The sequence below is a fragment of the Oculina patagonica genome, chromosome 13 (assembly GCF_052425735.1).
Source record: "Oculina patagonica isolate OP01 chromosome 13, crgOcupat, whole genome shotgun sequence".
Taxonomy (NCBI): Eukaryota; Metazoa; Cnidaria; class Anthozoa; order Scleractinia; family Oculinidae; genus Oculina; species Oculina patagonica.
Window position 1 is genome coordinate 5363032 of NC_135770.1, and position 72089 is coordinate 5435120.

Consider the following 72089-nt stretch of genomic DNA (forward strand, 5'->3'; position numbering starts at 1 on the left):
AAGCATACCGACCATTTCATTATGAAGTTCAAAACAAGTCCTGTAGTTGTTAAACAAACATTGCAGGTCTCTGACCATACTCCACAATGACATAAAATAAAACAAGCTCAACAGTAGGGGCTATGATAAACACAGTTACACTTAAAACCTGGTACATTCAGATTATCAATTCCATACATTTTAATTTAATCATTCATTCATTTTTAAATTTTACGTAATTTTTTTGGATGAGTGCATTTCACTTTTGCAGAACCAAAATCTGAGTGGCAGTTGTCCAATGGACAAGTTTTTCTGCCCAAGTACAAATGTTGTACCGTCGCTTGCATCTAAGCGTGAACACATGCCGCCGAAACATGATCTAATTGGGTATCAAACGTGGCATGATTGGTCATCAAACGTTTGAAGTTTAGCAGACCGTAACGGCAACTTTCGCGCCGAAACTTCAACACATTCCGGTTTCGAAACATTCGAAATGGCGAAAAGATTGGATATCAAGACTTCCTTCGACAAATTAATCCTGATCTGTGTCGATATGCATTTGCAGGTTCACTTGAATCACTTCTGGTGCACAGTTTCGCCTGTTCTCAGTGTTTATGGTGAGCATTTTGAGCGTGAAAGTTGTCGTTACGGTCTGCTAAACTTCAATGTTTCATGACGAAACATGCCATGTTTGATACCCAATTAGATCATGTTTCGGCGGCTCGTGTTCACGCTTAGATGCAAGCGACGGTACTAATTGCTATAAAATACAAAACAAGCTCAGCAATATGCGCAGAAAAGTTCCAGCTGAGAGGGCTTATTTTTGGAAGGATTTTTCCATCTGAGATTAGGGGGGCTTGTTTTTTTTCTTCAGGGGGTGGGGGAGGGGGTATTTCCAGAATTTTAAAGTACCGGTATGTGAGATCAGTGCAAATGTTGTACTGATCTCAATACAAATTCTGTCTGTTTTCTGTTTACATTAAACCAATCTAAATAAAATGTCATCTCAGACATGATTTCCACATTGCCCCATCACATGTGAACACTTGTCACAGTGAAACATGTTTAATTTGTGTTCGGACTAGGTAAGCATGTTTCAACCTATTGTGGACAATTTTTGCAAGTAAAACCTGAGCCTTAATCAAATCTTGGACAAAGTCAAATGTCCGACTCACTGTTGATTGGTCAGCGGTACAATATATATCCAAACCTCTTGTCATTTCAAACAGTGGATGATGGGCAGCAGACGGGCAACTAAATACAGGAATTGCTCTGAACTGAACAACACTGTGGTTAGCGTAAACAGCACCACGTCACTGATTTAAGAATGGTTAGGCTAACACTGTATGTTGTACATGACGTGACTTGCCAATGGGCATTTAACTTGGACTTGACTTGTGCTTAGATTTCACTTGCCAAATGGATAAACTCTTATATTTAATCCTGGCCTGACCAATAAATGAAAATCGATGATCAGAAATCAACGATCAATCGATATCAATCAATAAGTGTTAGTTAATTGATATCCACTGGTATCAGCCAATCGATAGTCACAAATGAAATTTCCTTAATTACATCGATTGCTATCGATTGTCATTGATATCTCGCAGCGTACATGGGGATCCCCAGGATATTCGGATACAGATTTACGCAACACTCAAACGGCCAATCGTGAGCGGGGAATTTCTTTCGGTTTCATCGATTGGTCAGGCTGGAATTAACTGTTTACTGTTTACTCATTATTTTGCACCAGTAATGATTTGTCAGGCTCTTGCATATACAACTGAGTCATACCAGACCGTCATCACTGCATGTAATCACCAACTATGAAACCACCTCACATTCATTCAGAACTTCTTTTTGTATTCGTAGACTGCAAATGTTGTAATTTTCAGGGCCCAGTAAAGGAACATTGCAACAAAATTTCCACTTATTGCTTTCAGCATCATACTCCTGCAAAGAGACTTTGTTGGTATCATCTTGTTCAAAACAACCACACACATATATTTTCCCCTTGAAACTCAATGCACTTAAGAAACCAACTCTTGAAACAACTGTACTTGCAATGCTACTCCACACATCAATAGCTGGGTCGTACACTTCACAGAAGTTTGCCTTTTTTTCATCATCTCTTAGGCCTCCAAACAGAAACACTTTCTCATTGACAGCTGCACCACATGCACCGGTTCTTCCTTCAAGAGTTGGAGCAATCCTATGCCACACATTTTCTTCATCAAATCTTTCAACAATCTTCAGGCGGGATCCTCCAATTGCATACAGGAAATTCTTGCAAGCTACAGCACATATGCCACTCCTTGCAATGCTCAGAGATGCCACCATTTGCCACCGGTTTGTCTCAGGATTGTACGTTTGCACAGTGCTGAATTTCATGTTGTTTTTGTCTGCTCCACCTATGACATACAATAATCCCTGGAAAGTAACAACAGCAGCAAACTTAATTTCTTGATCAAAGGACTTCAAGGGAGCCCATGTGTTGGTTAATGCATCATAGCACTCTGCTGGATGGCCATCTGCATTTTCTCCAATACAATACATCTTTCTGTGACATGAACTGGTGGACTGGCAGTACATTGGCCGATTGGCTAGCATCTTGGCCAACTTGTACCACTTGTTCTCTGAAGGTATGTAACACAATGTACTCTTACGTTGTCGAAGACTAGGACTAGTGATTGCGTGACTTTACTTGAGTGGATGTTTTATTTAGGAATCCCACGTGGGGTATCAGATTATGTAATGTCAATGAGTGTTTTGTAGGACGAACCGATAAAGATATGTGCCAGAATGTGTCAAGGCCGGAAATTCATAATTAGCCCGTCTGCACGTAATGCTTGTATAAGAAGAAAACAGTTAGTGTTTCGAGTTTAGTTGATCTGTTGACCTGTTGAGTTGAGTTGAGTCTTTGACCAGTTACGCCTTTTTAACCTGAGAATTCCGTGATTGTGAAAGTGACCGCGACTTCAAGCCATTAAACGACGTAAACCTGTGAGTATCATTTCTTGCACTGAATTGTTTGCCTTAGCTTTTTGTGAGATTCGTGGGGAATCCCGCTACCCTGCCTTGCTAGCGTTTCCCACACCTGGCACCTCCGACGGGACCGCCTAACCGATCTAAAACAAGGAAATTTACCGCGATAATGGAAGCTTTAGAAACCAAGCTAGAACAGCTGAAGTTAGCAGTGAACAGAAGCGGTTCGATAGTGGAATCAAACAATGAAGCTGCGATAGAGAGGCATCTCTCTGCCATAAAAGCCTTAACAATGGAAGCCGACAAATTAAAACGAACTGTTGAAGAACAAAAAATCGCCGAAAAAGTGGAGCTAGAAGAACTTAACCAGTGGAATGCAAGTGTTGATGCCAAGATTGTCGCTGCTGACGAGAGCGTCAGGCATCTGAAAACCACCTTAGAGGAATTTCATCAGAAAATGGAGCTGAAGAAACAAGAAAAGGATTTGGAATTCGAGAAGAAGTTGTTCGAAGCAAAATTGAAGTACCAAGCCGAGCTTCAAGTAGCGAAAGAACAAGCCGAAGCAGCGCAAATAAAAAACAAGCCTACAGATGAGGGATCAGGCCAAGAGCAAGCAGCAAAGCTACCCAAGCTTCAAATAGCTCGATTCAATGGCACTTATGAAGATTGGCCCAGGTTCTGGAACCAATTCGTGGAAATCATTGACAAAGCGACCATGCCGGGCGTGACGAAGTTTGCCTACTTGAAGTCTTTCCTTGACTCGAAGGTGAAAAAACCGATAGAAGGGCTACCATTTTCACACGAAGGTTACAACAGAGCCAAGTCAATACTGTTGGACAAGTACGGTAAGGATTCAGAGATAATCAAGACCTACGCCCAGCAGATTTTCGACCTTCCTATCATACCTAACCAGAATGCATACCGAATTCACGAATTTTCCGATAAATTGACTTTCGCAGTGCAGTCTTTACAGACAATGGGCAAACTAGAACAGGTTAACGGTTATGTTGCGATGACTTTGGACAAGTTGCCAGCGATTAGAGGGGACTTGGTGCGAACAGACCCATCGTGGGAAAACTGGACCTTCGACAAGCTGACAGAAGCGTTGCGCCTTTGGACGCGGAGAAATCCGATCAGTAAACAAGATGATAGAAATCAGCAAGATGACAGAAACCGCCGTGATGACAGGAAGAGAGATAAGCCCCCATTTCGGGTGTTCAACACCCAACAAAAGAATGGTGCACGCAAGCCATCTTGCGTGTACTGCGACGCGACAGAGCATCGAGCCTTTCACTGCCCCAGTGTTGTTGACGTGGCTAAACGACGGTCTATCCTACTTCAGAAGAGGTTGTGTTTCAATTGCACCGGCCCCCACAAAGCTGAATATTGTCAGAGCAAGATGGTATGTCAGAAATGCAGAAAGAAGCATCACACGTCAATTTGTGACAGCGATCAACAGGATCCAAGGTCTGAAGGATTATTAACGGCCCATCAACGTGACAAAACAGAAGTGGTGTACCCTGTGGTTTTAGTCAAGATCAATGGAATTAAAACAAGAGCCCTACTTGACACCGGAGCTGGAAGTTCTTACGCCTCAGCTCGGCTAATCAACGCCTTGCATACGAAACCGGCCGAAACTCAAACGAAACAAATCGAAATGATGCTGGGCTCCATGACAACCAAAGTAGAAATGTACAATGTCAACGTGACATCCCTGAGTGGCGATTTCAGTATGAGCGTGACAGTATCCAAGGTCGACAAACCGGAACTCATGACTCTTGAAAATCCCAAGTATGAAGAGTTGACGAAACGGTACACGCACCTGAGTGATGTTTACATGGACGACAAAGATGGCAAACCGAAACTACCCATTCATCTGGTGTTAGGTGCTTCCGAGTACGCAAGAATCAAGACTAGCACTCCACCGAAGATAGCTTTATCAGGTCAACCTGTGGCGGAGAAGACAACACTCGGCTGGACAATCATGTCACCAGGCCACGAACACGAAGCCAGTAACACGTTTCTTACCCAGACAACCAGCGTGGACTTCGAACAGCTCTGCCGTTTAGACGTCCTTGGCCTCGCCGACGCCTCAGCAAACGACCAGGATGTGGTCTACTCTGAGTTCAAGGAACAGTTGATACGTCATCCCGACGGATACTATCAAACGGGTCTCCCCTGGAAAGGAAGCCATCCACAGTTGCCCACAAACAAGTCTGGAAGTATTAAAAGACTTCAGCAGCTCGTAAGAAAACTCGATCGCACCAATGCCTATGACCAGTATGACGCCATTATTCAGGAACAGAAAGAAGAAGGAATCGTCGAACCAGCTCCGGCCGAACCCAAAGGGACTGAATTTTACATACCCCATAGAGCAGTAGTTCGAGAAAACGCGGAAACTACCAAGTTAAGGATCGTCTATGATGCCTCCGCCAAAGAAAATCCCAGCCAGCCATCTTTAAACGACTGCCTTCATCCAGGACCACCCTTACAGAACCTATTATGGAACGTTCTAATCAGAGCTCGTTTCTACCCCGTATTGCTGGCAGGAGATCTGCAGAAGGCTTTCTTACAAGTACGCATTAAAGAAGAAGAAAGGGATGCCTTGCGATTTCATTGGAAACCACGTGATCAATCAGCCATCGAAACTTACAGATTCACCAGAGCCCTGTTCGGCCTCACCTCTTCACCCTTTCTGTTGGGTGGAGTTATACAGCAACATCTAGACGCGTGGGAGCAACGAGAACCGGAGTTGGTTGCCCAAATCAGAAAGAGCCTGTACGTTGATGATTTGATATCTGGTGCATCAACAGTGCCGCAAGCTCAACAGCAAAAGGAAGGATCGATTAAAATCTTTGGTGATGCCAAATTTGTTCTACACAAGTGGAACTCAAATGCACCTGAGCTAGAGAGAGACGGTGACCCTGGTGACAGCGAGGATCTGAGCTTTGCTAAACAACAGTTGGGACCACCAACAACACTAACGAAGCTGCTAGGACTGCCTTGGGACAAGATTGCCGACACGTTAAGCGTTTGTTTCCCACAGCAACCGGTTGAACCAACCAGAAGAGGAATCTTGTCGCAGCTGGCCAAAATCTACGACCCCCTGGGGTTGGTATCACCCACAACGCTCTGTGGAAAGCTCATATTCCGAGATATCTGCGAGACAAAGTTACCCTGGGACGTGCCCATCCCGATAGATTTGGATAAGAGGTGGCGGAAGTGGCTTTGTAACCTGCCAGAAACCTTGAGTGTAAAGCGAGCAGTTGCACCGTTTAGAGAGCCAATTCAGTTTATCCAACTCCACGCCTTTGGAGATGCAAGCTCACAAGGAGTCTGTGCCGCAGTTTACGCAGTTGTTGGCCAAGAGTCAGGGACCACCCAGGGTCTCATCACCTCCAAGTCTCGCCTATCAAAACAGAACCTAACCATACCAAGATTGGAGCTTGTTGCAGGCCACATGGCGGCGAACCTGGCAGTTAACGTTCGAGATGCATTGCAGAATTGTAATCCAGTTATCCACTGCTGGTTGGACAGCACTGTCGCCCTTTACTGGATAAACGGATGTGGAGAGTATCGCCAGTTCGTTGCAAATCGAGTGCAAAAGATTCAGCAACACCAAGGAATTGTCTGGCACCATGTCCCCACAGACCAAAACCCTGCTGACCTAGGAAGCAGAGGCGGAAGTGTGATCAGCGCACCACTTTGGATGAACGGGCCACCATGGTTACCCTATCCGGATCAGTGGCCCCCCAATATTGAAATCAAGGCCTCATCCGAGTCTCAAGCAGAAGCCAAGGTGACAAAGGAAATCCTTGCCATAGCCCTACCTGAGAGAGATGTGTTCAGCGAGCTGTTGGAAAAATATAGCCTGTTGAAAACTCTGCGCATTTGCGCATGGATCGCCAGATTCCTCGCCAACTGCAGAAACCCGAAGCCAAGAGGACTAAAGGGACCACTGACCACAGACGAAATAAGGCTCCAGGAAGCCTGGTGGATCAAAAGAGCTCAAGCCGAATCCACAAGCACAAAGCATTTCCAAGCGGACAAGCTTCAACTCAATTTGCAGTTAAACAACAGCGGGATACTGGAGTGTAGAGGAAGAATCGTTGGGTTGTACCCTACCTACCTGCCAGATGACAACTTGTTCACCTTCAAGTTTGTACAGCAAGCGCATCTTACGACCATTCACGGGGGAGTTACACTTACCATGACCAAGGTTAGAGAAACCCACTGGGTCCCTCGCCTGAGAAAATTGACGAAGAAGGTCCTCAAAGGTTGTTGGGGTTGCAAGAGATTTCAAGCCCAGGCTTACCAGTCTCCACCGCCAGGATGTCTACCACTCACCAGGACCCAAGGAGTGACACCCTACGAAACTATTGGAGTCGACTTTGCTGGCCCTATAAAGTATCGTGTTACACAGAAAACAGAGGGTAAGGCCTACCTAGTCCTTTACGCGTGCAGCCTAACAAGGGGAGTGTACCTGGATCTCCTTCCAAGTTTAGAAACCAACAAGTTTCTCACAAGTTTGAAGGGTTTCATAACCAGACGTGGCCGCCCTCGCGTTATCTACTCAGACAATGGGAAGACGTTTACAGCCGCCGCTGACTGGTTGAGCAAAGTTAGGAAAGATGAAAAATTCCATGACGGCCTTGTACATCTTGATATTGCCTGGAAATTTAACCTCAGCCGCGCCCCATGGTGGGGTGGTCAATTTGAGAGGCTCATAGGCGTGTTCAAGTCCGCCTTTCGTAAAGCAGTCGGGAACGGCACCTTATCCTGGAGCGAATTGTGTGACGTCGTGCTCGATGTAGAAATTGCCATAAATGGCCGACCTCTGAGTTACCTAGAGGAAGATGTTGAAATGCCAGTGCTCACTCCAAGCTCTATGCTGCACCTTCGGCCGACCCAGCTCCCTGAGCTAAGCGCACATCACATACAAGAATCGGATCTGAGAAAGAGAGCTAAGTACCTCCTCCGTTGCAAGGAAGCGATGTGGTCGAGGTGGTCAAAAGAATACGTGCGGAGTCTGAGAGAGCGGCACAGCAAGAGCGGAGGAGAACAGACTCCCCACCCTTCAGTTGGAGACGTTGTTATTATTCAAGACGAGTCTCGAAATCGAAACTCATGGAAACTAGGAATTGTGGATAAGTTGATTGTAGGACGTGACGGAATAGTACGTGGGGCCAAGATGCGAGCTGGAAAAGGAGTAATGGAACGAGCCGTACAGCACCTTTACCCCCTGGAATTGTCTGTCGACCGCACATCCAAAGCAACCCTGGATCCAACAACACCAGCTTTCAAGCCAAAACGAGTTGCAGCTGAAACAGCGAATCTGAGAATCCAGGAGATTGCACAAGCGGAGCAATCCAGCGACATTTAAAGAACAATAATCAAGGACATTTTAACTTTTTGCTTGTTTATTAATCGAGGACATTTTAACTATTTGCTTAATTATTGATCGAGGACATTTTACCTTCGCTTGTTTAAGTAATAGCGGACATGATTAACGAAAGTCCAGTCTCGAAAGAGAACATATATTCCTTAGAAAGAAATATATGGGGGGAGTGTGTGTCGAAGACTAGGACTAGTGATTGCGTGACTTTACTTGAGTGGATGTTTTATTTAGGAATCCCACGTGGGGTATCAGATTATGTAATGTCAATGAGTGTTTTGTAGGACGAACCGATAAAGATATGTGCCAGAATGTGTCAAAGCCGGAAATTCATAATTAGCCCGTCTGCACGTAATGCTTGTATAAGAAGAAAACAGTTAGTGTTTCGAGTTTAGTTGATCTGTTGACCTGTTGAGTTGAGTTGAGTCTTTGACCAGTTACGCCTTTTTAACCTGAGAATTCCGTGATTGTGAAAGTGACCGCGACTTCAAGCCATTAAACGACGTAAACCTGTGAGTATCATTTCTTGCACTGAATTGTTTGCCTTTTTGTGAGATTCGTGGGGAATCCCGCTACCCTGCCTTGCTAGCGTTTCCCACAACGTGTTCCACGTGCAACAATGACATCTTCATGTGTCTTCATGCAGTTTCTTGGTGGCTGAGCAAAATAGCACTCCTCTGTACCACTAAACGCCAACTTCATGGCATCTAAGGCTATATTTGAGCACTCTTTATTGTCTTTTATCAAGGGATTTGATAAAATAACGTTGAATAAAAAGTCACGTCTAATGTAGATAAGACGAATGTGACAAAACAAGTCGGATAAATTTCGTTTTCTTCTTTTATTTTGTGCAATCCACTTCACTACAATTTTGAAAACGTCCTCCTCTCCTTTTACGATGATTTCATCGCTTGAGATCCACTCCTCGACTTGCGTGCTGCTCAAATTCAAAAATTCTACAGTTTCAGCTACAGCAACAAAGTTTGCCAGAATGAAATCCTTCGCTTTTATCTGCAGATCTTCACACCGATACCTTTCCGCCAGATAATAAGCCGTGATGCAGCTGGAAAAAGACAAGGCTTGTGCAATAACGTTGCCACACAAATCTTTCAAGGTTGGGAGAAGAAAGAAATCTGCTGCTGCCATCAAATCACAGGCATTAGCTTCACTGATGTCAACACGACCTGTGTAGAGATACTTCAACACTTCTTCCATCACATCTTTGGTTATCTGTTCCAATCGGATCACTCCTTCTTTCTTTTCTTTCATGTCGCTGTTAAAAACGTTGAAAAAGAACGGACTTGCTGCACATAACACGATTCTGTGTGCTTTCAAACGAGCTTGATCGTCACCGGAGCCAACTTCTAGAATCACATCACAGCAATGTTCGTTTCTTCGCTGAATATCCAGGCGTTTCATTATTTCCACACAAAATTGATGCTCCTCAGTCTTTGAAATTGCCTCAAGCAGAGAATCCATGAGTGGGCTGAGTTTTATACACCGTAAAAGTGGCTAAAAGGAGAAAAACAACTTGGAAGAGCTCGATTTTGATCAAATGTTCGAGGCGCGGTTGGCGCGAAATTTGATGCCGTCGGGGGCGTTTCCGCTGTACATTAGCGGAGCCCGCAGTGAGGTAAAAGCGCGGGAAGTGAAGATGTGAAAATGGTGGCGTAGTTATCGATAGTTAGCTTCCCTTTTATCCTTTTACAATTAGCAGTTATTGCAGTCAAGTAAGGTGCTGTTTACTTAAATGGGGCGTCAAACATAGATTGGGAAAAAATAATTGCAAGAGACTAAAAAATGGTCAAAAATCTACATTGCACAATGGGCTCCTGACATACAGGTAGGTATTTGTGAAACAGCCTTTTCAGTTCTGTGCAGTTGGATCGTAGCTGACTACACTTCAAAAGTTGAACTAACAACATTAGGGAGTGGTCATTATTTATGGGGAGTGGGGGTTGGTGAATGGGAGAAGGGAACATCAGAAACTTTTTATGCCCCCCCCCTTTAGGCTCAAGTAAACTTTTTTGCCCCCCCCTTTAGGATCAAGTAAACTTTTTTAGCCCCCCCCCCCCCCCCCCGCAATCAACATAGGATCAAAAACCAAGTGACCAACAAATGGTCACTTTGCCGCTGACTGAGCTACTTGAATACTTAAATTAAAAACCTGCTCAGCATCAATGGACATCATGTAAATGATTTTCTGTTTCATCAAAGAAATAGAAATACTCTGTAAGATTTTTTTGGACACCTCATTCGACTAGCTAAACTGTTACTGATATTTTATTGATAATCTAGATCCATAGAGGGTAGCCAAACCCTTACTTAAACCTGACAACAACAAAAACAATAAAGATAAAATGATAATCTGTCCCAAGCGTGAGACAAAGAAAAAATCTGGGAATTGAACCCATGGCCTCCCAGATACCAATTGTGAAATGGTGACTTAAAGAAGCGGGTGAGAGGTGACCCTCTAAATGGGGGTGTCATCAACCCATATCAGATTAACTAGATTAAGATTGATAGAAAACGTTGATAGGACATTGTAAATAAGCTAATAGTAGCTACATTTGACCAGTCATTTGTCGATGTGTTTATACCTTAGCCAGAGTTTTATTTACAGAGAAGTTTCCCTTTGCATTACTAGAAATGGAAATCAGGTGGTTGTCAACCAAACTTTTTTGACCCCCCCATCAGTGATGTGAAAACATTTTTGCCCTCCATTTACAGGCGACCAAACTTTTTTGTCCCCCCTCTCATTCACCAACCCCCCTCCCCATAAATAATGACCACTCCCTTAAACTGAGAGAACGGTACTTTTAATTTATTTTTCATCTACATTAATTTTATATACAATATCAATACTCTAATATAAAGCATAATTTGTTAATATTTCCTCTGGTATACACTCTTAACAGAACTTGAATAATGCAAACCTTATGAAAACACTTTCTTTAGATAAATTTATTTTGTTCAGAGCATAGAAAATACCTTAACTATCTCGTTGTCTCCTTTCATCTGTTTAATTACAATCAAATAATCAACCTCGTCCACAGGGCGCTTTTCCCTCGAGGTTGTCAAATAATGGGAACTTTGTAAAAGATGCCCTAACCAATTATTAAATCTTTTGATAATATTTATTTTGATTATTCCAGTTTGGATGCACTTTCTTAAAGTACTGCTATCACAATAACTAAGAACTCAATTTAATTTAAACAGTTTAAACTAACTCCTTGCTTCAAGCAAGGAGTGCATGCAAATTGTTCTAATTACAAACCCCAAGGGGGGGGAGGGGGAGGGAGTACTCCCTACAATAAATTATACAGGGAGGCTCTACCCGAAAGGAGTGCCTATTTCAGTCTGGAAGTATATAAAAGGGTAGGGATTTCATGTGTTGGAGTAAAGAAACGAGCATGAAAAACTTTAGGTATCTGTTAGGGCTTTTCAAAATATCTTAAAACAGACCTGTCAATGGTTGATTCGTCTATGTATTAAGGGGTTAATAACGTTATACAAAAGGGTATGGGTTTTTACCTTAAAGCAGAGCCTCACCATATCAAGTATTTTTGATAACCCCCCCCCCCTCCCCCCTTCTCCCATATAGTTGTGCACAGTTAGACAAATACTAGCTACATTTTTAACTAGCTAGAACAATATTATTTGGCCTTGAATACCTGGAATCAGTGAAAATTTGCATTTTTAGAACAACATTTCAGATTTCTTCACTCATTTGTTTTGCTACCTGACTGATCAAATAGCAATTTAAATTCTGACTTTGAACTATGACAGGAAACTAGAGAGCAACCTTCTGTGACTCTGAGAGCCTTAAATTTCTCCATGCTATTTACACTCCTGATTTCATTTCTTGGAAATGTTTCTTGAAAACTCCATAATATCCTGAAAGTTACACTTTTCAACACCAGTCAATTCTGACAGGGGTGGGGAAGGTGGGGATGGGACAGGAGGGTATTGAAAACAACAGATCAAGCCCATCATCCATTTAATGGATGCATCTTTGTACTCCCATTTGCAGAGCCAGTGCTCTTTGTTCTCCAAATCTTTCTGCTCCAGGCTGGATGACGACTAAGAGCTGGTTCAGGCTCTTGTTTAAGGTCCAGCTCTATTGTCAACTTGTCCTTTAGATCTGATGGCAACTATGGGTTAGAAAAACAAACAAAACAATGAGACACTTTTTAACGAGACAAACCAACTCCCGAGTTAGGATTGATTTCAAGTTTATAGGATTTTGAGTTGGATTTTTCGAGTTAGATTTCCGAGTTAGGATTTTCGAGGGTGAGGATTTTTTGGCGAAGCAAAACCCATTACAATTATTGAAAGCTAACCGTAAACAGGCCAACCGGAGTGCATGGTAGGCTAACCGAAGTGAACAGTAGGCTAACAGGAGTGTGTAGTAGGCTAACAGGAGTGCATAGTAGGCTAACCGGGGTGTATAGTAGACTAACCGGATTTCATAGTACTGGGGCTAAACGGAGTGTACAGTAGAGTAAGTGGCGGAAATGAAGTTTTGCTTGTTTCGTTTCATTCTGACTCTAAAATCCTAACTTGAAACTCCAATTAGAAAATCCAACTTGAAATGATAACTCGAAAATCCAACCTGAAAATCCAACTTGAAATCCTAACTCAAAATCCAACTCGAAATCCTAACTCTGTAAATAGGCAACCTCCTTTTTAACCATGTATATAAGTGACATGACACAGGGATGTCGCTAAGGGCCGGCTGCCAGCTTATTTCACCGGGCTGAGAGAAAACTTAAATCCAGCTGAAATTTCACATGAAAACAAAAACTTAGGTAAACTTTTAGAGCTGCTAAGGCCACAAAACCCAGCTGGTTTAGTGTTTTCTTAGCTACATCCCTGATGACAGACATGGCAATTAACTCAATGACAATGCATTGTCTGAAATTTTAGAAAGCTATAGTCAGCTAGTTGCACAACTGAAAATTTCCACACATTAACCCTATTCAGACCAGGCTTTTTTGGACCCTCTCTGACCGCCCCCCCCCCCCCCCATGCAAATGCAACTTCCAGAATATTTTAGCAATCACAATGAAACTTATAGGATATATAGTATGTTTCACTAGAATGATTCATCCGATCTAAGATTATATAGTATGTCCGAATATCTTTCTTTTGGTATACGTCACGTGGGATGATGATGTCATATCACATGACAATTAAATCATGATGCCAAAACAGCTGCCTCTTGGATTTTAAAATTTTTCAAAAATGCCAGAAAACCACTCAAAAATACTGCAAAGTACAGAAAATCAATAAAATTGTGCTTAAAACCGTAACAAGGTAAAAATTAATTGCATTGAAGTTAATTTTCATTAAAAGAAACACGAAAATTACAAATTTGGGAAAACATGCTTATCAAAATGCCATTGCCATGGTGATGTCAAGTTCCTGACACAACATCCTATCCTACCAAATTATTCTCAGATAAATTTTAGATAAACTCAGAATGTTTGGCAGGGTTTGGTTGAATCTTGACAAAGTTATAAGCGTTCAAAGTCAGCGCGGGCCTCAAAAGCCCCCCACCCCCCCTGATCTGAATAGGGTTAATAGGATAATGGGAAAAGATCAAAATCACGGTTGACAACAAATTATTATTTCACAAAAAATTATTTTGGAAATTCACGGTTTACAGCTAATAACAAAATCATGTTTGATGAAAAAAAACTAGTCCCTTCGCATTTCAAGAAAAATAAAAATGGCCATTCACGATTCAAGAAAATACCCTTTACTGCCCTCTCTGTTAGGGAGAACTTGGCATTCTTTTCCTGAATTGCTTAACCATGTGTGTCAATCCAAATTTTCTACTAATAATATTTTGCTCACCGTATCCATTTTCTGAGACACAAACTTTTTGTCCAAGGACTGGTTACATTTCAAAAGTTGAACTACCAAGGAACAGTCCTTTTTATTCTTCATCTGCAATCAATAAATCAACATTCTTTTTCACAACTTAATTGCAGACGTACGACAGTCACATGTTAGAAAACCAAGTGTAATCAAAAATTATTTATTTTTGCAAATTTTTAATTCATAATTTAAAGGCTATTAGTTTTCCTATAACATTAAATATTTATAGGCTTACTAACGAACTCTGTTTAAACTGTTTTTAACACAGGCCGAGAGAGAGGTGCTCAAAGCGAAGGGATGGCCGTTTTGAAGCAATTATGAGCCAAAAAAAGAGGGTCTGAGGAGAAAGCATGTAAGTGAGTGGAGGAAGGCCTTCTCTTGCTCAGCAATTAAAAGGGGAATTTTTCCCCTAAAAGAGGACTCATGTCCCCGGGGCTGGCCCCTGGCTGTCAATGTACAATGTTGTCCACTCACACATTCCCTCTCCAACTTGTTCATTTTCTCAACAAAATCCATCAGCTGCTCCGACATGGCCCCCACTGTTTCCTCGAAGCGAGCCTTTTCCAACTGTAGATCACCAGCCTGTTAAGATTAAAAGTTGAATCTTAGGGAACTTCATGAGGATGGATCATATATAAATAAGGTCAACCACCACTGGCTAAAGGGGATCTAAATGTCTTGCCCTTGTCTGCTTGGAACTACAGGGTTAATAAAATATGTGGAGAAAGATTATGCATTTTAAAGTATCATTAAAAACAAAATAAAAGCATTATTAAAATATTCTTAAAAGTTTTTTTTTTGTACACATTTATTTGCACTTACATTCTTGAACGGTTTATCAATAACAACTAAAACTGCATGAGATTAAACAAATTACCATCTGAAGGATTCTGTTTTCAAGCTCTTGATTTTTCTTTACAACATCATCATAATCTGCTTTGAGTCTGCAATTAAAGCCAGTACAACAACATTATTAGATAGATAGATAACTTGATTTTACATGGATAGAAACACTTAATAGCTAGTTTACATGTTCTAGCTCTATTTAAACAATCCTCTTTTCTTTTAGTAATAATATTTACCTTAATTTACAAAATATAACATTATATCAGGGGCAGAGAATGGTCCTTCAAAAAATGCGTCTCGCAAAATTTTAGCCAAATTTCAGGGGTCTCGTCGTCTCAAATTTTTCTTTGATGCCTTTTTGGAGTCTAGATTTCTTTTGCATTAGGCTGAAAACGTCTCAGGCTCGCAGAAAAGATATTTGACTCGCCGTCTTGCAAAGTCTTGCATTTACCATTCGACAACCCTTGTATTGTTTAATGGACACTAAAAAACCCAAAATATTTATTTCTATAGGGGTGGGGTGGGGGACTCAAACCAAAATAGTCTTCCATGCATGGTGGCCATATCATGGGGATACAGATAGAATTATTTTCTGGAACAACACATTACCTTTTGACTTGTTCTTGGGTTAATTCCACATCAGATTCCATCTTTTGATGTACTGGTACTGTACTATCATTTTTTTCTTCCTCTTCTCCTGGTGAAGTGGGTGATAATTCACCTTTCTCATTACCAGTCGGACTGCCTTCATGAAGCTTTTGCAACTTCTGTAGTTTTTCTCTCAATTCCTGATTTTCTAATCTAAAAGTTTAAAATTATATCAATTCAGGTTTAAAATCTTAAATAAATTATTTTCTGCAGGTATCAATAATAACACACTTGCAATAAACTAATTACAATACACTTTTTTACAAATACTTATAAAATATTAAATACCCGTTATATCTTACCGTAACTGGTTACAAGCCATAGAAGAGCAGCCATTCTGCAAAGAAGCATTCAAATAGTTAAAATATATCCAACGTATAACAATGTTCTTTACTCAAAACTATGAATATTTTAATGTTTCCAAGTAAGTTTAAGAAAGTTATATTATTCATTTGAAAACTGCAGCACAATGAGTTTACACTATTAATTACATTTTTACCACTGTTTATTAATTTACTTATTAATTAATTTGGTGACATTTTATTGGTTTCATATTAATATATTTACTATTTTATATTTATTTCTGTATTTTATTTTTTACTACACAAACCAAATCCAGCAGGCAAGGGATGATGGGATTGCATCCTCTGCCTGCCCCCCACCCCCTCATCATGAGAATTTGTTTGTACTTGTCAAGAGCTGACTTGAGGAGATTATAGCTCCACATCCCACCAAGACAGTTACACTTTTATACCTCACACCCCTGCGTTTGATAATGTTCTGGGCCCACCCTAGCTATACAACAAAAGATCAATCAGTTTCAAAAGGATAACCAGAAAAACCAAAAAGAAAACCTTTGCTACAGCATTATGGCTCCCTCGTAAATTAGACACATCCCTGTAAAATGCATACTGTATAACACACACCTCACATGAGTTGACTGCAGCAACATCCAGCTTCTCTTCATGTGTGTCCATCAAATAAGAGATTCTTTACACTATCAAAAATAAATACTAACTGGTCACATTTTTTCTACATTTTAAAATATCCAGCCACTTTTATCAACAGACTAAAATAATTTATAAGGATATCTGTTTGCAGATGCCCTTCTTTGGGTTTTCTGTCTGGGAGTAAATGATGCAATTTCCAGTTGTTGTTTTATGTTAAAAAATTATACTAGAAAAAGCCTAAACAAATCCTTAATTACTCTCTTATTTCTTTAACAGAAAATAATGTGTCAAAAAGTGTAAAGCTGTAGTCAGCTACAGGACATTTTCAATGTTATTGTCGAGAACTACTGCAATCTTCCTACAAGGAGGAAAACTACATACCTGAAGGTATCTAACATATGCGGCAACCAGAGAATTACACCCGTAAATATTTTAAAAAATTTAAGAGTCAATGGACGACCGCAGACAACAATACGTGATAAAATCTTCCATGTTTTGTCTCAATGTCTTAGAGAGAGGTTATTACCCAGAGATGCATTGTCTGAAATGGGATCAAATCTTGACCTGAGGGTAACCTGAATGGCTCCTAAGGTATTATGTATTTTCTTTCTTTCAACAATGCTTTTAATAACACAATCGAGAATTGCAATCATAAGACGATCGTGTAAAAGCTGCTAATAAGGTTGATCAAATAGGATAATTGTTAAATCCTTGAAAGGGAGGGGGGAGGGAAACTTCTTTATAAAGGCATAATGATCATCAAAAATTTGGAAAGCATCTACAAGGTAAAAAAATCTTAACTTGAACAAATTCATTTTAACCCCCAAGAAGCTAAGTATCCAATTGAGACAGTGGAGAATGACAGATTTTCTTGCTTTGCTTGGGTCCTAAGTATACAATTTGTAATGTCTAGAATTAAATGTTGACTTCAAATATCCTTAAAGGAACCCAAATAAACTACAATAATATTGCGTACATTTGAAAATGGACACCATACACATAAATTATGCACATTTTACAATCTCTTAAATGAATGTTCAAAATGGAATGACTTGCGAGTATCACCTAATATAGGGAGTCCCTCAATCTGGTTAAATTGTACAAAGAAGTTTATACAAAGATAACAGTTTGCAGAATTCAAAGCTGTGCACTTAGAATAATTGCAGGGTGCCTGAAGGCTCTTATAAAAGAAATCTTAGGTTCCAGCTCTAAAAAGCTTTTATGATAGCAAATATTAGTCACCCAAAGGCAAAAGTAAGTCACCTGTGGCACACAGGCTCTGCTAGAGCACAGCTCTGAAATTAGTAAGCAATCCCTAGATGCTGATAATGATATTCACTTTAAAATAAAAGAAACAACAAAGTACTTAAAATAAGTAGAAAACCAGTATATTGAATATTGTTTCCACTTGCTTACACGGGCTGTCACGCAAGTCAGTGTCACGCCATAATGCATGCGCAGAGACACGTAAGAAGTAACTTATAATTCAGAACCGATAATGCAAATTTAAAAGCTGATGTAGTAATAACCATTTTCCACATTTCGTTCTACGCACCAAATATCAAACTAAACAGCTTTTGGCTTTCTCAAGGCACTGTTAACTGGTTTGAATCTTAAATCAAGTTAACTCTCTACTAGCGCTTCAGTACTGTGATAAAGACGCGGTTATCTGCTACTCATTTTACCAGTACTAGCCAAAAATTTAATTTCAAAAGCGCGTAGCTTCCGCTAACAGCTGCATTCTAGAACCTGAAAACTATGATGAAATTCGTTCGCGTGGCATTGAAAACATTTTATAGTCCAACGTTTTCAACTTTGCATGCTTTACTTACCAAGGCCACCTTTGAGAGATCTTTTGTAGTTGTTAGCTTCCAAGCATACAAAATATATCTTGCGTGACTTTCTAAATTTCCTTTATCATGTTTATGGGTAAATTGAACAATGAGTAACAGAATACGTGCACGTATTTTGGCGAGTTGAAGGCTCATGTTTGTACAGCAATGATTTGTAAACATATCCGGGGCGAGAATGTGACAGCTCGGTCCAGTTCAACACGGTCGGGCGAATGATTCTCATTTCTCATTTCCTTTATGTCTCAGATCCCTCTCCTATATGTACATCGAAAACTCATGCCAAAACTCATGTACCGTGCTTCCGTATTAAATCTAGACAAAGATTTTTTGAAAAAGGTTAATTCTGTGATGTTTAATTTTTTATGGAACGGAAAAGATAAAATCAAACGCTTAGCTCTGATCAGCGATTATAAAGATGGCGGTCTGAAAATGCCTCACGTGGAGTCTGCAATCAAAACTCAGAGAATCATTTGCCTAAAGAAGTATACTGAGAACTATCATAGCCCTTGGAAACTTATTCTATCAAGGATTCTCAAAGATCACGGCGAGAAATTCCTTCTTCATTGTAATTATAATGGTGCTGATCTACCTAAACACCTTCCTAAATTTTATCGCGAGTGTTTTGAGACCTGGGCGACAGTCAATACTAAAGAAATGTCCTCCCGAGACGTCATCATGGATCAAATACTATGGAACAATCAATTTCTGCGTATTGGGGGCAAACCTCAATTTTGCAAAAAATCATATATGGCTGGAATTGTAAAGATAAAAGATATCCTTCTCCCGAACGGCAAATTAAAAACTTGGAATTTCTTTAGAGAAAAAGGGCTGAATTTTAACAATTATTTCTTAATCCTTGGTCTGTCAAAAGCACTTCCAGACGCATGGAGAGTCTTGATAAACTCGAAAAATCCACAACCACCTGATGCGCAAGAGCAGAGCACCACCACAATTTTGGATTTAACTCAGTTTGTGCTCAATTGTAATAATGAAGAAATTAAGCTCAGTGAACTCACGAGCAAAAGACTGTACTGGATTCTGATAGGGAACATACACGTCCATCCTACTGCAAGATTAAAATACAACTCTTTATTTGATGATCAAAATCTTGACTGGAATCAAATTTATTTAACGCCACAAAAAGTGACTTTAGACATTAAAATGTTTCAATTTAAAATTCTTAATCGTATAATATATACTAACAAATTGTTGAATAAAATGAGGCTAATAGATACCTCGTTATGTATGTTTTGTGGAGAGTACGAAGAATCTCTCGAGCATTTGTTTTTACACTGCAAATTTACCATAGATTTCTGGACGCATACTACTAACTGGTTAAATAAATTAAATATTACCATTTCTAGGCTAAATGACAGCGAAATTCTGCTAGGTATTACAAAAGAAAGTCCTCATTGGACTCTTCTCAATCATATCCTCATTGCTGGTAAGCAAGTAATCCACGCTAATCGGCTCAGGAAAACAAAACCACTCCTACCTCAGTTAATAGCTAAACTTAAATATATTGAACACATTGAATATTGTATCGCTAAGAAAAGGGACAGGCTTAAATTTCACCTACAGAAATGGGAAATACTTAAGTTTTCTTGAGAAATTATTGTATCTTTAAATAAGTCCTTTTACTTAATCTTCATTGTTGTAAATAGGGCATAATTAGTGTCAAATAGAAGTAGCTTAGCAATCAATCAAAACTTTTGTTAAATAGGAGTAGCGCTTTACGTTAGCGACAATAGTATTGTTTTTTTTTTTTCGTGTTTGTAGTGTATGCAATGTTAGAATCGTCTTTGTAAGTAATTGTCAGTAATTGTATTGTAATGTAATGTGCATGAATCAGTAAGAGCAATAAAAAAAAAATAAAAATAAAAATAAAAAAAAAATAAAAAAAAAATAAAAAAAAACACGGTCGGGCGAATGATTCTCATTTCTCATTTCCTTTATGTCTCAGATCCCTCTCCTATATGTACATCGAAACGGAAGGAGGAGCAAATGGCTGAATCTAGAAAGAGGAAGTTTAAGGTATAATGTTTAATGTTAACAAGATTATAGAAAGCCTTGTAGAAAGAGATAAAGTTTAGTAGGGAAGGACCATTAATATTATTTGATTGGGGGATTGCCAAAAAAATTCCTGCACAGAAGAAACGACTGAAAAAAAAAATCGTGCAAGGGGAACCTGGAGGAAAAGAGTTGAGAAATACCTTAAAAAAATTCTTGCACAACTTGAAGGTGAAAACAAATATCTTGCCTGGAAAATTAAATCCCCCACCCCCCCCCCCTCTCCAAAAAAAAAAATAATGGTCTTGTATACATCACTGCGAATGTTTTTTATTTATTTTTATTTTTTTTAGGTGTCTACTTTATTTTGTTTAAATTTCACAGGCTGTGGTTGGCATAACATCGCTGCAGTACCCACCTGGTGACATTGACTAAAACAAGATTGTCACACAGTCTTTTCTCGTGAAGATAGATTGCGTGACAAGCAAACGGAATGTTGGCTCGTGTGGTGCTCATGATAAGGGGCTATGTCTGCTATAGTAACGGTATAAAATTCTGATGAACTGATTAATCTATGGCTATTAAATGGCAGACAGACAGACGCATGGACGGTTGTGAAAGGCTCAAATACAAACCCCAAATATCTGAATGTTTTCAAACCTCCAGAATCACCCATATCCACTAGAAAAAGCACACCCAGAAGCATGTAGAATTATCCCAAAACGCATCTTTTGGAACACGCAAAGACTAAGCATATAAAGACAAATTTACTACCACCCCCAAAATCCTTGTTCTTGGTTTCCTTCACTTTTATCCTTAACAAGTGAGTGACTAGCTCTGCCAAGAAAGCGTTGCCGTGATGTAATCAGGTGGGCGTAAAGCGGAGAGTTACTGACGTATTTCGGTCTCGAGAGGGTTCTTGAAATTTTGCACGATCATCATCACCGCGGAATATTTTTAATTCAATGCATCAAAATTTCCGTTACGTTAATACACTTTTTAAAACGATCCCAACCGTGACCATCGGGTGCTAATTGAATTTTTCTTTTATGACCGATGTGAAATAAAAAGTGTTGCTTTTCACTGTTTTCAGAGCAGACGATTTAGTGTTAATTTGGCGCTGTTGAAAAATATGTTCAATATCAATACGAGTAATAAGGAAAAGTTTTTTTCACTAAACTTAAAGGAAAAAATAAAAATCATCAAGGGCCCATTGAGAATATCGAGTGGGCATTATGAATGGACGAGCGATGAAACACGCCACGTGTCCACGCGTGACCTTGTTCCCAGCTTTCTCGCAACTTCCACTAAACAGGAACTGCTCAACTTTGGAGGTCGATTCTAAGAACATTGGTTGTTTAGCGAGGTTGTTTAACACAAAGGCCTCAAGATGTCGGCTAAAAGCTTTTTGTCGACCGTTGCTATCCATTATTTTGGCTTCACAATGGCCGTGGATTACTCCATAGTGCTTTTATCAGTGCAAGAACTGTGGGATTCGCTCGGTGGCAGCGCCGCTTATTACGGTTTCATGTTCGGAAGTTACGCTCTCGCCCAAGCCATCGTTTCGCCTTTACTGGGCTACATCTCCGATTTACGTGGCTTAAAATTCGCCGTGATGTTATCCTTGATTGTGAATATTACGGGAAATGTGTTATACGGACTCTCTGTTCTTTCGCAATCGCTGAACATGGCTTTTATCGGGCGATTTGTAGCGGGGCTTAGCGCGGGTTCGGTGACGCTAGCCCTAATTTACTTGACGAACACGACTCCGAGAGAAACTCGTGGAAAGTCTGTTGCTAGTTTTAAGCTAGCCCAAGCAGTTGGCCTTTTAGGAGGACCTATAATCGGCATGTTCCTTGTCCCACCGCTAGCGGGTAATATCCATCAAAACGTTACGAGTGCCAAGGTATTCAATATGTACACAACTCCGGCTTGGCTTGCGACGGCTAATGTTGTTGTGATCATGTTACCACTGATTAAATACTGTTTCAAGAATCCAATGGCACCTCATATGGCGATGAAATTCAACTACAGAGAAGCGAAAGGACTGATTGCTCACACTATAGTGTTGATGTTGTTGATGTTTTTCGGAACGGCGTGTTTCTGGGGAATTACAAGCGACTTATTCACCCTTGCGTTCGGACAATACCGCCTAGTATCAGCACAGAGAGACTTATGGAAAGTCTATATTTCCGGTGGCATCGCTTTCGTCTTCGCGGGCGTTCTGATACGAGGCACAATTCACCGAAAACTTTCGCCGGCGATGTTTTCTATTCTGGGACTAATTCTTAACGTCTGGGGATTTGTGATGCTCCTTGATTACAAAATCACCGATGAACGTTTGAGAAACGGCTTTTACTTCGGAGCCGTGGCTCTCGCCATTTCCGGCGGTGCCGCTTTCTTCACCGGTGTGGGAGTTTATTACTTGCAAAAAATCACCGATTTCAGCGATCAGGCACGCAATCGTCGAGGGCTGTTTCTCGGGTTTTTCAACTTCGCCGAAGCTCTTGGTCGATTCGCCGGGCCAGCTCTGATATCCCTGTTCCTGCGCTTGACAAATAAAGATGACAAAGGGAGCCCAGGATGTAACCCTGTCGAGTTTGATGCGACTTACTGTAAAGTTTCTAACGTTAATATAGTTCTCGCAACATTGTGCGGAGTTCTGTTTGTAAATCTACTCCTGTTTATATATTACCATATTGTTCATGGAAAGCGGCGTACGGATGGCTTTCTGCTCACTAATACAGACCTTCCGAACGCTTTAGAAGGAAGACTAACGTTCAGGGAGGACCTAGACGATTTTGCGGATGGAGACAGGGAAGTAAGTGGTCCCGTTCACACCCAGATGGAGCTGTCGCCTCCACAGGTTCACAGGACTTCTTCTCATGCCTCTTCATCACTAGACGGAAGTATTCACACTGTATAATTTGTACAACATCAAGTTACATAATATTTATACTCTTCAACTATTGAAGTAACAAGGTGACACTGCATGGAGCTCTTATAAAGATTGAGTTTCATTCATGTACACTGCCTCTTATATGTAATTAAGCTAAACAGATAATTTCAGGGGTGAAGAAAATTGGCTCTAACTTGTGCCATCCAGTTTCGGTTTATATGTTCTTATATGCAAATTTAAATGCAATTTGAGGTAAATAGATCCGCACAATAATTACGTCACACAATCTTTCTGTGCACGTAATGTGTTTACTTCCTTGATAATACCATTGCATAGGTAGCGATCGTTTTTCCCAGAAAGAGAGCAACTAAGTTAGCAGGAAAGAAGAAGAAAATCTGCGTAAAATTTTCAGATGTACGGTATACAATCTTTTAAGATCTGTGACATTTAGCATGTAATCAGCTTATTCTTCAGAATTCGAAATAAACACTTCACTGCAATATATAAGAGAGCCTCCAAATTCCAAGAAATCAGCACGCGGAATAATAAGGAAAATGACGGATTTCCTTGACGTTTTTCCAGACTCTTAACCAAACATTCTTTAGATAAGTAATAATACGCCATGCCATCTTGAGAAGAAGAGATTGCGTGACAAACCGTACGTGCGTTGGAGCACAGGAACTTATGCTCTCGTTGATCGGTAAGATATGCCCAGTGAATAGATCAAAAACAACATTTTTTATTACTCAAAACAAAACCTGCGTGGGATACTGCTAAGTCTGAACATAGACAACAACTTTATTCCGCTTGCAGTTTTCTAAATTTAAAGGAGCTATATGTCACAATATTTGAAGTCCTTTTTCGATGCTCAATTTTTTTTTCAAATTGAGGGAACCGAAAATGATACTTTTCTAAGTTGGAAAAGCACCAAAGAACTAATATACCGAATATAGACAAGAATGGTTACTGAGGAAGATTGCATGTATGAAGCCTGTGAAGCTCTGGTTGAGAACGGGGCAAAGAGAAAGCGGGAAGGGGAAGGGTGCTCGGCCTCCCCCTCCCCCTCCTCCCCACTCTCGGCCACTTTACTAGCAGCCAGATTCCTTTGCGGCCCTTACAGCTGGAGCATGTTCACAGGCTAACATGAAAGACAACTTGTAATTAAAAGGCCCGTTTTTTTCTACCTGTACGTATAACTGATTATCTCAGGAGGTACTATTTACGACATTAGAATCTCATGAGTTAATTTAGTGACAATGTAATGTTAGTACTGTCTGCCTTCAGTGAAATCCCAATTTCTCGAAGCTCCGGCCGGATATAAACTCGAACGTTTCCCTTGGATTTACTTCGTTTAGTCAAACAACGCAATTTTTAAACCCCCAATTCCTCAAATCAATTTTCTTTTCTCATGGAGGCTCGAAATCAGGATTGTACTGTATTTACAGTATTCTATATAATCAAGAATATATAACTGAAATTTATAATGCGCAGCTTTAACCATAAAATGAGCAAATAAACATAAATCGCTACGAAATGAACAGTATATAAATCTCGGTGGAAATAAACAGGTCAATAAAAAGCGGAAAAGTATACGTAGTCATGAGGTTTGTTTGTACAAGAGACCCTTCAACCGTTCCCCTAACAATTTTTTTTCTTTTCAACTTTTGGCACGGACCAGTTAGCGCAAATCCATTGACACTGCTGAAAAGGGCGCCTTACAATTTAGTAGCAAACTCGCCAAGTTTGGGAGTGATTCGTCAAAAACGAGTGAAGAAATAGCTCCACAAAGTCGCGAAATTTTACAGACGTTTGAACGGTTGGGGCCGGGGCACAAACTTGTCCCCACCATACAAACGTCTGTAAACTTTCGCGACTCTGTGGACTTAAAAAGTTTTCAGCATAGCACTCCAACTTCAACCCGCTCTTTACAGTGGTGTCGATGGATTATCGCCAACTTGTCCATGTCAAAAGAGGAGAAAGAGAAAAGAAAAGCCATTCGTCCCTTTCGCGCTTCCTCCCCTGTCCCCACTCCTTAGGAACGGTCTGATACTCGGATTAAGCGGTTTTGAAGAAACTAAATATAGGATAACATTCTTCCTATTTAGACATTCAAGTGTATACTATTGCTGTACAAACGATATTTACTTGGTACAGTAAAAACCCGCGTATAAGAACACCTATTTTGGCGGTTCAGGCTGATTTGGTTCTTATATAAAGGGTTATAATCTGCAAAATCAGCCTGTAAGTGTTCTTAAGTGTTCTTAAAAAAGTTTCTTAAAATAGGGAACATACTAGGCTACCAATAGATGAAATCAATATATATGCACACAAGTGTATTTTAATTTTAATAAAATTGATAAATCAAGGCAATACTGTACTGTAATTGGGGTGGAACTATTATGTGTGCAATGAAAAGTAGTGTTGATCTTTGATATTTTTCCATATAAGAACAACTTTGATTTTTCAGGCTGAATGTGTTCTTACTTGTAAATGGTACTTTATTTTCTAAAATCAGGCCTGGGTGTTCTTAATCCACTTGTTCTTATACGCGGGTTTTTACTGTATTTGTATTTTTTTTAGCAGAAGTTTGTTTGAATAAGGCGATCTTTACGGCTAGAGTAGCCATAAAAAACCGCTGTCCGGAGTTTTCCTTCGCTGAATTCGCCGTTAAACTTGACAAGCGAACTTGTGAAAAGTACGGTGTTTAACCCGGGCAGAAAATGTCTTTTTAATACTGGCCTTTTTCATGGTTATTGTTTCAAGCAGTAACCGGCAGCTTTTCGTACACTTTCAAAATCACCATCTTTTTTTGTTCCCTTTTGTTTCTCTTTTCCTTGCGTGCTTTTCAACCTTTGTATCATCCAGTTTATGACATTTACAGAGCTGCGTGTCCGTATTGTAGAGAGAAGAATAATGGCAAAATTCCCCTTTCTGTACGAAGTGAGCTAGAGGCCGTATCGGATATTTAGACGGGCGGCAAAACTTGTCAGGAGAAGCGTATAGGGACAAGGCTCACGTGCGACTTTTATAATCTGACTGAAAACTTGGCTTTTAGCCAATCAGAGTGCACGCAGAATAATACAGCCCAAACGGAGGCGCTCAAACATTTTCTTATCAAACCAAACCAAACCTCAAAACACAACTTTTATAACATTCAGCGTTTACTGATCAGAATAGAAATTTTTTGGTCGTTTTTAGCCAAAATTTATCTTCTTTTCTTTTCTGTGCGTGAGCGCGCGCGCCGACTCTCATGTGTCTGCACGTGCGAGTGCAAATGACGTAATAAAGGAAATTGAAAATCGTCATAAACGGCTAAAAAGCGGCTCGGATGAATGAATGAATCAGAAGCATGGATGGATTCAAAGATGTCGTTGAAGTTGAAAATCACAAGGTATGTCCTTTGTAATTTGTTTATTATCACATTTCTTTTCCCCACAATATTTTAACCACCGCGGCATTTTAGTGCTGGTTATGACACGGAGGATTGAGCTAACTTTCGAGTTGCGTGGAGAAATTCAGTGATGATATACGTTTCTGAACAGTGTGTCTGAACCACGGACTGAAATTGATGTTCTTGCTTTTGGGGGAGCTTTCACTCACACTCATGAGTTGAGATATCGTTTTTGCATTTTCAACCTGTAGTTTTTGTCGAAACCGTATTTTTTTGACGAGTTGATCTGGGGGAGAACCTGCATTTTTTTCAGCGTGCAGATCAGAAAAGACACTCTCGTAAGCGGACAGCTCTACTTTCGGCCGCCTTGTTTGAAACCCCGTTTTAACTCCCCTACAAACTCTGTATTTTAACATTCTCGTAAGCGGACATTCCCGTAAGCGGCCGCGGTCACTTTCAGAGATTACGACTTAGACTTTTTCTTTGTTTTTAAGCTCCCGTAAGCGGACACGTCAAAGAAAATCCTACTTTTTATCAATCAACTTCACATCGCTGTTCGTCACAATGATTTTACAGTTATTACACTACCATATTTCAGTGTTTGTTTTGTCGTTATCCACATCCGACTACATTTTGAAACACCACTTTCATGCATATTTGCATTATGTTAGCTCGGCAAGCTCCCGTAAGCGGCCATCTATCCCCTACACCTCTAGTGGCCGCTTACGAGAACCATTCTCGTAAGCGGCCAGCTTTAGTTGCGGACACTTTTTTCGCGTCCCGAGGGTGTCCGCTTACGAGAGCTTCGACTGTATACAGTAAAAACCTGCATTTTTAAAGCTAGCCTAAAAAGGTTTTTTGCCCTTTATACCTATTAAACGACAAGAAAACAAATTTTATAAAATAAGTAACTGTTTCAAATTTCAGGCTTTAACAGGTTCTAATGAAAAGTGGGTCTTAACAGGTTTTTACTTGGGGGATTTTACTGTATGCTATCTCTTGTGCCTTTTTAGCACTCCTGAAGGTGATAAATGCAACATCAACAAACAGGCGTACAGAGAAAAGGGAAAAAACATCAGTAAGACTAAATAGAAATGGGGATAGGACTTTGGACTACTTTGGATTTATGTTGGGTTCTTCAACAGGTGGTAGCTGAATCTGAACATGCGGCCACCGCCGGTTATTCAACCTACTGAAAATCACACCTATAACTGAACCAACATATATGGGCATCCCGTGTTCCAGTAAAAGGCGAGGACGTAATTTCTGGAATATGCTGTTTATTCAGTACACCTAAAGATAATAAATACCCAATACTAAAATTAAAATTCCAAACGTTGAAAGATAAAAGATTTTAGACAGAAAAAAAATTTTTTTTTTCATTAAGTCAATTGCCAACCTATGTCACGCTTGACCACTTCTTGTAAGATTTAACACAAACTTCGAGTTCCTCGTAACCATATTTCTGCAAGTTTACACATATTTGAAACTGAATGGAATTGAATCTTGAATCGCCTCTTGAGTCGAACAAGACTGCTGTCTTGACGAACTTTCACGTTTTAGGTGCAGAAAAAAGTTCAGGGAAATAACACGATTTGTAGTCGCGTTAAGGCAGGTACGCCCCTGGTTGTGGCCTGTCTCTTTAAGATGTTCCTCAACCGCGGATAGTGTAGTAAAGGGCTTAAGGGAAGAACAAACAAAAGGCGCACAAAGACACGAGGATAAGATTTTGGATTTATGTTGGGTTGTTCAACTGGGGCTGGCTGCACGTATTTCAGATACAGCCACTATCGGTTGAACAGTCTACTAAATCCTGGTTATGAATGAGCCTGGTCGTGGCAAGCTCCCGTTGGGAACTAACACTGCAGACGGAAGTTTTACATGAACTTTTATTTCAACGAGCCGAGGCGAAAATTAGATTATCCACTATTATTTTTATTAAATACAAAAAAATCAGAAGTGTTATGCCTTATAATTGTTTAACCTTTAATTCCAATGCCCATATGAGATGTACCTCACCGTCACTAGCCTGCGAGCAGGCTCTCTATTTAGACGCAACGTGAATCTCTCTTCGAGCGCCGAAGGCACGATCCCCTCGAGTTTCACATTGCCCCCGAATAGAGAGCCTGCTCACTCTGTCTCGAAACTCGCGGCTTTGGCACTCGCGGGATCGCGCCTTCGGCGCTCGAAGAGAGATTCAAGTTACCCCCGAATAGAGTCTGCTCACAGGCTACACCGCCACCTAGACGTACATGACAGGCAAAAAGGGAATTTAAGTGGCGCCAGGTTTTTACTAGCACCTCCCACTCCCACGCGACCGTTCCTGCAGGTGCTCCACCTGTGCACACCCAGGCGGATGGGGGGGGGGGGGGGGGGGGGCTGTGACACGTTTTGGAGCATGCTGCCAGTCCGTGTGTGAGCCCCTTCTTGTGTTAAAGCACAACTGCAAACAAAATGAGGGCCCCCAGTTTATGGGTCAGTTTATCAGTAACTTAAGTTACTGTCACGGGTCACCCTCATTAAATAGTCTCTTACTTACTAGAAGAGGAGACGTCATCAGTAGTTACGCATTTGAGATGAGCATGATCTCCTAATCAGAAGCGGAGATGCGGTAAGGGCACTAGCTTGTGTAAAGCATGAACCAACTGAATTTGTAGCAAGGTTAACATACCGAGTAGCCGAAAATGTCCGAGGAAGCTGCAGTAGGGCGCCAGAGTTACTTGAGTTAGAAATACCCTCCCATGTACAACAAAGGGTAAACTACAATCCTAGACGAAAGTCTTAGGACACTCAACCATTATTTAAACTTTGCTTTTTTGGGGAGGAGGAAGGGGGTTCGAAAAATTAAATAATGGCTTCTCAACTAGATAGGATTTGTCCGGCTGGGCACTATTCGGTTAGTGTGTCCCAAGGACATTTGCCCAGGATTATAAGCATCTTTCTAGAGCCACATTCCTTTAATTAAACAGAGATAGCGAACAGAAGCAGTTGAAGTGTCGCATAAAAACGAAATATAATTCATAAATTTTCTTAGAGTTTATTTGGAGTGTTGACAAATGTAATGCAGACATTTCTATAGCAGCCAGCCGGAGACAATGGAAAAGTATCAAGTTAGAAAGGCCACACCCTAGAGGCTATGGAAAAATGGCATCACAATTACAAATCGCTCGTGCTTTTAAGGAGGCCCACATCGGTTTTGAGCAATTTCCAGCTCTTATACTTTGATGAGGTCAGTACTACAAATCGTTAACAGTTGCTGTTAACTTTCCGAAAATTAAAGGTGGTTCTCAAACCGCTCCGGAGAAATTTTTTTAACTTTGCAAAAAGTTGTATCGGACTCCTTTTTGAGTTATAAGCGCTTAAAGAGAAAATTAATGGTGTTTTAAACAGGTTATACTGTTGCTATGATAACCAGCGACGTCATGAAAATAACTACAACTTGTTCAGCAATGATTGAACATTGGACATATTGTAGCGGCAACTAATAGAGATAAGTAGTACTGACCCATCAAAGTATAACAGCTGGAAAGTGCTGGAAACCGTTGTGAGCCTCCTTTACTGGCGAGAACCGTTTGCAATTGTGTTGCCAAACAACTGTTCTTTAATAAACATCCCGACTGCAGATATGCAGTAATTAAAAACTAATGAAATTAACATAACTCGATTGAAAAAATGTGTATTTGGTTCGAGTGGCTGTATTAACGGGGTAAAATTATAAAGGATTATACAGGTTGGGATTTCAGAATGTGGCCGTTGGCCGTATTATTAGGAGTTTTATTATAAGAAAATGTATGGGCGTTTCGCCAGGAGATAAAAGGTGACCGTAATAACGAGGTGGCGGTAAGGCGGGGTTCCACTGGGTATAAAAGGGTAAGAGTTTGGATCTCGGGGCGGAGCCTCCCCGTATCAAATATTTTTGAGTAGCCCCCTCCCCACCACCGCCCCGGTTCTGGGACCACAGACAAGGCGTTAAGAACAATGGCGCATAAAACAAAGAGGGAAACTAAACGTGCTCGTGAAACATGTTCCACCTGCTGGACCATGGGAACAATCCCCCCGCCACACCCTCCTAGATCAGGGGTACCCTCCTAGGTCTTCTTCACGAGCTAACTTGCCCAGCGTTTCAGAAGACAGGAACCTCTTCGGAACCTGTTATTTCATTCTCTCCTTGGGCTAGGGTCATTGTTTCTGTTGTTGTTGTTTTTTTCAGCTAATACTTGACAATGCTGTTAAGCCTTCCGAGAGGTGCGTACCGCACCCAGCGTTTACATAGATATTAGGACATGTGACCAAAGATACGGGATATGTATTACCAGGAATTTGGGTTGTCAGCCTGTAACGTAACAGCTCACTGAACCCCTTAATGCTGTTAATGTACAACAAATAGGTGACACATGTATAAGCCTTCTTTAAAATAGGAATTTTATGCTATGGGCAGGACGCCATCTCGGTTAAGGGTTATCAAAGTACGCGGGAGGAGCGGGACCTGAGTACAATCTTTTTAAGCAAAGGTCATTCCAAGTCTTTTCCTGCAATCCGACATTATTCTGAAGTCTCCTGATTCCCAGTTAATACCTACAGAAGAAAAGACAAAGTTGAATTAGCAGTGTAGTCGACTATTATCGTCAAGTATATTCTCCTGAAAAAAAGAGTGTTGCTAATTTGAAAAAGAAATTTGCATATTTTCAGAAGCCCATTCATTTTGCATTTTTGAGCCGCACAAAAATCCGTTAACAGTCCACAAACTAGTTTCATCTCATCCAAGTTATGAAAATTTGAATTTTAAAGTCAGAAAATAAAAAAGAATACGAAAATCGGCAGCAGGTGTGCGTGGTTCATTTTTTTAAAAAATTTACATAAAGTTGAAGTTTGAGCCTGTACAATAAATCCGGGAGAAATTAGCTGACGAGATCAAACAAATAACTAAAGAAAAACCAAGTAAATATCAGTTCCAAAGTTGAAAATATTCTTGGTTACAAAAGAATTTCAAATTAAATAATATCTAGCTGAAAGGGCTCAAATTAAATGATGGAAAAATTTTTAAATAACGGAGGCGAATGCTGAGGTATCAATACAGCAATTTTTTTAGAAACACCTGCTCTATAGATAGAATTAAAATGAAACAATTTAGAAACTGTCCTCGACATCCCGCCAATTTTGGCATCCACTTCCTAAGTAATAAAGTTTCAAGAATAACAATGCAAACATAAATAAGGCTTGAATGAAAGGTCATCTTTTCCGAGTCTCTTTTTAGCGTTTCACTTTTCTGATCAAGTAACTTCGTAGGAAGCCGGTTGGGCTTTTGATAGACCGCGCCATGATCCCGCGGCCAGTCGATACCACCCATGTATTTTGTGATAATCTTGTAAAAAGCGAACTTTCTTGAACACAAATGATTAAATATCAGCCAGTGATGCATCGGTTTTAATTTTAGATTTCCTTCCTGCCTTTTGATGCGCATTATTGGTAAAGAATTAGCACGTTTAGTACATTAGCGCGTCGCGCGGTATTACAAGCAAGAACCCACTTTCAATGAAATTAAACCCGGATTCGACGACACTCGCTTCGCCGGAAATTTCTGTCGTACTTCCCTTTAGATTGACAAACCAAGCTTTTAAAAACCTATATTGAACGAAGGAAGTCTTCCTTTTGACAATCACCCTACGGGTTGGTTTATACCTTTCAAAATTTTTATAGGAATAAACTGAGCCGGGGTGTGAATTAAATATTTGGTGTTATGTTCATTCGTATACACGGGAAGCACACAGTTTGCACCTTGCTGAATTTGAAATTATGAGAAAAATTCATTAGCTGTAATTTTATTGATGTTTCAAATTTGAAGTGGGCATAATACTTCAGTGAGTTTAACTAATGACAGCTAGAAATGACATACTCAGTCGCAGCTGCACTTTATAAAGAATATCCGTCTGCCTTTTTTGCTTAACAATCAAACCGTCACTACAAATGCGAATTGCAATAATAAAATTTACCCCAAAAAAATCGCACAACAAAAAAGCGAAAAAAAAAACTATGGTTTACTGCAAGATAAGTTTTTATCCAAGTTTATGTTCATAAGGAAAATCACAATTTTTTAAACCCCGCTTTAAAGTCATACCTCTCATCTTGTATCGATATTGGAGATATTTATGGTCATTTTTGGCAGAGTAAAATATAAAAGCCTTAGTAATTACTGCAAAGGACTCAACAGCATATATCTATCTTTTTACTTTTTCGCTAACAATCCTCCTAAAATTATAATTACAAAATATCTTTATTGTTATCTCGACGTGTAAATCAGGTTTTAGTTGCAGGGCTGGATATATAAGCCGGTCCAACAGCGAATGTTTGCTACATATTTGCATAATATGAAAGTTTTCGATAAAATCCACAGCTTTTTCCCACATGTTTCATCTTACAGGTCTTAAACACACCGATTGCTAAAAAGTGCAATAGACATTTACAAATTAAGGCCCAGAACAATAATTCCAGCAGTTTAATGAGAAAGGTTGCCTTTTTATCGAAATGTAATTGCTTTCCGTTTTTGCTGTCGACCTTAAATTTGCCTTTAAAAGTACCTTCGATTAATCTCTTCTCTTTTGAGAAGCAGCTGTGCTCAGGTGTTGCTTATAAACTTTGGCAAAATTTCCTGAAAACTTAAGACTGAATATCAGAACTACAACGAAACTTCACTAAAAAAAGAGTTTAATGTTCAGCTCTTCAATAAATATATCCACACCATTTATCTAAATATTAATCAACATCTTGATGCTTCAGAAGTAAGTAATCGATATATATTGATGTTCCATTTTTCGAGTACTCTCAAAAGGAAATACTCATATATTTTGTGTGTGGGAAGAAAGGAACAGAATTTCTTGTCAAAGATAGCCTGGGTTTCTTTACTGGCAAAATCGATCGGTAAACGAAAAATAAAAAGCGAAACAAGGTGGATGCTTTTACTAAGATCTTTTTAGTATTCTCTAGTTTTAACTTGAGAATCGAGATTAAAACTGTATCTTTACTTAGATATGCCCGGCTCAAGAAGTATGAGGGGGGAAACAATATGCCCCGGGCGTTTCTGGTGAGTCCCGCTTCGTTGGAAATAGCCGAGGGGTTTGCACTTCATTCTTACATTCTCCAATAAGAGAGCAAAGTAAGTTTTTCTCTCTTTTGATTATGGCACGTTACTTATTACAACAGGCCTTTTTCCGCGGTGTTTACTACATTTCCCACCGATAAAAAGTTGTCAGTTACCCGGGTGTAAATCGCCCGATTTTCTATGATGTGTCGGCTGTAAAATATAATCGGCAAGCCCATAACACTTTTTTTTTTTCAGTTCGCTCAAGTTCCGACGCTAACAAAGTTCGACTGAAATTAATTTGAAAGAAAATTCATGTATGCTACATATAAAAAATTGTATTTTCTCGGGCTCGTTTGAAACAACGACACAAGGAAATTTAGTACTAAAGCCTAGAGTGGAACTTGTCGGCTAATTTAAGAACTTTAATTTGTTTGAACTTTTTGCGTATTATTCGGGATTAAAGCTGGAAGATTCCTGACTTATGTAGGATAAACGACGAATTTATTAAGGATTACTGCAGGCTTTACAGTGCTTTAATCTAGAAAAATACAAGGATCTAGAAAAACATTTTCAGTGAGACGGATTGAGGCTGCCAGCTGCATGTTTCTTTTCTAGTTCTTTTTCTTTTATGCAACTCGGCAAAATTTCTCTTTCTGTATCATAACGCAATTATTTTAAAAGCATCGATATTTTGATGTTATTCTGTTGAACCCTAAGGCGTCTGCTTGCTTGATATTGGTGATCTGTGTGAAAAGTATCAAGCATTGACTTGTAAAGAAATCAAATAACGGGCGTTATGCATAATCGCCGCTGTGCTATCATCAAATCCATTGAATCTCCGAACGCGCGCCAAAATTTTACCGGACTTCGCTTAATTGTACAAAGAATAACTCAAAATAATCACAAGGGTCGTAAAAAGTAAAACAAAATTAGAAAACATCAAAACCGCTCAATGTTTGCAAACTGATAACAACATTAATATATATGATCTTATTAGAATTAAAGCATCGATTCAAAGCCGCCGTAAAGAAAACATAACATTTGTCGAATACACTCAAACCTAAAAATAATCAACTTTTCACGGTTGTTTACCAAAGCAGCCAGCATATACCGACACACACAGCGTAATAAAATGAGGATATATCACACTAAATATCCACCTACATAAAATACGATATTAAAATCCACGGCCTCATTGATATGGGAACTGCCAAAAAGCCGGCGAGATATTAAACAACTTTTAAATTTTGCCACGAAATTTAAAAAAAAAAAGCTTATCAAACATTCAACAAAACATTAAGGTACAATTCTATATTTTGAGAAAAAAATAAAGATATAAAATAAGGCATTTTTGAGAATCGCCTTATTCCCATCCGCAGTAACAATTTTCCTGTTGAACGAAATGCATAAGTACTTAAAGCTGTCAAAAGCGACGCATTTCCCATCGAATTTATTTCCATGTGAAATTGTGTTGTTAGCTTTCACGACACTTGTTTTGCTGTCTGCGTAAAGATTATTAGATTCGTTTTAGAGTTTTTAAAATATTCAAGAGTCAAAGAGATTGTCCAATGGACTTTCCCAAGATGTTGTTATTTTATTGATTCACTCGTAAGATAAAAGGTTCTAAAAGAATGCTGAAGTAATTATCGGTTAAGAGGGCGGACGGAAAAGGTTTGTCGTTGACTTGAATGCCGACAGCAAGTACAAAGACCAATCAAGTAAACACTACTCGAGATCCTTTCATAAGCCATCCAAGGAAATTTGCAAGACAAAGCGGGGCGCGACTTTCCTGGCGAAGAGCAAATATACAGACGCTTCGCGAATACTCTCAAAGAACGCATGTTCGTTTATTTTTTACTGTTAAAAGACTTTAAGTTTCTTTGAACATCTGCATTTCCGTAAACAACACCGATGAGACAAAAACTACAGCTGAACGACAGAAATAGCTTGAAATTTTGACAAGTGCATGAATCCTTTATCGAGAAGAAAATGTTAATTGAAGGCGAAATCTTGCAGTGACAAAGAGCGCAGACGATCCCTCCTTTGTAATGCTGTTTATTTTTCCCAACGTGTTGAGCTCTCCTTTACGATGGTGAATTTTCAATTCATTCCTCACAACGAGCGGCAATTCTTGCTAGCTAATGTCAAATTACATTATTAAAAGATATTTGGGACGTAGGGGGAAGCGGTTTAATGGGAAATCTCCTTTGAAACGAAATGCCATTAAAGACAAGTCCTTTTGTTTACCACGAACAATATTTTCGCGCAACATGGGGTAATAAACACCACGCAATGTAAATTTATCGAAAATACGATTATTTGTACGCATCAGGAACACAACGTGTTGTAAAGCTAAATGAGTTTTCTTTGAAATTTTCCTGCGTAATACAATTACTAACGACTTTATTCTAGGCAAATGGTCGCCTTTTAACAATTTGAATTCAGTTACGTCTGAGAAATTACGTACGTAATGATCGCAAGTGACACGGAGAAGATCATGGGAAAGTCGCTAAATGGTACACCTGTTTGAATTGAGTTCAAACCATCAATGATCAATTTACTGATGCAAGTATCTGCGGCATGCTTTTAAAGCGCTAAAATAAACCATGTATTAACAATTCTTGTATCAACATAGCCTCTCGCCCCTCTAGGACGTACGATCTAGCACGTACAAGCCGGCGCGAAAAACGTGCGCTGAAAAGATAACTTCATTCTGTTGTTGAAAAGAGCCGAGATACGAAGGTTGTTCTCTGTGGGGTATCATTTAGAGAACAAAGCATAGGAAACGAGCAAGTGTGTAGGTTCAGGCTAAATTGTTCTAGAGCATCTTACGAGGCCATTAAAAACCAGCAATTAGGAGGCGATTGACGGTGTTTCTTTGAAAGAAATGCGTTTATTCGGTCAAAAAGCCATCGATCACCTGGAGACGTCTTTCGCGCGCTTTCATTATAAATAATCGCCCCAGTGAACGTATGCGTTGCTACAAATGGTTCAACATGGTTCACCGCGAGTAAAGAGCAGATTATTCATCGCTAATTCTAAAAGAGAGACATTAAAGCAAACAAATGAAGGGTTACCATGCGAGCATTTAGCCGCGCGAAATATTGCGCTGTTGCTTAAGGGTCCAGGCAAAGAATCAAAACTATTTTTCCGCCTTTAGTGGACAAATCATTGAGTAAATATGCTAAGCTTTCTGTGAGATTATAGCTTTAGTGGCGTGGTATTGTGATGACTTGCTCTGTCGGCGTTTCTGTTTGCTTCCTAGCAAATAGCGTCACTGTAACCGAGCAATCGCAGATTACTTCGGAGAATTCGATTCGATGATCGAGTGACAATGGAAAAACGCATGTTGAATAATTTACACCGAACAAAGAATAGCGCCACTTAAAGAAAAAAACAACTTTATCGGTCGTGTTTGGGAAAATTTTTTAAGCCAAGCGTTGGGTTGGGGCTAAACAATGCACTGGCACCAAAGATCCGAGAAACAAGGCGATACGCACAAAACCTGAATTTCAAAATCAATTTAAAAGCTCGTTAATATTATTTTTTGGACAGTATCAAGGACATCTCAGTAAAATCATGTAAATGACTCGTTATCAGTTATCGCATGAGAAATATTTACATCCTAGCTTTCAAGTCGCCAGGAAATGAATTGTGGAAAAGATCTTTCTCCGCCCTGGAGAAAAATTAATTTAGAGAAGCAGGGTGCGATAACAGAAAAAAAAAATTAAACAAAATAGAATAACACTCGTTTCGGAAACATGCAAGCGGTAAAGCCTTTTTGAAGATGTCTTGAAATAACTGTGATAAGTAAAACAGACGGAAAACAGAAGTTATTTGGGCTGAAAGGCCCGATTAAACGCCGCAATAAACAGAAGGCTTTTCAAATAAAGGTTTAATAACATCGCTCACCGCATGGCGTGGACTTTGCGAACAAAGATGAGCTCTGGTTTCCCTGGAAACCTGTATAATAATTATGTGAATGGTTTTACTGAGAGCAATAGGAGCTCGACACCACGGCATTTAAGGCGACTAAGGAAAAAAAATTAAAGGAGTTAAAAACAAATTATTGCATCTATTTGTTATCGGGGTCAAAATTATGGAATTAGGAATCATGAATTATGGAAAGGCAGCGAGAAAGAGAGAAGCAATTCTTTGAAGGAATAAAAAAACTTTGAGGACATGACTCGCTAATTGTTAGTGGACTAAATTAAATCCGACTGATAGAAAAACTGACTCTTTTGTGTTCAGTGACAGATTCGCTAAACTAAGACGTGATCTTTTGCTCCCAACATAAGAGAACAAAAAACAAAATGTTTTTTTCATGTATTATTATTGAACGTCATTGCGACAGTGGCAGTTTTCGGGATCGGATGTCCGCGCCAAAAGACGACGGAGAATTTTTCTCTTTTCTTCTTTCCTTAGTTGCGCGTTTATTCATAGTAAAAGAATTAATATTCATTGGCATGTGTCCGAAATCTTAAAAACAGAAAAACTGCCTGGCAACGAGCTTCTATCAATAATCAGCTGTACCAACACAAGCTCATTTATTCGCGTCACTAGCGAAAAGCGAATAGAAAGAAAGCTACGTCTTTTCAATTTGCAACTGAGCGAGAACTTCGGCGCGTTGCCCTTCTGTTATCTCTAAATTGGCCTGCGTAGGCTCGCTGTTCCATTAAACTCTTGCAGTTAGAAAGCGCATCGAGTAATAGGTGGCTTGTTGTGTAAAAGGCGCGCGCGCTTAACTCATTTCCACGCATCACGGGACTGTTTTGCGATCGCTGCTGTCAGCTAAGTGCTCTATTATGGAAGAATTCCAGCTGACCTAATATCAAAGAACATACATCAGGGCGACAACGGAGCGTGGTCAATAAATAAAATGCAAAGAAATTAAGAATTTGCCACTGTAAATGAATAGTAGAACCGACAATAACAAGAGTTCTCCCCGTAATACCGAGTTCTTCTCTTAAATTGTGTCTCAAAAATGGCAGACATTTCGACGACAGTGAAAAAAAGTCAACACTATTGCACCTGCTGAGGAAAATGACCTTCGTTTATCGTCGTCGCTTTCCGCTCAATAGCCGCGCTCAGTGTTTTGGTTTTTTTCTAGTTTGAAATTTTTTCCCTCGCACCATTTTGAATTGCTAAAAAGGAAGCCAAAATCGCAGTGATGAGCATTTCACTTCATTCAACGTCGCGGGAAACTTTTTAAGCGAATTAACATATCGCGGACTATTATCAACATACCTTCGACAGGTTGAATCAAACATTCCTTTTCTCAGGGAAAAAATAGATCGTGAATCGGCTAAATTTTCCTTAGAGTTTCCGCTTCCCTAATTTCGCAAGCCTAAGGAAAAAGGCACGGAGCGTATAGAAACTTAAACGAGTTAAAGGAATAATAATGAAGCGCCTTGCTGTGATTCTGCCAGGGAATCAAAACTTGATCGTGTTGTATACTCAACGCGCCCCCAAACATCACGGCTCGTCGATTGCGTAGAAAAAGCGAAATTTTTGCGCAAATAACAAAACTGTTAAGCGACTTGACGCGCCGCTAGGTTCTAGAACAGTTTAAAATGTAGAAAAACCGTAATTAAAAGGAGCGCAATACAACTAAAGCTGGGACGCGTTCATTGTTGACACTGAAGACAATACAGTAAAAATTCAACTATCGGAATCATAAACTATGCTTAACTATCGCTTTGCATTTTCTCTCGAAAAGTTTTATTTTTACGGTAGAAGCTCTGCGCTATTTCAAAGACGGTCTTGCTTACTCGAATTTCTTCGGTGAATCGAAAATCGTCGACGATGAAAAGGGGAAAAACTAAGTAAACGTTAATTACAAACATTGCATCGACATAATGAATATTCGTAATCGAACAAAATTCCAATATGGTTGAAATCATTCACAACTTCCCCAATGCGTTTAAAGCGATGAATATCCGATCCCCCTTGCTCAAAATGTTTCTACATGCGAAATACATTTTCTCAATAAAATATCAATTCTAAAAAGCGAAGAAGGTATAAAATTTTTGAGCACGTGCATTTAAATTCTATCACACAGGGTGCGAAAACAAACCTAAAATTTTCGTTTATACGCATTTTCGCATTTGACGAAAAGCGTTCGTAAGTATCTTTATTGCTGTTACGACAAACATCACAGATCATTCGAAAAATATACGTTTTGGGTAAACAAATAAAAAGGGTAGTTTTCTGAAGCAAGCGCGCGCAAAATTTTCTAATAACGACTTACTCGGCTGTTGTGTATCCGATATTCATTTTAATGGCTTGATCAGGCAACGCGCATTGTTGAATACTTGTGTAGAAGGCAACAATCACATGGAAACAAAGTGCTGGTGGTTTTGACAAGGAATTCCTACCCGAAACAGAAGGGTTGTCTTAACAGCAGCGGTGTGAAACAGAACGACAAACAAAGAATCAACCACGATTTTTGCTTTGCAGTAAATTAAAGGAAGTGAGCGCGAGGTTCGCTTTTGACGAATTTTGCTCGCATACAAAGACGACCACGCCATCTGTTTTCAAACTGCCCGAACTCGCCGAAAGAGTAATTTAATATTCAATCTTCAGTAAAGATAAAAACCCTCAAGGCTACACGAGTATCGTACAATAAAAGACGCAAAACAAACGCAGTCGATCAAAGACTTAAAGGTCGCAAAAACACGCTGGGAGCGCGCGAAGTAACGCGGGCCAAGTCCATGAATATCCCTTTTTCGCGAGCGCGCTAAGTGAATTCAAGTTGACAAGCGATCAAGCGATCTTTGCCAGCAAAACACTGCGCTAAAGAGGATTAATAAGGGGAACTAGGATACGCAAGTCGCCGGCAATTTCATTAGATTCCATTCTTTGATTTTATCTTTTGACTCAATGAGATTCTTGAGGGGACTGATTACTGTCCGTCACGACTTTATCTAGCAAATTAGACCGCGCGCATCGCGCTTATGAGGAGTTCTCAATGAGTCGCACTGCGGAAATCTGCTTTGAAAACTTAAAATGAGCAACAAAGGCCAGTTGAATATTTTCTTCCGTTTAATGAATAGAAATTTTTCATCAAAGAATCCGCTAACGTTCTACAAAATATTAACATCAGCAAAATGGGAAATTTTCCTTGTGACAGCTGCGTGTTTCTCAGAGCAAACACAAGTCGGCTACTACCACGACACACAAAACAACTAACAAATTGGACATAAAAAATTATACAGATTTGAACTACTTATAACTTAAAACTAGATCTTCGCAAATTTACAGTGTGTGAAAGAATTCGTCTCGACTATTCCTTCGCATACATAAAAAATTTGTACAATACGCTTCTATATTCATAAGGCTGCCCTATGGCATTGTTTCTCCTCTTTGTAAATATAATACTATTTTACAATTTTCGTACAAGAAATCTACACAATGTCATAAAGTTTTTTCTCGTCTCCGCTATCGAGTAGCGAGTTCAACCTTGTCTAACTGGGACCTGAAGTACGATAACTTGGCGATTCTCGGGCGGGTGGCATTTGTTTATGTGACGCGTAAGACCAGGCGAGCTATAAAATGTGCTAGAGCAGTGTTTACAAGAGTAAATTTCACCTGTATGGATCCTTGCATGCCGATCGAGACTTCCCTTATTGGCGAATCCATTACCGCAAACGTTACAAATAAATGTTTTGGGTCCAACCGCGTGGTTTAGGACGTGTTTTGCGCGGTTCGTCAGGCTTCGGAACACTTTACCGCAGTACTGGCAAGGATACGGTCGGTCGTCGTTGTGGTTGTTCATATGTTTCCTCAGGTAGGCTTTTCGTCTGAACGTTTTGTTACAGACTTCGCACACAAACTGCCCCTGACTATTCCCCACCGGACTGCTCGATCGCACTTCGCTTTCCACGGCGGCCGTGACACCATTTTTGCTGTCCTCGCCGCTGGTTTTTGGACTGTTTGGGAGCTGCTCGCGTTGAACAGGCGCTTGAGTCGGGGTTGGCTTTTTTTCGTGCGGCGAACGAGGTCGATGCCATCTTCGGTGAGACGCTAGGTTGGCTGGGCAGCTGAATACCTTGTCGCACTCTGGGCATCGATATTCGGTGTGCTGAATTCCGCTACACTTGTGCTGAGCAAGCGAAAACGGATCCGAGTAGACCTCTTGACAGAGCTGGCAGATAAACTGCGACTGTGGCAGCGGGCCTTTAGGCTTCGGAAAGTCGTACTTGTCTGAAATGGCAAACTCCTTGTGCTCGAGAACTGCGGTTTTGCCACCATGATCTGCGTGTCTCTCGTTGAGCGCTTCGCGTCCGGTACTGCTATCTTTAGTCTTGTTGCTTTTGTCTCGGCTCTCGACGAGTGGCGGCGGGTTGGGTTTAAGTTTCTTCGCTGGCGAATTTTCTTTCTCTTTTTCCACTTTAAAAGGCTTGAAAGCGCTGCTCGGGATTTTGCCGTTAGACGTCGAGGTGAGCAGCGTACTTAACGAAGTTAACACCGGTGCTTTATCCGTGTTGGCCAGCGATGAATGCATAATGCCCGAAACCGCAGACGATGTGGAAAGCACAACGCTATCCAGTTCACGATATGCTGGGACGGCATCGTACTCCAGAGTTCTTTTCTCCGATGCACTTGCTTCGACGTGTGACCTCTTGTTCTTCTTTACCAGAAATGCTTTAGGCATGATCGCACTCCTTTGTCAATTCAGCAACAACCAGCAGTCGCTTTGAAAATTAATATTTTTTTCTGGGTCAACCAGGAACCGCCGACGAGCAATAAAAATAATAATAATAAACGCGAACGTTGAAGTTTTTAAACCGTTATCTAGGCTTGTACACAGGCCCGTTTCCGCTCTTTAAAGTTATCCTGTTTAGTGAAGTCCAGCGGCGAAATTTCTCTGCTCAGCTCGAGAGATGTCTACACTATCTGTTGGAAGCTGAAATGTTCTTAAGATCGGAAACGCAAATGTTTTAATTGTGTCCGAGCCAGCAGCTGCTCCGTCATACGGTGGTTGTTAAGAGGTTTAAGAACTGTTCATTGAAATGTCACACGCGAGAGCTCCTCCCTTTGTTAAATATGTTTTTTTGTTGTTCGATCCCCACACGTGTTCAGTATTGTTTCTCTGGCGGGTGTGCGGCCGTATTAACATTTCATTAAAACCGAGGGTGTGTCGAGCTGAGCCTCGATGCCCGTACTCGAGCAACGGTTTTAGATTTACCCCAATATCACCCAGCTCTTCGATAAAAATCTCCCCAGCAAATGCGGATATTGAATTGGGCTATTTGCTCATAAAATCGCTCATATTTTCGCAAAACAACCACAAATAATGCCTTATGCAAATCGTAGTGTTTATGCATAAACAAGAGTTTCCGGCAGAAACGGTACGCAGTGTCTAATTACGCAGTAATTTGGAACACGTGTCCTTGATTGACAGCTGTCCTAAAACGATGGCCTTTCATTGGCCAATAAATGGTTATAACAAACCGTTTCATTGGTTGGATATCAATGGTTTCATGCCAGAACATGATTTACATTTTATTATTATTTCTAACAGCAAGAATTTAGGCTCTTTATGTGATCACGGAAAAAAAAGGAAAGCTGAATACCGGAACTAATAATAAGAGTTGAAAGGGACACTTTTCGAGCAGTTTACAAAAGCGTCAGAAAAAACATCGCTTGAAAAATTAGTTTTCAGGGAAGCCATTTTCAATAAATTACGTTTGAAAGACGCAGTAAAAATTCACTAAAACTCGCTAAAGACCGCTTTTAAGCGATGAAGAAATTTACAGGCTCAGAGCAGATGTTTCGGTCATTTAAAATGATTCTGAATAGATTAGAGAATTTTCCTCGGTAAGCCGGGATGATTTAAAACAAAATATCATTCTAGAATCGCTCTCCTTTCATAAACCGCCTGACAACTCCAAGTTTTTAATTTATTTATTTTAGACTATGCGAACAAGAATGATCTACTCAAAACTAGTAAAATTGCATTACTATGGATACTTTCGCCTTTTTACGGGAAATTAACAAAGGAAGGAAAAAAACTTCGCTCGCGCGAAGTTTAGAGAGCCGTTCTTACAAAAGATAGTCTGATTATGGGTCGAATGCGACCGCCGAACGGAGAAACGGCGACAAAAATTTCGAAAAATAGTGTAATAGGTGAACTTGGACATTAAAACGAGCAAAGCAGCTGTGTTGTTCTTTTTGTTTTTAATTTCCTCCCGCTTGCGACTGCGTTCGTCATTTTCGACTTTTTCAACGATCGCAAAGTTATTTCTATGTCAAAAAGGTTTCATAATTGTCCTAAAAGTGCTCGCGCGATGAAAAAAACTTGACGACCGTTACCCTGGAGAGTAAATCTCTTCTGTATTAGTTGGAATTTTTTTTCATTCGCGTCAAACGTGCTCGCCAGAGGTAAAAAAACTCGGGGTTCCATTTAAACAAAGTAAACATTCTTTGCAAGCATTGTATAACTCCAGGCCATCACAATTAAGCGTATTGACAAAGTGTCTTTGCAGCCTTTTTCAATCTTCAAATCTATCGGCTCGTACGGATGTGTTTTGATGCCACAATACACAGAGCACTCGAGATTGGTCAAAAGATTTGAAAAGCCTTCCAAAGGAATTGTCTTGGCATCATTACGGTCGCTCGGACTACGGCGCCAAAACAATTCGAGTTTGCTTTTTTTCAGTTCCAGAAACAAAGAAAACGCGCTAACTGGAGAAGGCGCGCTGCTATCATCAAGGCACGCATGTAATCCAAACACTTTGCTTTTCAATAGAGAACTGATATGAAATATTCGCACTAAAACAAAGGTACTCGATCTGAGAGACTTTGCTTTTAAGAGCGGCCTTTCCATCGCGGCTCTCTCGAATTGCTTTTATCGAAAAGAGCATCGGAGTGCAAGAAGGCTTTTAATGGTGTAAAATAAATAATTTAGGAGAACTCTCTCGAACGAGAGTTAAAGATCGCTCTCCGCGGATAATTACAAAAACAGAGCAAACGCCAAGCAGGTGTAATCTTGAATAAATGAATACAATTTTCGAAAAGAATAATTAGAGAATTTATTGTACATTTCTCAAGACACTTTGACGAGAATTTACATATGTATGGACATCATCTGTGAAGTTGATCGCTTCTCTCACGGCTTAAATCAAACGATAATAGAGCAATTTTAAGGTGGGCTGACGCCAAAAATCCGGATCAATAAAACAACCGAATATCTGGCGCGTAATAGGTCAAAGTTTGATCTTTAGGACGAGAAATCGCTCCGCGTTTCGAGACGAATAGAAGTGCTTTGGGATCTTAATTGAACAAAGGGGCAAGTGTAAATAGAACAGAGAAGGCAGTGATCGGAAATCTGTTGATGAAAAAATGACAAAAGTTCAAGAATGTAAAGGACGCCGCAGGGGTAGAACTGAAAAAAAAGTTTTCACCGAGCGAGTTGCCAGCTTTTCTCGGTTGAATGGCCTTCTTTTCCGAATGATTAACTACATTTAAAAGCTTAAAACGGAATTAACACAGAAATAAAAATAAAAAGAGCTCACTTGCTGAAAACAATTCCACTTAAGTCGGAATAATATTAGAAGAAAGTTCGTCTCAAGATTAAGACGAAATCGTTCCGTTTATAATCGAATGATTTATGTGTTTGTTCCCGAACTGATTAAAAAAATTTATTGCCCATGGAAGAAATAATTATCGAAGGCACTTTGTTGGGCAATTTCGCTTAAGAAAATTGTTTTATGCAACACGATCACGAAAATGATTTCTCCGAGTTAAGAATTCGAGGGTTTCCCTCTGTCGAATTTGCGTGTCGAGGGTCATACTTTGGTACAATACAATCCTAAAGAATTCGTCCCACGAGAAGGATAGGTTACTCCGAGTCGCGTTAATTGAGTTTTTCTACAAATGCTTACAAACGAAGGAAGGTTTTGTTATTCTAATCAACAGCGCACACACACGGACACACACATTCAAAAGGGAACTAGCTTCAAACAGCTGTTCGCATTTGCATTTTAACAAATGAAACTCGAAACAATTCGACCAAGAAATTAAAGGAAAGGAGGAAAATGACAGTGTATTACTACACACCTTTAATGCACCTATAGCAACGAAAATTTTTATCACGGAAAGCTGTAAACTCGAGGAAATAATGACAAAAAACCATCAATTCTGCCCCGCGACAGGGCTTTTTTAGTGACGCTGGGGGATGTAAAAATAATCATGCCTCTATAGTTTGAGCGTGATATTTTTAATCGGCCAAAATTAGGAAAGTAGGTAGACATCCGGCTCGCCTTATCAACAAGGCATCGTTCCATTACGTTTGGCGACGTGAAAGCGATTTATTTGAAAGGGTTACGCCACGACATTCCCAAAAAACATTTTCTTTTTGAAGCAAAATATAATTAATTTAAAATATCGAAGTAAAGTGTTGTTTTACGAAAGCTTTCATGCAACGCCGCCCATTTATCAAGGAAACTGCGCGCTCAGGAATTAATCACCCAAGCGTCCAAATATTTTTTTGTTTTGTTCAGGTGAATTTATTGTGGATTTTGGGCCGGCGACCGCATCGCTTAGCCGCCCGTTTAAGAAAACAATTGCAATAGAATTCACGAGGGGTGCGTGCGACGACACGCGACCGAGCCACGCGACCGAAAGTAACTTGTTACATTACACTTGGCAGTTCAAAACACCATGTTACACAGATCACGCAAAAAGAGGAACATAAAAAGAAATTTTCCAGTGAAATCGCAAAGCGGATGGATTTAGACAAGGTTGCTACATGACCTGATAAATTCATTCATGCCACTTAATGCTGTACAAAGTGTTTGTCATTCGCGTGCGTAAACTTGACTGACTGCATACTGTACTTAGTGATAGATTAACACAGAAAAATCTCGCTTCCGATGCATTTCCCTTTTTGTGAACGCTAAATTATATTTACTGAGCCAGCAAGTGGTACATATTTGTTTTGGTTGAAACCTTCTTTGAGCGAATGATGAATGACTTGACTTTTGCGAGACACCATTAAAAGGGGTGTTATTGTGTTTCCTAATTGTCGTTGAATGTTCTCGCGCACTGTCGAATTTTTACTAATCGACATTTTATGATTAAGGACCGCTTAACGCACCACACTCTTAACGATTTATTTTTTTCCGTGACACAAAACAATGTCGCAGAGTTTTACATGTATCAGCGAGGCAGCTGTTCTGATTGTAAACGCCCTTTCTTCAGTTTTAAAAGCATGTGCTCAAGCACTTTCCTCTTTGAACAATTTCTCCACCTTTGTTCCGCTTACCTTGGACAGCATCAAATCGCCTTAAGCTAGGTTTTTATTTTTGCTTTACAAATTTCGACATTTTTAAATCCTTTTGTAGTGTAATGCCTCATTTACAACTGCAAACAAAAAGGACTTTTCTTACATCAACCGGTGAACTGGCCAACGCTTAATAAATAAGCATCTGGAACGTACAGGCCGGTTACTTAGAAATAATACTTGTAACTTTCGGCTTAAACGCCTGAAAATGCCACAAGCTCACCATGCTTTCATTTCGCTTTTTCCTGTTTCTTAATTTACTTTCCTAATTAGCTTTTTCGTGCAACTGAATTGAAAATTCCAATCACGGCCTCTTTTTTTTTCATTTAGCTTTTGTTAGCTTCACTGAACACGAGCACTTAGTTACGTAAATTTGATTACTCTGCCTTTTGGTAAAAACTCATAATCGCCAACAAGATTGTTCCATAGAAATACTAGTTATTGTGGATACGCTTTGTTATTTCTTTAGAGAAATGCTTCCACGAGTCACTATTAATATGGTACAATAAAACGAGTCAAATGCGTATGCTATTAACAACAAATTTCTTCTCTCAATTACAATGCATTGTCAAGCTCGCAGGTGACAGATCGCCAAATTCTTAGAACAAACAACTAAAGAAAAATATGGTAATCGGAATTGAGAAAATATATTTTAAACTCGAAACTAAAAGAGTTTAATTGAGAGTTGATGAGGGCGCAGAATGCTAAGTTAAATCAGTCCCGAGTTAAGACAATTTTTCAGTTAGGTATACAGAATTATCAGCGTTTCGAGGCCGCCACAAAAATATCCCAAACTTTACAGTGAGTTTGAATTGCAAAACACGAATCTGACAATTAAAAATCACTTTAAACACGGCCCAAAGTAAATGCTTGAGCGTTTTAACTTTAGCCTTTAAAAAAACTAGTTGCCGAAGTACGCAGTTGCTCGGAATATGTCCGTTTTACGCAAATCATCCGAACATTGAACGATTAAACAAGCTTTGGCATGCCCGATCGCTCATCAACAGGGGCGAGCTTGTACGAAGACGCAATCATTTTACACCTATACAAACCAAACAAAAGTCAAAAAGTCAAAAGAACAATGCAGGCGATGTATCTATATTGCTTAACAGTTAACCACGCTTTGTGCTTGTCAAAAGAAACCTTCAACACACGTGCTCATGGGTAAAGACCACGCTCTCCCTTAATATTGTTTAGCCAACTATTTCTATTATTATAATTAAGCGGCACCTTTCTATTGTCTCGGGAGGCTTGTTCAGACAAGATTCTTTTCAAAACAATAACTGCTGCACGCCAGGACGTCTAATCCTTTGAGCTTCTCGATCGCCTCTTGTTTAAAAACTACCAGCGTAAATGACTCTACTGCTGTTTATTTTTGGCAGGGAACCGCTAATCGAGATTATTGCTCAGTTCCGATGGAGCTTACGTAAACAATGTTAAAGCTCCATTGATCCAGAGCGTGTGCCAGCGATAATAATTTTGTAAGTTTGTAAACTAATTAAAAATCAACGGTTGTCTAAAAACACGCGTTGACAAGGGCAATGTAATAATCGAGGTCGGGACTAAATTCATTGCCACACGAAATTTTAACACCAGTATTATCTTGAGTGTTTTTTTTTTTCGATTTAGGCGCGCCATGAGATTCCTACAAAAAAAATCAAAGGCGAAAGTGTGAAGAACGCGCGTGGCTCGTGCGGTGCGAATAATAGATCATCGAAAAGAACTCACAGTGCAAACAAAGGCGTAAATATTCATGAGTGAGCCGACACGCTATCTTGTTAAACATCGCTTTATTTTTGGCGGCAAAAACCTCGTGGGCGCACGTTTTACACATGTGATGGAACTAGCGCTACGCGCCCCTTTTTGGCGGGAGTCGCTTTGTTAGCGTACAGGTTGAACACATGTCACGGTTATGAATGAAATTCCATTGAAGCATTAACTGATCGCTGTTGGCCCCATATGCAGATAACTCTACTACACTCCATGAAAAAAAATTCAATGCGAACTCGGGATAACTGACTTGTTGTCAACTCAACAAAAACAAATGTTTCAGTAATGCTGCTAACAAGAGAGCAGAACGTTTGGTAGAGTTTGTAGTTTAAATTTCTTCGTTTATTGTTATGGTAATACATCAATTGATCTATTTGACGCTAACGTAAGCATACCATAAAAGTTGTTACAACATGTGGCAAGCGTTGAAATGCTCAAAAGGCAAAATAAATTGAATTATCGAAGCTCTATTGAGAACTCACCGGGGGTCAACTGAAAACAACAAAATTCCACCAGTAAAGGACTTGCTTCTAGTGTTTAACAGTTCTTCAACTACACCAGACACCTGTGTGCAACATCAATTCGTGAACTTGACCCAGATATTTCTTTGTTAGTAAAGATCGTAAGAAACACTAAGAAATTAAAATGTTTTTATTACAACCATCGCGAGCTAACCCCGTAGGTGTATTGACTATTGCAATGTTTTCAAATCAAAAGATTCCGGCATAACCAGTTTCTAGAATCATGATTGAACTTTTTGTCTAGAGCCCTTCTTAAACGAAGTTTTTGAAACGGCAAGACTGTTGAACAATTTGCTTTTGGGATTGTTAGTAATAGTGTTGTTCGGTTTCTTGCCTTAGCAATGATAACTAAAATATTACAGCAATACAGCAGGCATAAGTACAAATGATCAATAAACTTAACTGAAAAAGAATGAACAGACGTTTTAAGTTGGCCTACGATTACTCGAATATAACTTGTTGTAAAACAAAACAAAACAAAACAAACAAATTGAAAAACAGAGTATATCAGAAAACGAAACGGAAAATTTAAGCCACAATTTCCGTCTGAAAGCCAAAATGACCAACTATTTCACCTTCGAAAGGAGGAAAAACTTGCCATGAAGATAAAAGCTATTTATCTATTGACTTAACACGGGAATCGCTACACAGAAACGCCCTTGGGCTAAGCAAATTGAAAGAATTAAACCACGAGTAACTTTTTGTTGTTTATTTCTTTCTTCTGAGATAACTGCAAGCTAATAGCTACACTTTAGAAACGCAACTCTAAATATATTTCACGGCAACAGTTAATTCACTATTAAAGGATGTAAAACGCAACACATAAACTTTAAAGTCGACCATACAGCCGACGACTTATCAGTAAACAACTTTCGAAGCCGAAACAGCTTTTTGTTAAAAAACTCGTGGAGATTCGATGGGTTCAGTTGAAGCCAACATTAATAACAGTTTTAGAGGCAGTGCAAAAGTGGGACAGAAACATAGTGATAACAGGGATTTGAGCACCAGAAAACATTAAGAACGAAAAACACAAAGCGTGTGAATCGGTCAGCCAGATAAATGAATAGATGCAGGCAGCACAGCAAAAGCTTAACAGAAAGGCGTTAAAACAAAGCACAAAACCACGTACAACTTTATAACTTTCCATTCTTTCGCCTGTTTATCTGAACAGCTTTGAACAAAGAGCGACCACAAGTTCCTAAATGCGTACAGGTGTTGATAGCGCGTAGCGCCTCAGAGAAGAAAAGTCAAAATAAAAACACTAACCTTAAGTTTTAATACAGTAACGTTTTTCGCTAAAATAACAAGAGCCTAATTAGTGCGCCTGTCGGAGCGTGGGAAAAGCTTGAGGGATGTATACATGCTCGGGGTGGAGAGTCTAATGGTAATTATTTTCAGACATGTCTCCGTGAAAACAACGCGCGGATCAAAATGACATTGGCCACCAGTTTTAGGCGCGTCTTTAATCAAAATATTCCGCGCGCGGTCGAATTAACGGACGCTCACAAGTAGCCATCAATCATTGCACGAGGCGTCTATGAATTAACGCGGACTGAGGTTTCCTTTTCGATTTAGAACACAATCGAGCCACCAGCGAGTACCTGCAATCAGCTGTTTTCTGTCAAAAAATACTTGCTTGGAAATATTAAGTACAAAGTCCTTAAGAGCCTCAAATGCTCCTTGGAAAGCAGCCTAAGGGATAACTTAAATTAAGCTCGTAGCAATTTTCTGCAAACACAATGACACAACTTTGTTTTGATTGCAAATGGCTGCTTGAAAAATAGCGTGTTTATCTTTTGCTTAAGTGGTCACGGCTGCTAGGTAGGGTGTGGGCTTTTCTTGAATGCGATCAGTGGCCACTGGATTGAAGACGAGTGTTTTGAAACAAAGCTAAAACAAGTCAGCAAGCATGCGGTGTGAGCATTTAATCACATGCGGATAGCGATGGTTTACGCACGTGTGGCATGTGTGAGATGATCATAAACAAAGCGTTCATAAACGCTGCTTACTTGAAAACAAAACACAGTCAAGCTGGCGAGGCAAGGTTCAATTCTCGTTGTATTAATTGCGATGTTGAGCGATTTTGATACTAGCCTTAAACGCAAAAAAATTAAGAGATAGAGCTAAGGTATGCAGACTGCGGCATCTAGACCGACGCTTAAGATGATGTTTATGATACGTTGACAATTAGAGCCAACGTACCGAGCGCTGAACAAAGTAGTTGTGCGTCTAACAGCTACTATAAACACCTGCAGTAAACAAACAGTGAGCCAAAATATTCGACTGGCTCGTTTCCATCTTTCTTACTTTACATGCATGTGGCTGGTTATACTGCACGAAATCGTGATCAAAATATCACTTTCTGTTGAAAAACAGCTGTTGAAGTCCTTCAAGGGACTGGTTCACGCGGCTGAGTAAAGTTTGTTTTATCAAGTTTTGCCGAAACTCGCTACAAAACTTACTTTTTGAAAAGAAATTACTTCTCTGGATGTAAATGACAAAACCATAGCGTCATTGCAACCAAATTTGTCTCCTGGGCGTTATAATATAAAGTTACAAGCAAACGAGATTAACTATGTAAACTGTTCAGCCCAAAAAACAAAAAAACCCCAAAACCTATATCGCAATCCTTTTTAAATCTTCGTCTCTTTTGGCCATCCATACCTTCTTTTGTATTTGCTGTGTTATTGAAATGTTTTCACTGTTTAAAGAGTTATTTTAATTTATATTTCGCCGGATTTGACGCTCATTTCCCACGCCTAAATTTGGCTAAAATCTGTAACACAGTCCCTTTAATTTCCTAAGACTTACAAAAGCGAGAGAAATTAAAACCTAATATAGAACAAGCTTACTCAGCAAGATTCATACATTGAGACACCTTATTTTGAGAGCTGAAAACTGCAGTCGAACTTAACCCCTTAAAAAAACACCCACCTCTCATAACGAGTTCTAACCTACCAAAAGGGAACCATACTTAGCGAAATATTTTGATTGAAGAAATCAAAACGTAATGAGAAACATTGTAACGACGTCGGACAAAAGAAAGGAATACATTTGAGTTAAAGTAAAGAAATCACTTTTAGGACAAATCGGCTAGAACAACAGTTTGCGAGGAAACAGAAATCAAAACTAGAATGGAGAAAGCAAAGGAAAGGAAAATTAAATGGAAAAGTAAAGCTTACACTGTTAATTGACGAACTAATAAAGAGGAGTCCAGCCGATATTTTGTTACTCAATGTAAGTGGGTAACTATCGTTAACATCTGGGGCCAATTGTTTATAGGAAGCCTATGTTAGACCTGGTTTATGCCTTGATAAGAGGATAACACCCGGGTAACACGCAACTCTCTTATCCTACCCTAAGAGGAGGATTAAATGTGTTATTAAGGCGTGGATGAGCGCACTTCACGTAGAGTGTACTGAGCGTGCTGTATCAAGTGTGTTGCTAGGTTGAACTCGGTTTTTACCATGCTTTAACGGTTAAACGCCGTCTAATCTTCGTTTAAATAATACACCCTTGTTAAGTCATTGTTCAAGCGCGTTTTCTTTGAATCTGTGCTGGGCATCGATAGAGCTCAATCTTGCGTCATGGAGTTTCGCACAGAGGCCTTAAAAATTAAACTCTTATAAAGTTTCCATTTTCTGAAAGCTTAAAAACTCAGGAACCCATTGGAATGTGTATTATTACAACGATAAAAAACGTGACTTCGTGATTTTGCGAAAACAAGCGATATTTGCCCTTTCGCCTTTATCGTGTTTGTTTTAAAAATGCCCAATATTGGAGCAAGGTGTTTAACATCGGAAACTGACAATTAAACACAGTGGTCTTAAATTGGGTGCCTCTAGTTTCTCAAGGGTGACTCTGTTTTTTTTATTCGTGCCCTTCTAAAGTGGAACTTTTTAAAACCGATCTCCTCCCGTTATGTGAAGTCCTATGTCAAAGAAATATGGTAGGAGACCTGCATTCTGAGGACATGAGTTGCAAATTCCAAGGATCATAATGGAAGAGGGCCAAACGTTTTAATAAAGGAACAAATCCTCTTTAAATCTGCCAAACTTATTAATTGTTGTAATATCGCAAAAGGGCGTTGGTCCAATAAAACACGAACTAGTAATGAAAATCAAAGGGTCTCAATCTCGCGTCATGGAGTTTCGCACAGAGGCCTTAAAAATTAAACTCCTATAAAGTTTCCATTTTCTGAAAACTTAAAAACTCAGGAACCCATTGGAATGTGTATTATTACAACGATAAAAAAAAAACGTGTCTTCGTGATTTTGCGAAAACAAGCGATATTTGCCCTTTTGCCTTTATCATGTTAGTTTTAAAAATGCCCAATATCGGAGCAAGGTGCTTAACATCAGAAACAAATAATCACACTTTGGTCTTAAAGTGGGTGTCTTTAATTCCTCAAGAATGACTCTGTTTTTTATCCTGTGCCCTTCTAAAGTGGATATTAAACTTCTTAAAACCGATCTAATCCTGTAATGTGACGTCGTTAGTCAAAACATAAGGTAAGGCACCTGTATTCTGAGCACATGAGTCACAAATTCCAAGGACCATGATGTTTGAAATTCAAAGGCGCATTAAACTTATCGCTCAAGTGGATGAAAAAGGGTTCAACGTTTTCATAAAGGAACAAATCCACTTAAAACTGCCAAACTTATTAATTGTTGCAATATCGCAAAAGGCCGTTGGCCCAATAAAACGCGAACTAGTAATGAAAATCGAAGGGTTGCTATCAAATTAAAAAAATTTCGATAACGATATTTTCCTGGTAGCATAGAAGGCCACATGGGCTTTTTCTTTGAAACAGAAAACACAATGATATGACATTTAGAAGGCTTGCTTCAGAGGAAGAACTTCTGTTTTTCAATCGGATGTCCTTATTTTTTCTGCTTTGTAACTTTAACGCTTTATAAATTTATTAAAATTGTACCATAGCCTTCTCGAGTGTGAACAACGAAAAACCATTAATTAAGCCCAATGCAAGCCGTGCACGAGAACTATTTTTGCGACTTATCGAGTCTTCAAAAAAAAACTGGCATGTCAGCGTTTCTCGAGGAAGCTATAAAGGAAAACCTTTCAATTGGCGCGCATACAAGCCAAACATAATCAACGGAACACAGTACATGAACTCAGAAACTTGTTAGTTTGAAGGATCTTCTTTTAAATCTGAAAATCTGATTAACTGACAACACAGGCGAGTTTTCTGCCATAAAAAGGCCAACACCGGAAAGAAGCGTACACTAAACTACTAGTTTTGCGTATTAGTGACAGACAGGATTTTTCCTCCGACTGGCCATCAAACATACATCCTAAAAAAGCGCATATTTCATGACTGTCTGGCCAATCACAAAAACGTAAAAACTGTCAGTAATGAGCCAATCAGAACTCGCGGTAAGACAACGCAACCAGCGCCAAGGGCGGGAAACGCGTTGGCGTAAGACAAGCTGAGCCACGATCGGTTTACATTTTGTTCCTGATTGGTTTAAAACAGATAATGTTACGTTTGCAATGATTAGTTGGGGCACGCTGTTTAACCTATATTTTTTAAAAAGTCAGAAGTTCAACGATAGCCTGTGAACAGGCTCTTTGGTTTCGGATAGATTGGATAGATTGGAGAGGCAAGAGAGGAGAGTGGTAGGGGTAAGGAAGTTTCTTCGTTTGCGGCCTGCTCTTTTACATACATAATGACTATCAACTGCTCTACTTTCAAACGTCCTCAGAAAAGTACTTTAAACGACAAAAAGATAGCGTTAATCAATCAAAAAGCATCTAGCGTCTCACCTGTAAAGAAGATGCCACGTTCTATCGGAGCCTCGGTCGCACAGGAAAGAAGAAATACCTGGAAGTCAATTACAAAGAAAAGTAAGTCAAATGATGGAAACGTTGGGAAGAAAATTACACTCTGAATGTAATAATAGCAGTACAGCCAAGTTTTTGTGGAAAATGTAGAATGTCTGTGAAAACCTAAATCACAACATTGGTTTGGGTACCGAGATATACGAATGCCTTTTGACATAATTGTTAATAATAATACACTTGTTGTCGGTCCTTCAGTATTTATAAGTTTATCTCAAATTAATCTTAAGCTTTTTCTTTACATGTGCCACGCGAAGGTTAACCTGAGATCATGCCCTCCCTCCCTACTTATATTAACGCCTGATCGTAGGGTTACACGGCGAAGGCAAGCGCACGACGTTCACACAAAAAAACGAGAACGCGCGCAAAATTAGATACACAGGCGCATTAAAGGTCTAAGATGGCGGACGCCGGGGTACCATCTTTGCGCAAGCACGCAAGTGTTTGCGTTTACCCGTTTCACACGTCCGACGCAAACGTAAGCACAGCAGTAGGTATATATGAACTACCACAACGCAAGCACAAATCCAGGTGATAGAGAACGAGAACTTTTCTATTTCCTACGGTTGTGCTTGCGCTTACGTTACAGTAAGTTCACTCCCACATATGCCTGTGCCGCGCTTGTAGTACGTCGCCCGTGTGATTCAGTCTTTAGTCTCCTTAGCTCAGTGCAATACTTCTGAATCTTAGCCAATTCGGAGTGTTTGTAGTACTTCTTCATTGCTAGTTTAGAAAACCCAACTTACAATAACGCACATCATTTTCGATTACATAACTCGTTTGCACACAGTACACAAGGGCGGACTATGTCTATGCCCCCGGGCAAGCCCAGCAGGGGGTCCTAAATTCTGCTGACTGCTTTATAAGGAGTACAGAACCCTTCTTTTCTAGTCGGCCTTTATGAGCACCTTACTTAACTAATGAAAAAGACAGCATTTGTAGTCAACATGACCGCTATTTACAACATCTTGAGGGAAAAGAAAATTGGTTCGAAAAATCGAAAATATGGTATTTGAGTGAGTGAAGCATATCCAAGGGAAATGACTTGGTCCGAGGTATTGAGGGGGCCCGGTGAGGGGGGGGGGGGGGGGTGGATTCGAAAAGACTTGGGTTCGAGAAATCGGGATGGCACTGTATATGGAGGTATTACAAAAAGCGAGACAAAAGCAATGATCGAAAGCGAGTTTAGCGAACTTATTTTGCCCCGACTCCACGGGCGGCCGACTCGTTGACACCATTCAACCGTTCATTCAACACACAAGCGCCAATTAAAAGGCGACGAAAGCTAATTGAAAAGTTAATGAGCCGAAAAATCGCCAAAAATTACTTTGGAGAGTCAGTGAAGCAGAGATCCCTCTGATGCAAATCTTGGCGAAACAGCATTCATACACCTGTAATATTTGGCATTCCCGCATAAATTGTCCTCTCGTTTTAAGTTTTAATACTTAAATCCGCTATTACGAAAACTGTACAAGCGTGAAGCCCGTTAAACTCCTTGTACGCCAGCTGTGACTAAGTTCAACTTCTAACACCTAGGGGAGAGCGCAAAGCTTGATGGGCAGAACAATACCAGTCAACAACGGGTTCAACGATCTTTGATCACTGCGGCATGTCCTTTTATCTTTTCATTGGTCTAAGCGGATTTCAGTTCCGATTTCTCGAAACTCCTGATGACTCGAACCAAAAGTCGTTTCTCTTGCATTACCTCCACACAGTCGAACACAACAGTTTTACCCTCCAACTTCACGACCCTCCCGATTTCTCAAACACATTTCCATTTCTCTTGGAGGTTCGAGAGATCGAGATTCTAACGGATTTTCACATGTGTCATGCAGTTTTACACCTTACATCTCACGTAGGTTAATGTCGGATGCGCCATTTTACACTCAATCTCGGATGATTCAATCAGACCATGCCCCGTTGAAAATCAGAAAAACACTTTGACCTACTCTTAGTCGCCAAACTAGCAGTGCATGACAAAAGCAAGAAACTTACCGTTGCGCTGTGTTAGCGCTGAAGTCTACAAGCTAAGACGACTCTCTTGTGGCTTGTCAACTTTGATATCACCAGGTATAGCCATAAAGGACTTCTTCCTCTATGAGTGAGAGCCTTAGTTCATGTAACGCTTGAAAATTAAAAAGGTAATTAGAAAAAGTGATGGCGCGTGCCAGCACGTGCTCTTAAATAAAGCATTGCATGTGACTAAGAACTTACGACTGTTTAAAGCAACTTACACATGTTCGTTTCATATCCGACCAATGCCCATTCAAAGCCGAGCCATTGGGTAAAAGGTAGGGAGAACAGACATCGTTTCTTCTATGAAACACTGAAAACGCAAGGTGAGTGCCTTGTACAAAAAGTAAGGAAATCAATTAACTGATCATGCATTTCGTCCTCAGTCCATCCGGGCGAGGTAAAAATTGCCGCCTTTTGATTGCGTGGGTTTCGATGCGCCCGCGATCGAGGAGAGCCTGGGAAACGTCCCATAAGGTATCTTTCAGTCTAATCTTTCAGTCGAACAAATTCTTCAAATTTCTCTAACATCTAAGCCACTGAGAATTCTTATACGTTATAGCCAGGCCCTAAAAATCGAGAATCTTGCTAATTCAGCAGCGCCCTTCCATTGAGTCACGTGATCTCAAGCAAAACATTAAATACGGGGAACAGTTTCTTTCAACTTGTTGCGCAACACTGTTGAAAAGCGTTGTTGCGCTTTTTACCATCCGTGTTAAACGTTGCAGCAACATGTTGCGCAAATTTATACTCATGTCTACGCCGAGCAAAAGTTCTCGCAACTTGCAACACGGCTGGTAGTACGCGCAACAACGCTTTTTAACTTGCAATGCAGGAATGCTGCGCAACATAGAAAATGTTGCTCGGCTAACTCGGCCTTTATGGATTTCTGCGTCCAGACTGAGGCTACATTGACTATAAATACCCCAGTTTTTGCGACAATACTAACTAGCCTTTGCTCACAAAACCGAGTTTTTACACTCTGAAGGAATTAATTTCAAGGAGTTACAGACAAAGTGGGCGAAAAACATAATTATAGAATTTGTCAGTCCATTCTGTGTTGTGAATTAATCAAAACACATTGGAGGTGACGAAAGTCTTCTTTGGGCGTCTAGTTGTATTATTTTAAAAGCATTGACACATAATTATGTTCCAAAATCTCAGTTTTTTCCTAGCGTCATCGTGCTAAGAAAAACAATCCTTATATTAGTTTTTTCCCCTTTCATCCAGTTGGGCCATCCCAATAAAATGTTTCGTTTCCCATCGCCCGTCCGACCAATTTTTTTCGAAATGTAAAAAAAAGAGAGAAAGAGGCAAGTACTTTAATTTTCAAGCACACGATCTTGTTTTATTAACAACAATATTGGTATGATGTAATGTCCTTGTCTTTAATTAACATTGATAAACATTCCAAAGGCTGTTTCGTGCCAAGGGCATTGTACCAACAATCTCAGCGAGATCTACTGAAACAAAATCTTTCGGTTCTGCATCTTCTGCCTTCTAAAATGAACCCAGACTTAAAAGTGTTCCTTTTTTTACCCGACCGACCGACTCACCATCACAAGAGACGGGGCGATGGGAAACGAAACATTTTATTAGGATGGCCTTGGTCAATCATAAAAAAAAAAACAAATTACGAACGCACAAACGGAAAATAATTTACTCACCTCAGTGCCTGCCTAGAATCTTGATTCCGTCTGCCTTCTTGCCTGCAAATGGCTGAAAAGGTCGACATAAGAAATAACAATTTAGTTACGCAAAGAAGAGAGTATTTAAGAGAAAATGTATAAATCGGTGGTTGAAATTATTCAATATTTTGTAAATAAACCTACCATAATCTATACTTCCAAGGACTCTGTATAAATGATGTTGAAACTTTCTCATGCAAGACGCAGTTAACGAAGGTAACCAATCAGAAGGCAACACGTCCTGAAAGCAACCAATCAGAAAGCGCTTGACTGGGCAGGCCGCCAAATGGCGGGAACAAGTGGCGGGAAAAATTTTGGAGTATAAGGTCCAGTTTCTAACCAAAGAACTTTTAAACAGCTTAACAAAAAAAAAGTCAACTTTTAATCAAAGGCTTCAGGGGTCGTATGCAAAAATTCACTTTTTTAGACCCGATGAAATGAGTGAAAGCACGCGTGGGGAACAGAACAACTGGGAACTCGTCCACGGACTGGGATCGGGATATGTTCGGGACGTCTTCGGAAACTCGGACATGGTCGTATAGTCTTCGGAAATCCTCGCACTCTCAGGATAAAAATCTCACGCCTTTGACCCAGAAAAAGTTGGCAGGTATAAAAGCGTAAATATGGGGTAAAATAGTTTGATGCCATATCCAGCACAATAATAATAATTTTAACCCTTACAGTCCCTTCCACAATCTCGTTGCTAGATCCTTTATGTAGTATCTGAAAAAAATTTGCCTTCAAGTCAAAGTTGTACATGCGCATTATCCTGCTACAGCCAAGTTCTAATTCCAAATCTCAAGATCCAAATTCTCCATACTGTATCTCATACGTCTTCTATGATTTTGAAATGATTAGCTTCCAAATACTTTCAAACTACCCAGCTGAATTTGCTACACATAGGTAGAGAGAAGTGAGAGATTTATAACGACCAGGGTTTAAAGGGCTAAAAATCCAGAATCTAAACTCCAAATCAATCAAAATTTAACAAAATTGAGGACTTTATTTTTCTTTTACTTACAATTGTCTAATATTTTAACCTAGTACATTGTAAAAGATACTCAAGTTTCCGAAAAAATGTCATGAGTCAGCTTTTCCACAATTTACCAATAAGTCACAATTAACAGAATCTATAAGTCTGTTTTCCATAAGTACTGCCATTTGGACAAAAGGCAACAGTTTCACAAATTTATAAAATTAATAACAATTTCCAAACAAGTAATTTATAATAAGATCAGCTTTTTGGTAATGCAGGGGAAATAAAGTTGTAATTATTGTTATGCCATTTTGTATTCTAAGGGACGGACCATTATTTTTTTTGAGGGGGGGGGGGGGGATGAAAAATATTGAAAAAAATTGTTTGCAGGGCCTGGAAAGACAAAATAAATTGTTTGCAAACACGATATGTATAACAAAAAATAGTAAGAATTTTGAAAAAAAATGTTTGCCGAGGTGCATAAACTAAAAAAAAAAAGTTTGCAGAGGAAAATTTTTCATCCCCCCCTCCAAGAAAATAATGGTCCGTCCCTAAGCAGTTATCACTAGCAGATCCAGACCTTTAGGTAAGTGGGGGGCCCGGTTATCCAGACCCTGGAATAAGAGGGGGGCCCGCTCTCGAAAATAATTTTTCTCCGCCGTTCGAGCCATGTTTGGCCTAAAAATAAGGTGGGGACATGAACCCCCCAGACCCACCCCCTAGATCCGCCAATGGTTATGACTTTTTCATTTTTGAGACAACTAAATAATCACTTCAAGATTGAGCAGTTTTCAATTGAGTGTCGTAAAACCAAAACCAAAGTAATTACTCCGGCCAATCACAAAGGACACAGACAATCCAGTGAACCAATCAAAACACGAAGCAAATACAGGTAGCTGATGCGAAGCGCGGGAAAACATGCGCGAGCGAGTCACGATTTGTTTTGGTTTTAGTTCTGATCGGCTGAGAAAGTGGCGCAAGATTTTTAAGCCAATCACTAAGCGTAGTAATGCAAAACCAAAGCAAACGCAATTTGTTTTCGACACTCAAGTGAAAACCGCTCTAAGAACTTGAACTGCAGCAATCAAAAGCAAATCCAGATTTAAGATATTTTTAATTAGTGTTTTTGGTTACATACAGTGGAATTCTGATTTCTTGAACCTCCAAGAGAAAGAGAAATCAAGGGTAAAATTGCAGACATTGCAGTGTTCCACTGAGGGGGAAGTGAAATGACTTTTGGCTTGAGATAACATGTTTGAGGATTGGCAGTTTGAAAAATCAGGAATCCGCCGTATTTAACTTTGCTATAACAGAACATGCATAACTTGTTTTAAACACTAACAAATAACTTTCCATTCTTCATTACTTACACTAAAGTAGGAAATTATATTACCAAATAATAATTATGTACATCATGGGGCATGGTTATATTAATTCCTATAAATTAATCATATTAAATAAGTATTGTGAGCTGCATTATTTTGCTTTGGTTGGATTATGTCAAAAAAAAATTTAAAATTCAAAATAAATTTGTTGCACTTCTCATAAAAACATTGGGTAAATATTTGATAAATAATAATGCTTTATCATGGCAGTTGAAAATGAATCGTGTAAACTGCGTTTCTTGGAAGATGTGTCAACAATAGATTATTATGTACATGAAATTTTTCTAAATAATAGGTAATCAAATATCAATGACTTTAAAGAATTGTAATTTAATGTACTCTCATACATAATTCAACTAAAGGTGGGTTTACACGTTACAATTTGTCAGCCCGATTTCTTCCAAGTGAATTTACACGCTGTGATTCTTTGGCTGGCTTTTTTTCCTATTTAAATTGAAAGGATGAAAATTGGCCCAATTTCTAAAATCTGTGACACTGCAACAGATTTTTAAGAAATCGGGCCAATTTTTAACTGCGTGCTCATTTTCTTATCAAATCTGGCCAAATTGGGCTGACAAATCGTAGTGCGTAAACCAGTTTTAAGTCACCACAAACGTTTTCCAACAATTGTCTGTGTTCTGGTGTAGTTTTAAGGAAAGGTTCATTATTGGAGAGCCTGGAATTTTTCATCAAAAGAATTTTTTTAAGGAAAATAATAAGAATACCTTGCAGTTACTAGAAGGCTTTAAATCGCCTGATGCAAAACACAAAACCATTTCCACAGTTACAAATGAACCTTAAACGTTCATAAACATACTGCAACAGTATAAGGTACAAAACAAAGGCACTCATCCTTTTCTCTTGAATTCCAATTAAAATGTTTCAATTTGGCAAAATGGTCAGGCAATGATTAATTTCTAATCCAGGATTGAACATTAACCCAACATTTTGCCGTATAAATCTTAATATTAGTTGTCAGATAGTTAAATTAGTTGATAATTGTCCTAGATAAGCAACTTGCTCAGACATACTTCGAACTTCTAAATCCTGCAGTAACTAGTGGTATAAGCAGCACTCTACTTTTGTCTGTTCCAAGTGATGACTGACATACCAGAAAAGGACTCAACAATCGACATGGATTTACCGGTATTGCAAAAGCCCAGAAATTTGAAGGACTTTTCCTATGGAGACGAGCTTTCACTCATTTGCAAAATACTGGGCTATAGTTGTCTTGTCCAGATAGTAACTTTATGATGTCGAACTTGTCAAACATTTGGAAAATTATCCCATGTAATTCCTGGACTGACGAAAGAACAATTGCAGTGAAACTGTTCGGCAAAAGCTGAACCTGAGGCTTGGTCCAATTTAAGAACTATTATTTTTCTAATAATTTTATTGTTAACACCCAGTATGTTTCTTTTTAATAGAATGAAAAGAGGCAAAAGCTATATCGATCTGTTTGAAAAATTATTTGTCAGTATCATCTAGTAGATATATGCAGTACATCTTTTTAAAGGAGAAGGCTACTTTAGGTTATTAGGGTAATTATGCTTGTGAAATGTACAGTATTTTAATAAACATGACTTAAACTTAAGCAAATGGCAGGGAAAAGTTATGGTTTAGTTAACAAACTTGAGTGCATTGTGGAGTTATAAAGACATGCAGAAATTTTTAAGAACACGAGAAAAGTGGCTAGAGAAGCATAATAACGTGCAGCAGAGTGCTTATTGCACTCCTCTCATGTCCTTAAAAATTCACAAGTGCTTATATTACTCCATGATGCATGCAAAGCAAGATGGCTTTTCATTTTCAGAATGTTCAAGAAATTGTGCTGGCTTAAACTATGACATAAACCATGTGCATTGTAACTTGATAAAGCAATGCATGAGATAAGCCTTGTGCTTTATCGAGCTACATGTACAATGAATTCCACATAATTATTACCAATAATTAGTAATTTGGAGTTCATTGTAGTGTGCACAATTTTTTTTCATTGAACTTTTCATCATTAAAATATTAGCAAACTGACAGTTTGATAATAATTAATCACTTGGCATTGGTTTTTCTCACTTGGTCTTGACATTTAAAGTTTTCTGTGCTTGACGTAGAAATATTTTGTCTGTCCCACCACAAATGGACAGCACAACAGACACAGTTGCAGATAGGAAGACGTACCACCTTACCAGTGGCTGACACATACATGAGAATAAAGATACAGATGGTAAACACCAACCAGAACACAAGGCCTCTCATAAACAGATACCTGACTGCTATTTCAACCTGATCCTGTTTTTCATGTGCTAGCTCCGGAGGTGGACCAAAATGTTTGTCCTCAGTGTAAAATCTCTTTAGCCTTTCCTCTTTGTCCTTCCACTGTTTGCAACACCACTCCTCAAGACCTTGCGTATCTTGTGGAAGTTCGTCATTGGAGTAACGCTGAATGTGAAAGTGAATTTCATGCGGGACCCTTCCCTTAAGTAGATCCAGTTCTTGAAAGCAGTAATTTTCGGAATAGCCAACTGTAACATCATGGATAGCATCTAGTTTGCCTTGACGGAGCTTCTCTACACAGTAAGTGAAACCACGAACACGGGGATGCAGAACATAGTCATAACATGAAAGATTGTTTTTCTTGGCAAAAGAATCACTCTTTTGTTTACTTGAATCTTCAAAGTTGGTACCCTCAGGAAACAAGAGCAGTTGTAAACAGTCTGACGAATTTACAAAATAGCTGAGCACTGAATTAAGGTAGCTCTCATCCGTTTCCCAGCGACGCTTCAAAAAAATGTACAGGGAATTCTGCATGGCCCACCCTGCAAAAAAGTACACAGATTTTTTAAGGATATTTCATTGGCAGCCAGCAACATCTGGTACACAACTCTTGAGGTTAACACTGTTCACCTCTTTGAGTGTCCTTAGTAAATATTATAATTAAAGTGCTACTACGATCAAATCTTCATGTTACGAATGATACAAAAATTGTTTCTTTGGGCTTACCAGATGCAGTTGTACCTAAGTATGTCGTCCAAATAAAGTTTGGGTCCCACAAACCTAAAATTTTGAGCTTGGAAAAGTGCTGTTTTCGAGTTCGCCATTGAAGATTTAAGTTCCAGTGAACCCGTGGTATCAAAGGAATTTGGCTTGCGGTAATATATTGAAACCTTATTGTTCTGTTGCTGTGACGTCATTTTCTCAACTCAATCGATTGAGGAAAGCTTTATTTCACCTAAAAGGCTCGTTTATTTAACAATAATTATTCTATGAGCCCGCGTTGGATACGAGGTGGTAAATAGCCAATGAGGCACGAAGCGCCAAGTTGGCTTTAACGACTTGAATCCAACAAGGGCGAATAGAATAATTGTTTTATTAAATTCTTCTTTATGTTTAAATCGACTGGACATTTCAGTTTGATGTAAACGAAGTGATAGTATGAGGAGGCGGGAAAATTTGTGGCGTGGTGTTCACTTCTTGAGTTAAATGAAACACATGAGGAAAGTGAGCCAGAGAGTTTTCTTCCCAAGATTTTCCTCGAACAATCCCCTCTAAAGTCGTCTATATATACTGGAAATTGTGACAAAAGTTAAGAGTTACGGGATGATCCGAAGCAAAAGCTTTTCTGGAAACTACACGTCTTGTGCAAGTCGAACGAAGCAAGTGTTTGCATTGTACTTGTAATTTACGGCTCCACGGCTGTCGTCAAGACTGCTATATTATTTGAAGTGAAATTGAGCTCAAAGTGGAACAGGTTTATTGAAGTATAAAAGGACAAGACCAAGATTAAAAGGTAACAAACTATACAGATGTGCTGAGCCTAATTTTATGACGTACAATGAATGAAACTGTGCCAGTTTGCCGTTCTTTTGTATATTATTTGCTGCTTTACTACTTTATTCACTCGCTCTTGTTGTAAGTTTACAAGTATTATTAATTAAACTTTTTGCATCAATCCTTTTGTTTTGCGTAGTTAATTTTACTATCAATGGCATTTCTGTGGTTTTTGTAGGGATCGCTGATTATTTCTTGTTCATACAGCTCGCCAAATTTGCTGTTTTCAACCATTTTTCTGATGGAACTGTCCCTTCCCACAGAGCGAGCGCGTAGAAGGGCACACCAGAAAGGCATCATCAATTTACAAACATTACAACCTGCAACACAATTGCGAAATACCCTTCCCCGAACCCTTCATCGAACAATTTTGCGTCATCACAAAATGTAGCGGCAAATTTGATTGCCTCGTGAAAGAAATGTTGTACATTCGCATGCGTAAGCCAACACTTAACATGCAAACGGATTCCATCTGCGCTAAGGTATTCGTTTAGGTCGTTCTTTGTTTTATGCTTATTTTGTAGCGTTCCTTATTTGCATACTGTACAAGTCTCTTGATAATGGAGTCAAGATGACTCCGAAACGTCGAGCAGTATTAAATCTTTCTTGGTTCTTCTTATGTAATAATAATGTAGAAAAAAATGTAGATTAAATACATTAAAGTTATTTATTTTGATTTTACTCACCAGAAAGATTTTAGGAAACTTGGCAAAACCAAAATGCCTTTGAGACTTTCACATCCTGATTTATACATGCATTTAGCCCCGAAAGTGGCTTGCTTTCATAACAATGTTATTACAGTCAACTCTCGTAAAGCGGACACGCTCTGGGCGTCGAGTGTCCGAATAGCGAGAGTCGTAATAACGGGAGTCATCCAGTCAAACCATCGCCGGGGATCTGGGTGTCCGAATAGCGAGCGTCCGTAATAGCGGGGTGTCCGAAGGCGAGAGTTGACTGTATTGACATAATTCCAGGCAGGAGACACAACAGGGAATAATATCGTGGTGGCATATCGGCTGAATTTGGTTGAGCCATGGTTCATATTTTGACAAGATGCAGTTGAGACAAAATAATACGGGCCCAAGGCAAGACCAAGGGCCTGAGATAATAATGAAATCATTCACCTGGTCCAGGAAGATGCTTCAATTCATATTTCATTATAATCTTCTCATGCTTAAGTTCGCCATATCGAGCCACAACACTCCAAAAGAACATCCAGTCCAGGCGACACCTGTGGTTCATGATGATGATAGCATTCTCGCCCTTGGGTGGTTTGTCTCCAGTCACTATAATTTTCACTCCAAACATCATCTCTGTGTAAACAATTAAAAAAATGACTTAAACTAAAATCAACTTTATGAGATCTGAAATCCACTTTTTTGATGAATAAAGTTACCTTAAAAATAAAAAAAAACTTAAAAGTATTGTAATGGTTCACTAAAGATGGAACAGCATCAAAGATCTATGCCAAATAAATATAAACCAAAAAGGAACATGGATTGGGTGGTCAGTACTGAGGAAATTGAGACAGGTTTAAGCTGATTTCTAGTTCATACGGCGCAGACTCAAGGTTTGTTTTCTTTTTTGTTTTGAATTTGTTGCTACATTACACCTTGGCAATAGCATAGTACATGAAGTTTTTTAGTCTGCCATTACGGATCGTTTTGTTCAGGAATGATATATGAGCTGAAAATGTCAGTTTGGATTAGTGTCTAGGTTCTTCTACTCCTTATTATTGTTTTGCAAGGATATCTGGTGCTAATAATGAAGAAAAAGGTAAGTTTGTCCCGGAAAGATGCAGAAAGATATAAAATTTGTATAGTTTTCCCCATTCAGAGACCCCATCTCTGTCAGAAAAAAAGGTCAAAATTGGAACCCCAATTGCATCCCTGGAAGGTAAGAATGGGATCCTATCCAGCAGCACATACTCATACAGCATATACAAGGTAGTACCTTACCCCTCACCCCCAGGAACTGAGGTAGAGCACAGTCTGCGCAGGGCATGGAAATAGACATGGAATGCCACAGAAGCCAGACAGAGATAGAAAAGTAAAGCCCATGAAATAAGCTAATTAACTCCATATATATTAGAACATCCTAAAAGCTGCAACCTCCAGAAAGTAAGGACCCTCCAAAAGCACTGGTGGTGGGCCTCAAATGTGACTTGTCAAACATAACTTGTCACAGTACCATCTAACAGCAATTAGTAGAAACTCAGCTGTGTTCTATTGGAAATCTGCGAATCTGATTGGTTTTCTCACTGTTTTCTATTCGCCGATAGAAAACAGTCGCGTGCGCGAGTAGCTCTTTAAGCGGTAAATTTTCTTGATTTTTGTCTTCAAAGTGCACAATATTGTAGGTTTTGGACTGCAATCCTTTAGAGTTTCTACTAAAACAATTAGACTATGAGCCCTCGTTTTCTATGAGCGATAGACAACTCGGCTGCACCTCGTTGACTATTTGCTCATAGAAAACTCGGGCTCGTAGTCTAATTGTTAATTAGGAAAGTATATTACTGCCTTTTGACTGCAAATAGCATGTGCAGAAGAAATTTTTGTTCTTTAAATAAAAAAAAAACATAAATAGGATGTAGCAGCAAAGCAGCTCATACAGCTGCATAAGTGTAGAAAATAAAACACCGAATTGCTGGAAAAAGGTCATCAACATTCTGACTATTTCTTTGCGCTAAAATCATTTTGCTAAATTAAAGCTTTGTTTGTGCCCGGTCTAGTCAATCCTCGACTGGCTCTCGTTATATCAAGGTTCTTTTTCATATATTTTGCTATTACTGGGACGAAAAATATTGTTTGTTGTATCAAGGACTTCGTTATATAGAGGTTCGTTAAATCGAAGTTCCACTGTAATTTTTGCCCTCACCAACAGTGGTGTTTTCAAGATTATTAAAATTTAATTATTACAATTAAATTTTTTTTAAAAAAATCAGCTATGGAGGCCGTGGTTGAATCAATAAAAGATTTTTACTCAGGCTGCTAAGCCCCGAGTCAAGAATTTGTTCGCATTTCTTTTTTCTTGGTGTTGTGATGGTCCTGATAACAATGGACTTGATTCCAAATATTGAATTTCGTACATGACCCAGACCAGCGCCTTCATAGGATATCTGTTTACAGATTGTCTGGTAATATTATGTTCCGACAAGCAAACTGAGGGTTGCCTGGGGTAAAATAAATGTCACCAAACCTGCAAAAGTACACAAAAAGCTCTCTACGATTAAGATGGCCCACATAAAAGCTGTTTGCAGCTTTATGTTCAGTTTAACTTTTGAATGCTCCAACTGTTTTGACTGTTTACAAGAAAAATAAATAAACTAAATGATACTGGGCTAAAATATCATGTATATGTAGTGCCTAAGGCAAATTATAACGTGTATCTACTACCTGTGTGTGCATATTTCATGTTATTTGTTGACAGGTTTGGAACATGTAAATTTTAGCGCTTTACCCAAATGCTGGTTTTAGAACAATGAGTAAAAATAGTCATGTAGATTTCTATACGCCCCAGTCGCAAAGATAAAGGACAGATACAGCGGCCGTGCACACATAGAGTACGCTGTTAGGAACAATTTATTTAAGGATAATTCTAATCTAGCAATATCTTTATATACAGGAGATCTATCCTGAACAACATTTAGTCACCTAAACACGGTCATTAACTCTGTACACGGTGTTATGTAATTCACTTACCAAGAAGGGCCTAAACGATCGTAAACAACAGGAGTACATGATCAGATGTCGTTGCATGTTTCATGATCGGAGATAGAAAAAGAACGAAGATTACGTTATTAATCAACCAGATACAATAGCAAATCGATCGTCACGAAAAGCAATCACATTAAGGATAATTTTGAGACGTAAAACAACAGGAAAAACGTTCTAAAACTGTTTTCCTCACCGGAGGTAACAGCAACCATGAAGAAATCAATCGATCATTCAGCCACCGAAACCACTGCGGTCGCAGCCACAAAAGAGGCAGTGTCGGGCCCATGAGAAAAATAGAGCCGAAAAATGCACAGAAATAGAGAGCGAGACTGTAAAGTAGCCCTCCAACCAAGTTTCTGAGCATTTTGGAGATCAAGATCGGCTTTGATACCCGAAAGATCGACCGCCAAAGAGAAAGCACAGGAGATAGCGTGACATGTGACATCACAGGGTTGCAGCTGGCTTATGGAGCGCGCGGGCTCTAACATCAAGCAGTGGAGCCCACGCCGTCGCTCGCCCTTCTACTGATCTCTACTTCATCTTAAAAGACCCTAAAACTATGGGCAAGGATTGAAACATTCTATCGGTTTCGGCGTTCCCCGCCCTCTGTGCACTTTTTATCTCGTGATTTTTCCAGTGACATTTAGGAAGATAAAAGGGGAGAAATCTGTTTCCGTGCGTACTCTGAGTGCAGGTTAGCCTGAGTATCAGGCTTCCCCCCCCCCCCGGGGGTACTTGACCTATGTTTAGGTATAGGGGTGCCGCTGGGGGTTTGAAACCCCGACCATGTTTAGGACAATATTAAAAAAATTAAAATACCTACCCTGGGTAGGATAACATCCCCTATTTTAAGACCCTATTGAGGACAAAGGACAACATCGACAATCATTTAAGTTTTATTGTGATTGTGTCCCGTACGCGATGTTCGACGCAGTGAAATGCGAACACCGATCCCAGCAATTAAAATAGTGCTTTTCATTGGAGCGAAAGCGAAAACAATGTAAATACTTGACGATAGTCTTGCACGACAGTCTCGCAACAGTCTTGCAACGTCCCATACGCGATGTTCAACGCACTGAAATGCGAACACCGATCCCAGCAATTTTATAATGCTTTTCATTGGAGCGAAAGCGAAAACAATGTAAATACTTGACGACAGTCTTGCAGCCATACCCTGTCTAGGACAGGTTCAGGCCCTGTTTAGGACAGAGGAGCTTGAAATTATATACCCTGTTCAGGATCGGAGGAGTCAAAAACCATACCCTATCCAGCCGCACGTCCCCGTATAGGCCATAAGGGGAGTGCCCCCGGGGGATTTCCCCCCTCTTCTCAGGAAGGCCTGATACTTGGGCAAAGTGCAGGTTCGCGAAACGACCGAAACCAAAGTACCTTGTGCCATGGGCCTCGTGCATGTGCACAGTTTAATGTCCTGTTGGATCGGTCCTTTTAGTTTGTGATTGTGAATTGATAAACTGACATAAAAACCAGCTTGATATTGCAAGGCTAACTAAACTGCAGGATGGCAAAATTTTATTGGCAAATCATGATTTCAACTAGCAGAGCTAATCTCCTTCAGAGCCAGTACAATAATCTAAGGAAAATAAGATGTGACGTCTGGTACGCGCATTTCTTAAACAAGAGATCCAGCAGCAGACAAGCCAAGCAGTTTTATTCTTCGTTGCGTGATCCCCTGCATCCAAAACTGACATCAGTTTGCTTAGGAGTTCTCCAGTTCGTCTTGTTACCATAATAGGGAGGCCTCTGAGCCTTAAGTTACGACTCGGAGTTCACGTGACAGCTTTTACCAGAAAGGCGCTCTTTTCGCTCCAATAGGTGCTCGCTCACGCCACATCATAAGATGTTTCAAAGGTTAAAGGTGAAATTCAAGTACTTTCGGACTGGTGACGTAGCAAGACAAAGTCAGCTGATTGGTTTACGTGTGCAACATCTGATCACGTACGTTTGCCCGGAAGTCTGGGAATGATTTAGCAATTGAACAACCGGTGTGAGCGGGATAAACGCGTACGAGGCTTGCCTCCACTCTCTTGCCCGATCCTTTCTTGCGTGGAATTTGTTTTATCAGGTTTTAGCTGTTTTTTTTTTGTGTGTGTGTGTCTCTTTGTGTACATTTTTTTTTTCACCCATTTCAATATACTTACATTTGGACTCCACTATCACTACCCGAGGGTTAACAATCATTAACCTTTCTGAAGGTGTTTTAAGTAATAAATTATTCTGAAGACTTAGAAAATAATTTTACAAACTTTATATCCAATGGAAAAGTGCTTCTTGTGTTGAATTCAATTAAATTCAATGCAGGCGCCAAAATTGACAACCCACCACGTCGAATGACACTTCAAGTAAAATAACTCAAAGAATAGAAACTGCGAAGAAACTATGCAACGTCATTGGATCAATATTATTCGACACTTTCATAATTAAAATGCATGGCTGAGTAAGCAGGTGAGCTCGTGTCTCGTTCAAAACTGCACGAACGCATCTTTTCAGGATTTTCATCTACAGAGCGCACAAGAATCGCTAACTACGAAGACTTGTGCTACAGTATTTCTGAGGCCTTCCAAGGGGGGTAGCCGTGTCGCAATGTCGCATGTTTCTGAGAACCCCTGTCGCCTAGTTAACAGTGGTAAGTGTCGCTGTCGCTTCGTGTCGCTGTCGCATTTCAGTGCTGTAATGATGTCGCTTGTCGCTTTTAAAATGTTCCATGTCGCCAGTTTTCAGGGTCATGTCGCTTGTCGCTTTTACTCCTTGGAAGGCCTCATTTCTTAAAACCTCGTTTCTTTGCAGTGAAAGGAAATACGAAACAACTCTTCGACACGGTCTGTTTGAGCTACAAGCAATGCACTCAAACTAATTATTCAATCTCCCTGATAAAATGAACGGCTGTACTGGACTGGAAAATTCACACAACACAGCTTACGAAACTAGCTAATTTGCTTGATAAGGAAATATAACTTACCTAGCAGAGCCTGTGTGATGGATTTCAGCCGGCGAAACGCGCCATGAAAGAAAGAAAATATTAAAACATCATAATCGCAAAACATACAACGAAAACGATCACAGAGTCACTAAATGAAAACATATCGCAGCGAGTGTGCGACCGGCTA

The 72089-nt window shown here is 39.6% G+C and overlaps 5 protein-coding genes and 1 long non-coding RNA gene across 7 annotated transcripts in view; 3 read left to right on the top strand and 3 right to left on the bottom strand.

The window, feature by feature from the left end:
- The first annotated feature begins 3056 nt into the window (after positions 1 to 3056).
- Positions 3057 to 8347, top strand: LOC144635386 (uncharacterized). The gene has a single exon (XM_078494494.1). It carries the CDS (start codon positions 3134 to 3136, stop codon positions 8345 to 8347), a length of 5214 nt encoding a protein of 1737 aa, XP_078350620.1. The 5' UTR covers positions 3057 to 3133.
- Positions 8348 to 12014: 3667 nt separating this feature from the next.
- On the bottom strand, positions 12015 to 18724 carry LOC144636847 (brain-enriched guanylate kinase-associated protein-like). Of its 2 annotated transcripts, none has more exons than XM_078496058.1 (8): positions 18522 to 18724; positions 16666 to 16736; positions 16042 to 16076; positions 15701 to 15892; positions 15123 to 15189; positions 14720 to 14827; positions 14222 to 14314; positions 12015 to 12513 (listed from the first exon to the last, which is right to left on the bottom strand). In XM_078496058.1, the coding sequence occupies exons 2-8, from the start codon at positions 16714 to 16716 to the stop codon at positions 12352 to 12354; spliced, it is 708 nt and encodes a 235-aa protein (XP_078352184.1). In that variant the 5' UTR covers positions 16717 to 16736; positions 18522 to 18724; the 3' UTR covers positions 12015 to 12351. The 2 variants fall into 2 exon arrangements, with proteins under 2 accessions (XP_078352184.1, XP_078352185.1); XM_078496059.1 differs by lacking the exon at positions 18522 to 18724 and adding an exon at positions 17071 to 17198.
- Positions 18725 to 21461: 2737 nt separating this feature from the next.
- Positions 21462 to 25041, top strand: LOC144634778 (major facilitator superfamily domain-containing protein 8-like). The gene has a single exon (XM_078493811.1). It carries the CDS (start codon positions 21943 to 21945, stop codon positions 23476 to 23478), a length of 1536 nt encoding a protein of 511 aa, XP_078349937.1. The 5' UTR covers positions 21462 to 21942; the 3' UTR covers positions 23479 to 25041.
- Positions 25042 to 26760: 1719 nt separating this feature from the next.
- LOC144636862 (uncharacterized) lies at positions 26761 to 28774 on the top strand. Its single transcript, XR_013567636.1, has 2 exons — positions 26761 to 26842; positions 27988 to 28774. It is a non-coding gene; the product is annotated as an uncharacterized LOC144636862 (long non-coding RNA).
- Positions 28775 to 40946: 12172 nt separating this feature from the next.
- LOC144634806 (insulinoma-associated protein 1-like) lies at positions 40947 to 43366 on the bottom strand. Its single transcript, XM_078493840.1, has one exon. The coding sequence runs from the start codon at positions 42574 to 42576 to the stop codon at positions 41377 to 41379; it is 1200 nt and encodes a 399-aa protein (XP_078349966.1). The 5' UTR covers positions 42577 to 43366; the 3' UTR covers positions 40947 to 41376.
- A 16679-nt stretch (positions 43367 to 60045) lies between these two features.
- LOC144636685 (lysocardiolipin acyltransferase 1-like) overlaps positions 60046 to 72089 on the bottom strand; it is a 12403-nt gene continuing 359 nt past the window's right edge. Inside the window, 4 exon segments of the mRNA XM_078495874.1 lie at positions 60046 to 63609; positions 63611 to 64236; positions 66373 to 66561; positions 71942 to 71951. Coding sequence (XP_078352000.1) covers positions 63490 to 63609; positions 63611 to 64236; positions 66373 to 66561; positions 71942 to 71951 — 945 coding nt within the window. The 3' untranslated portion in view covers positions 60046 to 63489.

What these genes read in the sequence shown, in the direction of transcription:
- LOC144636847 (XM_078496058.1), bottom strand. Translation starts at nt 16,716, where the DNA reads ATGGACACACATGAAGAGAAGCTGGATGTTGCTGCAGTCAACTCATGT. An exon ending in CTGCAGTCAACTCATGTGAG is followed by an intron (nt 16,077 to 16,665) that starts GTGTGTGTTATA and finishes GCTTCTTTGCAG; the next exon opens with AATGGCTGCTCTTCTATGGC. An exon ending in TGTCTCAGAAAATGGATACG is followed by an intron (nt 12,514 to 14,221) that starts GTGAGCAAAATA and finishes TCTAACCCATAG; the next exon opens with TTGCCATCAGATCTAAAGGA.
- LOC144635386 (XM_078494494.1), top strand. Translation starts at nt 3,134, where the DNA reads ATGGAAGCTTTAGAAACCAAGCTAGAACAGCTGAAGTTAGCAGTGAAC.
- LOC144634806 (XM_078493840.1), bottom strand. Translation starts at nt 42,576, where the DNA reads ATGCCTAAAGCATTTCTGGTAAAGAAGAACAAGAGGTCACACGTCGAA.
- LOC144634778 (XM_078493811.1), top strand. Translation starts at nt 21,943, where the DNA reads ATGTCGGCTAAAAGCTTTTTGTCGACCGTTGCTATCCATTATTTTGGC.